The 70403-nt window shown below is 49.3% G+C and overlaps 2 protein-coding genes across 5 annotated transcripts; both read right to left on the bottom strand.

The window, feature by feature from the left end:
* Positions 1-13984: 13984 nt before the first annotated feature.
* Positions 13985-30704, bottom strand: D2HGDH (D-2-hydroxyglutarate dehydrogenase). Of its 4 annotated transcripts, none has more exons than XM_031957449.1 (9): positions 30581-30704; positions 26131-26507; positions 19426-19483; positions 18465-18604; positions 17865-18058; positions 17375-17543; positions 16622-16765; positions 15516-15658; positions 13985-14245 (listed from the first exon to the last, which is right to left on the bottom strand). In XM_031957449.1, the coding sequence occupies exons 2-9, from the start codon at positions 26498-26500 to the stop codon at positions 14000-14002; spliced, it is 1464 nt and encodes a 487-aa protein (XP_031813309.1). In that variant the 5' UTR covers positions 26501-26507; positions 30581-30704; the 3' UTR covers positions 13985-13999. The 4 variants fall into 4 exon arrangements, with proteins under 4 accessions (XP_031813309.1, XP_031813310.1, XP_031813311.1 ...); XM_031957450.1 differs by lacking the exon at positions 30581-30704 and adding an exon at positions 29552-29626; XM_031957451.1 differs by lacking the exon at positions 30581-30704 and adding an exon at positions 26848-27623.
* A 3302-nt stretch (positions 30705-34006) lies between these two features.
* Positions 34007-45109, bottom strand: ING5 (inhibitor of growth family member 5). Its single transcript, XM_031957452.1, has 8 exons — positions 45014-45109; positions 41923-41994; positions 40262-40428; positions 39208-39319; positions 39018-39111; positions 38424-38559; positions 38279-38340; positions 34007-37748 (listed from the first exon to the last, which is right to left on the bottom strand). Exons 1-8 carry the CDS (start codon positions 45048-45050, stop codon positions 37706-37708), a joined length of 723 nt encoding a protein of 240 aa, XP_031813312.1. The 5' UTR covers positions 45051-45109; the 3' UTR covers positions 34007-37705.
* Positions 45110-70403: the final 25294 nt, after the last annotated feature.

Below are 70403 nucleotides of genomic sequence, written 5' to 3' on the forward strand. Positions count from 1 at the left end.
GTGAGACCAATTCACAACTTCAATAGTGTATTACTGTGTCTCTCTTCTCCCAAGCCCTTCAACAATTGTCATTTTTAATTGTCATCTTTGTCAATCTGATGGGTATTTGTTCTGTTTGTTAATAATTTGGAGCATTTTTAATATGACTTTTAATAAGTTGAATACCTTCCTCTGAGAATACCAATTCAGGTTCTTTTACTATACAGCTATTAGTCCTTGTATAGTTTATTCAGTTCCTCATGTATTTTGCATCTCAAACCATTATCAGAGAAATTTACCATAAATACATTGATTTATTTGCATAAAAACTTTTCAATTTTATATGATTAAAATTGTTCATTTTGCCTGGTATTTTTACAAAATAAACAGCTATCTCCTGAACATCAGGAAAAAGAAAAAAGCTATCCATACTGAGGTTGTCCCTGAAAAAAGGAGCTTGAAAGTTGGGAACTGAGAAGAGTAAAAAGTGAGCATGACTGGCATGGTATTTCTTCAAATGGAGGTTTGGGGGAGAAAATCAACAATCTGAAAGTGATGGAGGTGTCTCTAGCAAGAAAAAACTATTGAGGCAGAGTTGGTAAAGAGTAATACTGAGTAATAATGATCTCAGAGGTAATTAGGATATTTCTTTGGAGGGTGATCTAGAGAATGGACCCATTTTTTGGCATAAAAATTTTGATGAATGTTCAAGCTATTCTCCTTCACTTGGGTTTGGGCCTCAAATGGCTATTTTCTAGAACCAGTTTGCTAAGCGCTAGACTAAGGAATCTGTCAAATACATTTCTACCCTGACAATTCTCCTGGTTTTCCATAATAATTGTTCCAATTGGATTTAGGAATGTGTCGGAAACACAGAAAAATTATTTTCACATATGAAAAAATCAAAAAAATTAGTGGCTTTAAAGTAACAAATTTAAGGTTGATTTTTTTATCTGTTTGTTCTTTGATGAGACTGGATGCCTTGAGCAGTAGCTAGAAACAATTCAGGAAGCAGGCAAAAGGAAATAAAGAAGGCATGTGTTGGGGAAAGTTGAAATAAGCATAAAAATGATTTTTGTCATTTTTACCAGTTGAAACAAAACAAAAAGAATATGAAGATCTTAATTTTTCATTTCTAATTATCCAAATTTTCCACCATCATCACTGTTTTTTCCCTGACCAATTTATATATTTGCCATTCTGAGACTGAAGGTGATTTCAAATAGACTCATAACTGTAGTTGAAAATCAGTGACATTTTGGATTTTCTAAAGGTGACATTATTATTCATTTCGTCTATCAATGTGTCATACTGACATGGCTGTTGTGTTCAATTGTCTTAACTAAAAAAAAAAAAAAAGAACCGCTATTTTCATCATGTGTAGTATAAAAGCAACATGTCACAACTGTATGCTTCAAAGTGTATGTTTTTATGCCTTTCCCTAAGACTTTCATTCTGCTATATCAAAGTATAAATCAGTCTCATTGATTTTTTCCCCTTTCTTTTAATTTTTTTAAAATCTTGCCTTTAAAAGCATTATCTGTTATGCTGAATAGCTCTTTGGGACGAGAAAGGAGAGAGATTGAAAAAATTTTGATTTGGTTTGGTTTGGTTAGTTTAAAAAAGCAAAAGATACCACAAAACTTATTTGGGGGGGAGGGAGAAAAGAACAATCAGAACAAGAGACATTAATTTTAAAAAAAATTAAATTTGCTGATTAAAATAATCAGCAAAGAATAGAGAAAATAAATCCCATGGTATTCTCATCTAACAATCTGGGAAGGGAGAGAGCAGCGTGAGACCATGTTCCCCAAAGGGTCACTAAGATGAGGTGACTGTCTCCTGCACATCCAGACAAGATTTAATTGTCCCAGATTTCTCCACAGAAACTGACAGGAAAGTTTTATGGCAACAGACCTCAATCCAATACTGGTGACTGCTTTTCTCCAGTTCCCTTCTAGTTGAGTCTTTGGAATACAGTGTACAAGGCAGGCTTTCTCACCCAACAGACCACATCCAAACACATCCCCTACTGCCACCAAGAACAAGGAAGCTTAGTGGATACCCGTCTAAACCAAGAACCAGTATTTTCTGCAATGGGTATAAACAAGGTTTTCCAAAAAGACCACTGAAAAAACAAGGATGTTCCTTGTCATCCCTATTCGATGTAGTGCAAGAAATGACAATTATATCAATTAGACAAGAAAAATTGAGGGAATAAGTATAAAAGAAAATAAACTTATCACTTTTAGAAGATGATATGATGGTTTATTTAGAAAACCCTAGAGAGTTGATAAAAATTTTCCTGAAATATTGAATAAATTAAATAGAATCTGCAACCTATTTAATAGGTCATTTATGTCTCTGGCTCATAACTTAATATTGGATGGAAAAAGAAAACTGACATATCAACATATTTTGAATTAAAAACATCAAAAATGGCAGTTATAAAATTTGGACTAAAAATTAAAAATGAATTTCCACCTCTCAGCAAGAAAGTCTATAAAATTCTTTTACCATTTTTGGTCATGTATTTGTCCGAGTGAGAATTTTCACTTTGTCTTGTATTAATAAAAATATAGAAATAAATTCTTTGGGGAACAAGACTTAAGACTGTGTTTATCTGATATTGAGCACAATATTGTAAACTTTTGTTCAAAAAAAAGCCAACAATAAAATTAGATTTCTATCTAATATTTAATATCTTCCAAGCTATCATTAAGGTGTTATTTATAGTCACCAAAATTTTAAATAAATAACTTTAATATGAATCTTTGAGATAATTGTAAGCATATGAAATTTTACTATATTACTTATTTGCAGAATGTTCCATATAAAATATTCATAATTGATTTATAATTTTGTATCTTTGTTGTTATAATTATAGAAAGAATAAAAACTTTTATGTTGCCATATTCTGATAATATGATATAAAATTTTGTGTAAGAGCTTTTGGGGCATTATAGTTATAATCACTTAATGAATAAGTCTAAAATAATACTATGAGGAGGATCCCAAAATATCCTGAAGCATCACATTTTTTATTGAGGACTTTCAGAAAAAAAAAAAGCAATTGAGAGCCACTGATGTAAAAGATGAACTGCTGGGCAGCACAAGCACCAGGCCCAGGATCAGGATCAGGATTCAGGCTCAGGTGGGCCATCCTGGACTATGGCTTTTCCCCACTGGGAATTTTCTCGGGAATTCCTACTGGGCTTGCACGCCTGCCTATCATTAACTGCTCTTTGGATTCCTGGTTATTATTGTTGTTGCTCAGTCGTGTCCAAGTATTCATGACCCTATGAATCATACCGTCCGTGGGATTTTCTTGGCAAACACACTGCGCGATTTGCCATTTCTTTCTCCCTTAAATTAAAACAAATAGAACTTAAGCTAGTATGTGTCTGAGGACAGATTCGAACTCAAGTTTTCCTGACTGAAGCTCTCCTGATATAGAGCAAATTAAGTCACTTAAATCTCTACTAACTGCAGTTTTCACATTCACAAATGAACAAAAGCCTCAGGTTTCAGTCAATCAGAAAAGTCCAGAGAGGCTTCGGATCAAAGTTGAGATATGGGAAAGTGATGTGTGAATAAGTAGAGGTCCTGGGTTCAAATCCCAGATTTACTACTCACTGCTTATGTATGATACCTTTTAAGGGCTTTCACCTCGCTGGGCCTGTTTCCTCATCTGCAAAATGAGGACACTGGCACTATTCATGGAAGAAATACAGGAGCTTCTTTACATCTATCATATTAGCTTGTATCACAAAGAAAAATGATAAATGTTGCAGGAGGAGTGGGAAAACTGGGACGCTGATGCATTGTTGGTGGAGTTGTGAACTGATCCAACCATTCCAGAAAGCGGTTTGGAACTATATCCAAAGGGCTATCAAACTGTGATCCCTTTGATCCAGCAGTGTCACTACCTGGTCTACATCCCAGAGAGATCAAAAGAGGGGAAAGGACCCATTTGTACAAAAGTATTTGTACTAGGGTTGTTTTTTTTAATAGTGGCAAAAAATTAAAAATTGAGAGGCTGCTCAACAATTAGGGAATGGCTGTACAAGTGATTGCAATGGAATATGAATGTACTGGAAGAAATGATGAACAGGTGGATTACAGAAAAAGCTGGAAAGGCTTATTTCAACTGATGCAAAGTGGAAGGAGTAGAACCAGGAGAACACTATATATCTAACAGCAGGAAATTGTAATGATCAACTATGGAGTGATGCAGCTCCTCTGAGCAACACGATGGTCCAAGACAATTCTGAAGGATTCGTGATGAAAAATGGTGGCTACTTCAGAGTTACCTCCTCCCAAAGAGTTCATTGTTGACCTTCGGGCTTCTTTCCAAAGTGTAGATAGATCAATAGGAGAGAGAGAGAGAGAGAGAGAGAGAGAGAGAGAGAGAGAGAGAGAGAGAGAGAGACAATAGGAGAGAGAGAGAGACAGAGAGAGAGAGAGAGAGAGACAGAAAGAGGGAGAGACAGAGACAGAGACAGAGAGATGGATGGATGGATGATGAACAGATAGATGATAGATGGATGGATAGACAGACAGACAGAAAGATATCAAATCATAAAACTTTTCATTCTGTTTTTCTCATGGTTTTATTTTTCTTTGGGGTCTGTCTTCTTTCAGAACACGATTAATATGGTTAGGTTTTATATGACTGAATAAGTATAATCTATATCAAATTTCTTACTATCTCAAGAAAGAGGGAGGTGAGGGAGGTAGAGAGGAAATTTGGGACTCAGAAAATATTTTAATGAATGTCAAAAATTGTCTTTATGTGTAATTAAGGGAAATAAAATATTTAGAAAAAAAAAAAAAGGATGTTGGACTAGAGTGCTTCTAAATTCCCTTCAATTATTATTCATTTCTTGCACACATTTAACCCATATTGGATTGCTTGCTGTCAAAGGGAAGAAAGAGGGAGAAAAAGTTGGAACACGAGATTTTACAAAAGGAAATGCTGAAATGAGATCAACCAAATAATTTCCAATGGAGCAGTAATGAACTGAACCAGCTACGCCCAGAGAAAGAACTCTGGGAGATGACTAAAAACCATTACATTGAATTCCCAATCCCTATATTTATGCACACTTGCATTTTTGATTTCCTTCACAAGCTAATTGTACAATAATTCAGAGTCTGATTCTTTTTGTACAGCAAAATAACGGTTTGGTCATGTAGACTTATTGTGTATCTAATTTATATTTTAATATATTTAACATCTACTGGTCATCCTGCCATCCGGGGGAGGGGGTGGGGGGAAGGAGGGGAAAAATTGGAACAAGAGGTTTGGCAATTGTTAATGCTGTAAAGTTAGCCATGCATATATCCTGTAAATAAAAGGCTATTAAATAAAAAAAAAAAAAAAAAATAAAAAAAAAAAAAAAAAAAAAAAAAAAAAAAAAAAAAAAAACACTTTAACTATATATTTACAACAGTGGGATTTGGGGGGGAATGCAAAATATGATATTTTGTTGTTTTCTTTCTTTGTAACTATCTGAGATATGGTAAATGTTAATAAATGTTGAATTAAAAAAAAAAGGAAATGCTGAAAATTATCTTTGCATGTATTTGGGAAAATAAAATACTAAATTTTTTAAAACTTAAAAAAAATAAATTCATCCAATTCAATAAACATTTATGATGAACCTGGTTTGTGCCCGGCCCTATGCTAAGCCCTGGGGATCCAAAACTAGGCACCAGACAGTCCCTGCCCCGAGGAACTTGCAGTGATTGCTTCCGCTCACTAACCTTCCTGGGTCTCAGTTTCCTCGTTTGTAAAATAAGGTCGACAAGATACTAAAAATAATAATGGCTAAGAAGAGCTTTGTATGTAAAAATAAATAAAAAAATCCTTTATTTATAGAATTCACAGATTGAGCCTCATAATGGTGTGGAATGAATGCTGTCGTTTTACCAGCTTTTGAGAAGAGAAACCTGAAACTCAGAAACATGAACACACTGGTTCAGGGTCACAGGGCCAGCAAATGCCCAGGGCGGGCGGCCCGCCCGCATCCCATGTTGTCTGACTTTTCCGGACTCCTCCTCTGTGTCACCGGCGGGGAGGGGGGGGGAGACGTGGGGGAGGGGGGGGAGACCTGAGAGCCCTTAGTCTGACGTCTATGACCCTCCAAGCCTATTCGTCTCCTCGAGCCTCAGTTTCTTCACCTGTAAAGGACGCTGTCCGAGGCACCTCGCAGTTCCAAATCCAAGCTCCCATTCACCATCTCTCTCAGCCTTGCTTTTCTGTAAAATGGGTGTGATCCTCTCCCTGCCGGGCCTTCTGGGGGCTGCCGACACGCGGGGGGCGCGGAGGGGAGGGGGAGCTTCCTGGCTGAGAGCCGGCCCAGGCTTGCATATGCCGATGGTTTTCCCCAGGGACGAGCTCACCTTCCCCCTGAGGCGGCCATTGCCGCCCTCTGCCGGCCGCGGGACTCCCCGGACGAGCCAGGCAGCCTGGGAAGCTCCGGGGCTGCCTGATGGGCGAAGGCGAGGGGGCGGCTGCGGCCCCGGGGGGCAGGGAGCGCCAGGGTCCGAGCCGCGCGGGGGACAATCGTCCGCGGGCTGGCTCCGACCGGAACGGAGAAAGGGGCTCTCTGCGGCCCCAGACGGAGGGAGACGGGCCGGATGCAAGGGTCTGGAACAAGCCCGTCCCCCTCTGGCCCCCCGGAGAGGTCGCCGTTATAGCCTCGGGCTTCTTTCCAAAGGGTAGACAGACAGATAGATAGATGGATGGATAGATAAACAGATAGAGAGATAGATAAACAAGGAGATACTAAAGAAGGGAAAGGGACCTGTATGTGCAAGGATGTTTGTGGCAGCCCTGTTTGTAGTGGCCAGAAACTGGAAACTGAGGGGATGCCCATCAGCTGGAGATTGGCTGAATAAGTGATGGGATATGAATGTTATAGAATGTTATTATTCTGTCAGAAACGACCAGCAGGACGAATACAGAGAGGCTGGGAGAGACTCACAGGAACTGATGCTGAGTGAAATGAGAACCAGGAGATCATTATATACGTCAACAACGATACTGTATGAGGATGTTCTCTGATGGAAGTGGATTTTTTCCAAAGAGAAGATCTAACTCAGTTCCAATTAATCAAAGATGGACAGAAGCAGCTACACCCAAAGAAAGAATACGGGGAAATGAATGTAAACTGTTTGCATTTTGGTTTTTCTTCCCGGGTTATTTTTACCTTCTGAATCCAATTCTCCCTGAGCAACAAGAGAACTGTTGGGTTCTGCACACAGATATTGTATCTAGGATATACTGTGACATATTTAGCATATATAGGACTGCCTGCCATCTAGGGGGAGGGGTGGAGGGAGGGAGGGGAAACAGAAGTGAGTGCAAGGGATAATGTAAAAAAAATTTATCCAGGCATGGGTTCTGGCAATAAAAAGCTATTATAATACAAATATATATATAAAGATATACAGACAGACAGATGATAGAGACAGATAACAGACAGACAGACAGACAGGCAGAAAGATGGAGCTCTACACAATATACTCTTGGCGTGGGGTCTGTACCGGGACCCGCTCGGAGGGGAGCGGGGGCGGACTCCCAGTTTCCTCCCAGAGAGCCCGGAACGACCACCACAGCTCTGACTTCCTGGGCCCTTGGCCATGGGGCCACTCCGGAGCCCACTTCCTCGGGAGCTCCCGCTCCTCGCTCTGAATGGGAACCGCGGGGCGACGCTGGTGGGAGACAAGTGGGGCGCGGCGTGAAGCCCCTCCCTTCCCCCGCCCCCCCCCCCGGCACGGCCATGAATGGCTCCTTGGCGGGCCTCCGGGCTCAGGACCGGCCCCCCCACCAAGGCGCCAGCTGGCGCTTCGCGCCCTCGGCCAACGGCCATCGCCCGGGGCGAGGGCGCAGTGAAAGCCGCCAGTGTCCGGGAACATCTGCCCCATTCAGGAGGCCTCCCGAGCCCGGGATAGTCCGTTCCCAGCTCCTCCATTCACAGTGTGCTGGCCCTGGAGCAGCCGGGCTGGGGACCGGGCTCCCATAGGACAAGCTTTCTTTGGGGAGAGAACGCGAGCGAGGTTCCTACCGGGGATGTTCAGGGAGCTGCAGGCTGCCCCCCGCCCCCCCGATGCCACGTGAGTCCCTGCCCTTGGCCCGTGCCCCCCCCCTTGGGCCGGGGGGGGGGGGGGGGGGAGGCCACGGGCATCCTGGCAGAGAGCAGAAGCTCCTGGAAGGCAGGGGCGCTCCCCCTGGCATCCCCCTCCCCCTGGCATCCCCCCCAGCCCTGGGCGCCGCCGGTTCCCAAATGCTCCCCATCCGTGCTTCCCAGTCTCGGTCTCTAGCGGGAGGTGGAGCCTCCCCTGTCACAGCCGCGGCCTTAGAACTTATTAAACTGAATCCCCATTTGGTGCCGCTCAGAGAGCCTGGTGCGAACTTACGGCGGTCTGGCAAAGTCAAAGGGATGGTGGCCAGTGTGCGCGCTGAAAATCAGAGGCTTTAATCGAGAGAGAAACAGAGAGAGACAGAGAGAGACAGACAGACAGACAGAGAGAGAGAAAAGACAGAGAACAAAGAGAAAAGAAGGAAAAAGACGAGATATTAGTGGGGTTATAAAAGGCATTTAATAGCAATTGAAGACCAAAGCCACCCTTCCCTGGATCCGAGAACCTGGGGTGAGGCGGCCCCGCTCACAGTGGGACGGCGGAGAGCCGGCCTGCCCAGGGTTACGCAGCCAGTAAGTGACTGAAGGTTTTCCAAGGCCCAGCACTCGTCTCTGCTGCTCCTGAATCAACCCAGAAGATGAAGGGCCGCACCAAAATGAGGCAGCGTGATTTTTCCCTGAAAAAAGCAATTGTGATCATGTACTTTTTAATTCTTAAAGCCTGTATTCAATAAATAACAGCCTTTGTGTCAGGCTGCCATGGGCAATAACTATAGACATCCCACTGGATCCTTGCCCTGTAAAGCCGATTACGGTCAGATTATTGTCACCATTTTGCAGATAAGGAAACAGAGTCTGAAATCTCCAAAGGGGAGGGATTCCCAAGAAGGAGCCGAGTCCCACCGCCCGTCTGCAGATGACTTTGTGCCACTTGGGTGATGTCAGAGAACGCCAAAGGTCTCACGGTGAGTCTGGGCCATTGGAGACGGCTTCCATCCAACCGGGCCCGGTGGATGCCCTTCCCTACCCCCCCACAAGGTCTCCATCACCGTGGCAACACAACCGAAACGTGGACGGGCAGACTCTGATCTGAAGGAATCACAGAACTTTGGGGGAGGGTTCAAGACTTCCCATTACATTGGGGGGGGGAGGGGGAGAGGTAAGGCAAGCCAGCGACAAAACCCAGCGCTCTGAGGGCCACACCGGACGCCAAAAATGGCCTGTGCCTCAAAGGCGCGGGTGAGATGCTCCCGGGGCCGGGCCCAAATGGTGCCCATGGGAAGGCGGGGCTTGGGGGGTGACCCAGCCAGCTCAATCCCTCAAACACTGATGTGAGGGCCCATCCTTGGTTCTGCACCCCGGCCACTCCAGGGGCAGCCCCAGATCCTGCCCTCCAGGCTGCCCAAGCCACAGCTCAACGCTGGCAGAGCTCAGTGCGCAGACGCCAGCTGAATAGGACGCTGTTTGGAAGGTTCCTTTTGCTGCCTGGTTTTTTAAAAGGAAAGCCTGGCATTTGTGGTGCCGAGAACATTTTGTTGTCCAAATGACTGGAGACAGTGTCCAAGGGTCAGCATCCTCTGGGTCACTGCCATCTGATACACTACTGCGGGCTCTCCAGGTGTGTGGGTGCAGGAGGGCACATGCACCCTAGGGCACACTCCCGCCAGCAGCCGGCTCCCCCTGCCTGGGGGAGGGAGGGAAGGAGAGAGGGAGGAAGGAAGGAAGGAAGGAAGGAAGGAAGGAAGGAAGGAGAAGGAAGGAAGGAAGGAAGGAAGGAAGGAAGGAAGGAAGGAGGAGGGAGGGAGGGAGGGAGGGAGGGAGGGAGGAGGGGAGGGAGGGAGGGAGGGAGGAAGGAAGGAGGAAGGGAAGAAGGAGGAAGGGAAGGAAGGGAGGAAGGGAAGGAAAGGAAGGAAATCATGGGCTAATGAAAATAAAAATGTTAATTTTTTATGTAAAATCTCTCCCTTGAAGTAGGAGGTTTTCTGCAGCCTAGACTTGGGGTTTATTCCAGGAGCAGAGCAGGCTTTCCCTGTGATTAATGACCAGGGAATCATCAAACAGAATTATGTCCATTGTTGAGCTTTCGCTGATTCGTGTGAGTATGAAGAAGTGTATCCCTCCCACATGCGCAACAATGTTTGTGGCCAGAAACTGGAAACTGAGCGGCTGCCCCTCAGCAGGGACGGGCTGACTAAATTGTGGCACATGGATGTGATGGAACATTATTGTTCTGTAAGAAACGACCAGCAGGAGGATTTCAGAGAAGCCTGGGGAGACTCACAGGGACTGAGGCTGAGGGAAAGGGGCAGGACCAGGAGATCGGTGTACACGGCAACAACAAGACTATACAATGATCGGTCTGATGGACGGGGCCTCTTCAACAGTGAGAGGAATGAGGCCGGTTCCAATAGCCTTGTGACGGAGAGAGCATCCGCCCCCAGGGAGAGCCGTGGGGACTGTGTGGCCCACACCCAGTGCTCTCCCTCTCTGTTGCCTGCTCAAATTTTGTTTTCTCTCTCGGGCGTTTTTTCCTTTTTGTGCCGATTTTTCTCGAGCAGCGATCACTGTATAACTGTGTATACAGGTTGGATTTAACATATACTTTTACCATGTTCAGCACGTATGGGACTGCTAGGGGAGGGGGGGGAAAGGAGGGGAAAGGACGGTCTGTAAGGGTCAGGCAAAACCGCCCCCGGCCTGCGTGAATTAAAAGCTTTAACAAATTTTTAAAAATCAAGTTATTCTGCGTAAGACTCGTCACCCGACCGCGGTGCCGCTGGTGTTCGAGCTGCTCCTGCTCATCTTTCTGCACAATGCCATTTATTCGCTGTCACACTCAACAAGACCCCAGACGCTGCATTAACCGGCCAGTCCCTCCCGCAGGGTCTCCGAACAGCGCCGGGGACTCCCCGTTTCCAGGCTCGGGGCAGGGCGCAGGCCCGCGGGCACTGGGGGGTGCCGGGCTCGGGAAGCACCTACAGCCGCAGCCAGGGGCAAACCGAGGCCGAGGAGCCCCGAGCGGGAGCCTGCCCCAGGCCTGGGGCCGGCCCCCTCCCAACCACCAAAGGGCGGGGGGACCGCGGCCCCGAGGAGGCTCGGCGGGGGCCCCACCCGCCCAGGGGGCCGCCCACCTGGTCCTGGGGTCCTGCCCGGGCCTGGAACCCCGACCCCCAAGGGCCGGGGGCCGCCTCCCCTTGTGGGGACACCTGAGGCCGAGCAGGAAAGGAACTTCCGAGAGCCCACGGGGAAGGGGAGGGGCGAGGGGAGTGCCCGAGGCCAAATCCGAACCCAGGCCCTGGGGCTCCAGATCCGGGCTCCTCCCACCCGCCGGCCCCGGAGCCAAAGGGAGAGAGGCCGCGGCGGGGCCGAGGCAGGCGGGAGGCGGCTCCGGGACTCACACAAGGGAGAGCCCGCCCGGGCCTGGGCCTGCCAAACCCAGCCCCTGGAGCCCCTTCCTGCTGTGAGATCCGGCAGCAAACCCCACCGGCCCAGCGGAGCGCCCCGGGAGGCGCTGTGGGCCCCGGCGGGCGCCCACGGGCCGAGGGCAGCGTCTTGTAGGGGTTCAGGATGCCCCTGGGGTCCAGCATGGCCTTGAGGCGCTGCATGAGCAGGACGGCCTCGGGGGACTTGCTGTAGCCGATGAAGTCCTTCTTCTGGCCGGCCGGTTCGGGGCCACGCTGCGCTGCTGCCGGCCCACTGCAACGGGGCTGGGCCGCCAGCAGCCCGGGAGCTGAGGACGCCCCCCCAGGTGCAGGCGCCCCTGGGGAGAGAGCGCGGGGTCAGGGGCGCGAGCGGCCAGGGAGAGCCTGGGGGGACGGAGCCTGTCCGGGCAAGGAGGAACCCGAGCGGGAGCTGGAAGCCCCTCCCTCCCGTGGCTGGGGGACCCCTCGTTCTGGGGGGGGCCCTTCCATACAATAGAAAAGTGACATGGAAGACCTGGCGCCTGGGAGTTAAATCCGAGGGCACCGCGGCCCTTCCGTTTGTTCTCTCCACCGACACTGAGGTTCCGCCAGCTCCTGCCGGAGTCTGGGCCAGCCCGGCCCCTCAGCTGGGGGGAGGCCGCCCGGGCCTCTGCAAAACAAACAGGCCCCAGGCCCCGCCCTCCTCCCAGCAACGGGCCGGAGACACCCTCCCCTCGGCCCGGGACTGTCCTGCTGGCCCGTGAGCTTGGAGAGCCAATCCTTGAGGACTCCGGCCCGGGCGACCCGGGCGCCCCCCTCTGCAAGACCACAAGGAAGGAGGACACGGGCCCTCAGTGCCCCCTGCCCGCCCAGGCAGCCCCTTCCCCCCCTGGGCTCCGGCACAAACTGTAAGAGAAAGCAGCCTGATCCGGGACCACGGGGCTGCTGGTGCGCCGGAGGCAGGGGGATGCCATGGGGCAGACAGAGAAGCAGGAACCGGAGCCCAGGGAAACCCCTATCCCTGTGCCCAGTGGGCATTCCCGCTCAGAGCTCTGTCCTTGGTGCTGACAGCCCAGCCCCAGGCCTGTCCTCAACGACCTCCTCTTGTCCTCATCCCAGGGGCAATCCCAGGATCTAGGGCCCAGCTTCCCCGGACTCTCGGGCCAGGGCCATCCCCGCTCCGGGCCCCTTCATTCTGCTGCCTTCTAATGCCCGCAGTGGCGTGGCTGGCACCGGGAGCATCAGGACCCTCCCTCAGCCAAACTCCTAATGTTCCTCCCCTTCCCTCTCATGAGTGAAAAAGGCAGGGCGGGTCCCCAGTGCCCGCTACCTCCATCAGCTCCCAGTTCTTCCCACTGGTAAGGCCCAGGTCCTGGGGCAGCACCGCCAGGAGCCTCTGAGAGAAGGCGCTCCCAGACTTTGCCCACTGCTCCCACTCGGGCACGGCACGCCCACGAGAGCACTCCCAAAGGGGCTTCCTGCCCCCGCCCCGGTCACTCTGACTTCTCCCCCGATTCATCCTCCTTCACAAGGGCCACCCCCACAATCCCCCCCCCCCCACCCCCCCCCCGCCCCCCCCCCCCCCCCCCGCCAAGGAGCCAGCCCTCAGGGTACCCTCCTCCCCGTTTCCGGCCTGTGGTCTCAGCGGTTTGGGGACACTCCTAACTGGCTGACTAGCAGCTGTCTACAAGTTACCAGTGACGGCCAAAATGGGTCCTGGGCAGGACTTGAACCGGCTCTCCCTGATCCTCAGGCCACCTTCTGTCCACTACCTTGCTGGAGACTCTCTCTATGCCTCGACTCCCAAGGCTCCATCCGGCCTGAGTTTCTCTCCCCAACTCTGGTCTCAGTTCCCCCCTTTCTGCTGGGCACCAGCCCTGGAACGCTATCACACCTCCGGCAAACCGCCTCCAAAGCAGGGCTCATCGCCTTCCCCCCAAGTCTGCCCTGCTTCTGCTGGGATCCACCTCCTTGGGCCCTTTCTCGGTTCTCCCTTCCAGTGCCCCTCTGCCCCAGCTGACACTGCATCCCCTGGTCCCAGGGACTGCCTCGGGTTTGCATTTCCGACAACCAGTGACAGAGTTCTGCACATGCCGGGTACATAGTGGGTACCTGGTGGGCACAAAATGGGCACCTGGACTGAATCCTGTGAAAGGTAACCTGGAGGGGGAGATGGCTGAGGGGGAAGGCAGAGAGCTGATGGCGAGCTCTGGGCAGCAGGAGGGCCTTGGGCTCGGCCTCACTGCTTCTGGCTGGGCTGGGAGCTCCTGGACCAGCCACGTAACTGGGCAGTGCCCTCTGCCCCTCTCCAACCATGAGGGGAGAGCAGAGCCAACCAAGCCCCTCGACTAATCAGCATATTGGACAATTGTTCTGAGCAAAGCAGACGAAGTCCCCGAGGCAAGGAAAAGGTCCCTTAACCTGAAAGGGAGCCCTTGGCTAGCCTCATTTAAGCCCATCTCACAGACCTCAGCACCGAAAAAGGCCACAAAGTGGTCTTGAGGTCTGGGGCAAGGGCCAATCACCAGACTTTGCCGCCCGTGGCTCACCGAGGTGTCCGTAGCCCACCACGCTCTTGGCGCTCTCGCCCAGGCGGCTCCGGATGTCGAGCACGAGGTCGTACAGCTTCTCCACAGGGAGCGAGATGTCGTATTTGTAGACGTAGCCATCGCAGCTCAGAGCCTCTGTGATCCTCTCCCTCAGGGCCCACAGCATCTAGCAGGCAGGGGGTCAGGGGAAATAAAAAGTTACTGGGGGCAGCTCCAGGGGAAAGGGCAGCGGGCTTCTCTCTAACCTCCCAGGCCGGCAGAGCAGCGCGCCCACCACCTTATTTAATCCTCAGAACAACCCGCTAAGGTGGGAGCTATTATTGTCCCTGTTTTAAAGATGAGGAAACTGGGCCGAACTGGGTTAAGTGACTTAGCTAGGAACTTGTGGATATCGAGGAGAAAAGAGCTATTTTTTTTTTCCAAGTTAACACGTTATAGTAGATCCTAGAAGATACCACACTAACTGGCAATTAAAATTACTTTACAAAGACAAAATGGAATACGCTTACAGGTAGTTCCTAGAGTTCTACACAAATCAAGGCTTTTTATATTGCCTTTAATTCTAGATATACTACAAAAACTGACCCTGACTTACAAACTTGCGTGAAGTTTTCTAGAATGAAAAATCGTCCTCTAATTTCTTTATGAAAAAGGAACGGTGATTTATTAACATGAATAGGCTTTTTCAGACTGATTCCCACCAAAAAAAGGACAGAGTTCAAGCAAAGTTCATCCTTAGCTAAAAATTTAAAAATCTACCCACAAAATCAAGAAAATTCAGAGACTGGGGCAGCTGGGTGGCGCAGTGAGTAGAGCACCAGCCCTGAAGTCAGGAGGAGCCGAGTTCAAATGTGGTCTCAGTCACTTAACACTTCCTGGCTGTGTGACCCTGGGCAAGTCACTTAACCCCAATTATCTCAGCAAAAAAAAGAAAAAATCCAGAGACTAATGAAATTGGATGGTGTAACATATTATTCTCTATCACAACATTTAAGAGAAGAAAAACACAACTATTAAGCACCAAAAGAGGTCATGCAACACAATGGGTAAGCAGCCTCTGTGGGTTTTTTGTTTTTTAAAAAAAAAGTCCTAAAAATTTTAAATTTTTTTTAAAAAAGCAAACAAACAAAAAAGCCCTGGGTTCAAGCTGGACCTTTGACCCTGCCATGGGATTCTGGGCATGTCACTTGATCTCTCAGTGTCTCCAGTGAATGCCCAAAGACTCTAAGATTCAGTCCGGTTGCCCCAAATTCTATGACACCAAAGAAAGCCCAACAGGTCGGCCCCAAAGAAGAAAACAGCCCCCCCCCAAACTCACAGGAAAACTCCGTCTGTTTGCCGCCAAACACCCACGAGCTGGTTCTTTGGGTCACTCCCCGAGACACGCTATGGGAACCTAAGAATTCAGGCCTCCCAAGCCTAAGGCCCAGAATCACCTTTATTTTCGTGTTGTCCGTGGCCACGGTGCCGTCCGTCACCAGGCCGGAGTCCATGACCCGCTCCAGAAAGTTAGTCAGTTTTTCCTCATCGTGCCTGGCATCAGAGCCCGAAGTCTCAATTAGAACATAGAAGGGATTTTCTGCAAGCCACAAAAGGAGCACACGCTGAAGGAGCCATTGGAGTGAATCCAACAGTAATTGAAAATCGATTCCCGAAAGCCCCGCGGCGGCTCTGCTCAGCTTCTCAGCTTCCGACATCATCACTCCCGTGGCTCCTCCGGAGGAAAGCCCCGCCGCGGTTCCATCAAATCCAAGCATCTGTGGACCAGGCTGTGCAGCAGGCCCCTGACTACGGCCTGGCCAACGTGGATTGGGCCACGCCCAGCTGGGACAGCTCTTGGGAAGCCCCAGCTCTCCGGAGGCGGCCCCCAAAGTTGGGCTCTCTCCAGATCTCAGGCTCGCTCACCAACTTCTCCCCTCACAAGTCACTGATAGACCTTTTACCACCCCCTCCCCCCCAGTAACTGACTTCTTCCAGGATGGGGAAAGCCAAGAAAGAAGCAATAGATGGCCCTGCCCCAAGCTGACCTTGACCCATCCATCTCCACCCTTTGGGCCCAGTCCCAAAGCCACCTGAGTGGGCCATGGATTTAGCAACTGACCATCAACGCCCCTGCCACAGAATCTCAAGGCCCAGCCCAAGTGCTGCGCATTTTCAGAGGCAGCGTGAGAGCAGGAAGGGAAGCAAGGGTCAGGGTCCCAACCCCCCGATCTGCTGGGGAAGGCGCTGAAAAGCCACCATCAAGCCCCTCACTCTGAGTCTGCTTCCCCTCTGTAAACAGGAGGCACGGCCCTCAGCAGTGGCTTAAAACCTTCCGGCTGACCCCATGACAGCCATAGAGCGGGCGGGCTCTTGAACTGTGGCTTCTGGTGTAACAAGAGGCCGCGAGTCACCCCAATGCAGACTCCTCCGCACCCATTTTTTCGTCTCCTTCCAATGCTTCTCCAGGCCCCCTCAGCCTGCGCCGCCTTCTTCCCCACAGAGAGCTCGCCTCCCACCCTCGACCAGACAGAAGGGCAGCTCCAGAAGCCAAAAGTGGTACCTTTGATGGGGCTGGACAGCCGGAGGTGGCTCTCAACCAGCTGCATGCACCTGTCATCCATGAACTCAAAGGCGGACAGGATCTCCCCCAGCATCCCCTTGCAGGTACTGAAGGTCTGCAGAACTTCGGAGAAACCCGGACAACCTTTCCACACAAGGCCAGGGCGTTAGAACGAGGCTCGCTGATCATCCTCTGCAGCAGCTCCGGCCAAAAATGGGAGGACGGCTGCTCACCCCCCCGCAGCATTCCCCGTGCTCCCCTCTAGAGACCCACAATGCCCTAACAAATATCAGCAGTGAGGAGATGGACCAGACCCTCCCCCCCCGGGCCCGCAGCCTCTCAGGAAGAAAATCAAGCAAGAGCCAGGCTGAGGACAGTTGCACGGGGATCTCTCCACCTTCTCCCAATAGCTCAGGGTTCACCTGAGAGGATTCCCAACAGTGAACCATGCAGGGCAATTCTGAGGGCGAATTCTGAGGGGCCTGAGCCCTGGCTGCCAGGAGGCGCCTCACAGGGGTTCAGTGGAGGAGCGACTCTTGCTCAGTCCCAGGATGCTGGCGGGGGGCTGCCTCCCCACCACCACCAGCCCCTCCCCCCCCGGGGCCTGAGCCCTGGCCGCACCACCAGTCTGCACAGCACCGCTGGTGCTCCCGTCCATGATGGTGCTCCTCAGGGTTAGGCAATCAGGGGACAAGGCTCAGCTCAGACCCTCCCCCCCAACAGGTGCCCCTGGGACTGCCCCTGCCGCCTTACCTAGGAACGCCACGTTCACCACCTTGGGCTTCTGGGAACACAGAATGGAGACGGCCGTGATGATCCCCAGGGTGCCCTCGGAGCCCATGAAGAGCTGCTTGAGGTCGTAGCCAGTGTTGTCCTTCCGCAGGGACGTCAGGCAGTCCAGGACGAGGCCGTCGGCCAGCACCTGGGTGGGGAGGGGGATTTCAGACGGCCTCCAGCAGCCGTGGGCAGGTGGCAAAGGCCCAAGCGTCCTGCCCTCCAAGCTCCGAACCTCGGCTCAGTGTGGTGAAGGCAGAGTTTGCATGAGATAGCCGGCCAGGGCAGCACACACACGCACACACACACACGACCAAATGCTCTGGCCAGCAGAGCTCCTGTCCCTTCTCAGACAGGCGCGAGCCGCAGGGACCTCCGCAGGGAGGGGCCTGTGCTATGGCCGGACACTGGCAAACGTTGCACACGGAGAGGCTGAGCTCCCCGCTCAGGGGAAGGCCCCACTTCTCACCACTTCCAGGCCCAGGACGGTCCCTCGCAGAGAGCCGTATCTCAGGAGCCTGAGGCCGCCCGCGTTGGTGGCCACGTTCCCCCCGATGTGGCAGCTGCCCTTGGCCCCCAGATCCAGGGGCATGATGAAGTCCCGCTCCTCCACATACTGGCTCAGCTGCTCCAGGACACAGCCCGCCTGGCAGACCAGAGTCCCTGAAAGCACCAGAGTCGCGTTATGGTCGCAGCCTCCCCTCGGGGAGGGGAGGAGCGGGGGCACCCGCAGCTGCCTTCGGGGAGAACCTGAGCCTCCCAACCTGGCCGCCCCGTCACCCATCAGGGCTGGAGGCATCCTTCCTCCCTCCCCTCGGGGCGGGACAGGCTGAGCAACTGGCTCCCACGCAGGGAGGGGAAAGCAGGAAGGAAGGAAGGAGAAAGGAAAAAAGAAGGGAAGATGGCAAGAATCTACGCCAACTGGCTTTTGTTACAGATTGGGAAACTGAGGCTTCCCAGACGGCTGGCAGCAGAGCCAGAGCCAAGCTCCCTCTCAGTCTGGAGGTCCCCGGAGGTTCCCCCCCAGCTCCTGGGCAGTCCGGGAGCCCCTGACAGAGCCCCCACTCACCAGAGATGGCGTTGAAGCTGAGGACTTGATTCATGAGGGCCGTGGAGAGCACGATCTCGTCAAAGACAGGCACGCTGCCCCCCACCATCCCCGTGTTCCCCCCCTGAGGGCTGACCGCCAGGTTCCTCTCATTGCAGTACCTGAAAGAGGGACAAAGTGGTGGCCCAGGGAGCCATGGAGACAGTTATGGGGGGGGAGAGGAGGGCGGTCTCTTCCTTCTCGTGCCCTGGCCCGAGGCACCGGGGCTGGGCCCAGACAGGACCAAGCGCCTCTTCACCGCCCCAAGAACTCCAGAGGGCGTGCCAGGACCGCAGCCAGCCCACAATCACTGAGGAAGTGTGCCGGAGCTGTAAGATAGCCCTGTAGACCCAGTGCCAGGCCCATGGTCCGAGTTCAAATCCCGCCTCAGATGGGGTTCCTTCTTAACCCTAGATTTCCCCCCATGGCAAGCACAGAGCTCTGCAACACAACATCTGCTAAATAAATGCCAGCTGGATTTTTAATAAAACATTGCGTGTACATATAGAGAAACATACGTACACACATACATGTACATGTATGCATATAATTCAACAAAAACCAAGGGTGCTCTTTCCAGTACTGAGGGATAGTTTGTGTTTCTCTCTTAGAAAATAAAAACACTTTCCTTTTCTTTTCTTTTTATTCCCTTTTCCTCTTCCACACTTTTGTCCACTCTGACTTAAAATCCATTAGCACTTTCTTGAAGTGTCTGTGACTAAAGAACGGGCACTGACAAGCAATGCTGAGGCACATTAAAAGAGATGGATAAAAATAAGAGTACTTTCCTTCTCCCCTCCCCCCACCTTGCAGCTTCCTCTTGTCTGTTGCTTTCCTCCATTAGATTGAGAGCGGGGAGAGCGTTGCTTTTTTTCCTACTTGTACCCCAAGGCTTAGCTCAGTGCCAGGCCCACAGCGGGCACGCAACCCTTTCCCAAGTTACCTGAGTATCTGGGAGACCTCCGATGTTGTCTTGGGCTTCAGCAGCACCTTACTGCAGCCTGTCACGAAACCCAAAATGGACAGGTCAGCGTAAGGGCTTTAAATAAGCAAAAACCTAAAGAGCATAAAAAGATATTCCTCGTTACTTGATAACTCAAACATTTCTATTTGGGTCCAGGCTGGGTCTTGCCTAAAAATGGAAAGGATGATAATGAAGATGAAAGAAAACTTATCCATCACAAGTTACAACTCGAATCATGGTAACTTTTAGGTTTACAAAGGGTTTTCTTCACACCATCACCAAGAGGACTCTGGGATGCTATTTATGTTGTTATTTACTTAGTAAGAACACGAAAGCTCTGCCACATCCCAACGCACTGAGCGCGGACGGCAGGCTTGTCTTCCTGGCCAAAAACAGAACTCCTTGTACGAGAGTCGGACCACAAGGGGTTTTAGGAAAGAATATCAGTGGAGAACTGTGAAGTGCCAGAAACCATTAGAAAACCCATCACAAATAATAAGAGAAATGCGCATTACAAACCGCTCGGATGTTTCATTACACACCCAGAAAACTGGAAAAATGACAAGCCAGAGGCATTATGGGAGGAGTTACGGAAAGAAGAATACACTCATACACTGTTGGTAGAACTGGGAATTGGGTTGTTGGGCAAGAAAAAAACAGTAAGTTGCTTGTCACTGTTGATTCAGAAAGTCCACTACTGAGCATACTGCCCAAGAAGGTCAAAGAGAAAAAAGACCTCGATGCCGCAAAATATTCAGAGCAGCACTTGCTGTGGTAGAAAAAAAAAGAAATTAAAATAGTTGGTGATTGACTGGGAAACGACTGAACAAATTGTGGTATATGAACGTAACAATGTTATTACATGTAAGAAGAAAAAAGAAATTAAAATAGTTGGTGATTGACTGGGAAATGACGGAACAAATTGTGGTATATGAACGTAACAATGTTATTACATGTAAGAAGTAACAGGAATGGAAACATGAGGAAAATTAGATGAACTGATACAAAGGAAAGTATATAAAAGAGGAAAATGTGTATATTACAACAGAATAGATGAAAAAGGAAGGAAGGAGGGATGGAGGGAAGGAGGAAGGAAAAACACTATGACCAAGTCTGGATCAGAGAAAAATCGAGAAAATAGATCTCCTTTCCCTCCTTACAAGGGTGCAGGACTATGATGTGGAATATTGCCTAAGTTGTCCAATTTGATGTATTGTTTACTTTTTTCATCTTTATCACAAGGGATGGCTTATAGGAAGGGGAGAGACCTATTCAGAAATGAAGATCATATTAAATAAGGTATCAATAAGTAGGTAAAAAGGCAGCAATAATTACAAGACTCCAGTGCAAGGTGACAAATTTTGATTTGTCATTTTTAAAAAAGAATTCTAAGTTCACATATAAGGTTAAATGAGAATCCACATTGTCTCAAATAGTTATGAAGGAAAATCTAAGTGCACCCTGGGAAATAAGGCGCCACATTGAATCTGGAAGCCTTAATTAAAAGTCCAAATGGCAATTCTTCCAAGAGTATTCAGGGTTCCAACTTCACCAAGTGAAGTTGGTGGATGTTGAACAAGAGACACTGAACCCTCCACATGCTCCCTAAGCAGGATCACTATCCAGATGCTGCACCGGGACCCCGATGGGCTGGAGCCCTGAATCTGCCAGACCCAGCCGGGCCTCTGGCACCCCACCCTTCCTCCATAGGTCTCTTCTTCAGTCTCACGGTCGGCCTCCTGGAGATCATTTCTAAGACCCTTATGAGCCTGACTAAAATTCAGCACACATTTTCTGACGTTCCTAACAGATACAATGTACTGTAGTTGGTTCTGGGGAGACAAAATAAATGAATGAATGAATGCGCCCTCCAGAAGTGGGCATCCACTAGTGGAGGTGTGATCTGTAAAAAGCTAAGTAAAATACAAGGGACCAAAATTGCTCTGGAACAGAAATATCAGACCAGAGCAGAAGCTGAGGTCGCTAAACACACCAAAGGGGGCAAGCTGCCTCAGAAAACCACAAAGTCAGCCTGATCTCGGTTTTATCGTATTCTTATTGATTTTTTCCAATCTTTCCCAATGATGAAATGGTGGTTTGGGCAGTATCTGGTGTGGCTGGGCTGCACCAGTCTGGGGGCGTGAGTTTGACACTTCTTCCTAGGAAGAAAACGCTTTCAGTTGGGAGGAATCAGGAAATCCTTCACGGAAGAAGCAGCACCTGAGCTGACCCTGAAGAAAAAAAAGAAATTCAACAGGTGTCACTGAGGGTGGCAGGTGTTCCAGATGTGGGGGATAGCCTGGGTAAACACACAGAAGTGGGAGATGATTGGATCTAATTTGGAAAAGGAGAAAAAAAAAACAACTAAAAAAATTCTAGTTTTATTTAACTAGAATTTGAAAAGTGTGAATGAAAGTATGATATGATGGGGCCTCAAACAGCAGCCCAATAGCAGCTTGGAGGAGGCTTTAAATGCTTGACTGGGACATCTGTTATTTATATTCTATATAACAGGGAACTCTGGAATATTCTTGAGCAGGGATCTCCGGTTAAATGCACAGATTGACCTTGTGTCAGGAAAGTGATCTCATCCAGTAATCATTCAAATTTCTTATGATTTTTTAAATTAAGATTCACTTCTAGAAGAAAGACTAAGCTTCATGTTGCCAAACACTCCTGATAACAGCCAAGGGCCTGATGGGAGCAAAATAAATTCTTATGTGGCAATTAAAAATCTTCAGTTCCAGAAGACAGCAAAGGCTGTTCTCATGGTGGAGAGGGAGGCCCAGCGAAACTCAGAGATCAGGCCATCTCTATCTGAGCATCCCGAGGGACTGCAAGAATCAAACTGGATAGAAAGAGATAAACAGAGACAAAGAGATGCAGATACAGAGACAGAGAGAAGGAAAAATAGAAAGAGGCAGAAAGAGAAAGGAGATAGAGGGAAACAGAGTTAGAGAGGAGACAGAGAGAAAGACAGAAACAGAAAGACACAGAGACAGAAAGAGAGAGAAACAGAGACAGAGAGGAAAAACTGAGGAGAGACAGAGAGAAATAGAGACAGATGAGGGGAAGGAAAGAAGGATAGAGGGAAACAGGGGAAGAGAACTGAGCATAGCAAAACATTTCATTCAAAGGCAGCTAGATGGCACAGTTGATGCAGTGAGCTCTGGGCAAGTCACTTAACTCTGTCTGCCTCAGTTCCTCATGTGTATAATGAGTTGGAGGGAAAATGGCCAACCAGCCCAGTATCTTTGCCAAGAAAATCCCAAAATGGATCACAAAGAGCTGGACGTGACTGAAACAACTGAACAATAACAACGATGCATGTTATTCAACAAAAAAATAGAAGGGAGAGAAGGGGAGAGAGGGAATGAGGAGGAGAGAGCAGTCTCAAGCAAAACAACCCCAAGAACACACAAAAATATTTATAGCTCCTTTAGTGGAAACAAAAACTGGCAATCTGAGGGGGGCCCACAAAGTGGGGAACGGCCAAACAAGTTACGGCGCGTATTTATGATGGAATACGATCGTGCTCAACTTCTGTCAACATCATGACCCACCAGGCCCTCCGAGTACTACTGAGGAAACGATTCCACCTCCTGGTAGAAAGGGAAGGACTCAGAGGGCAGAATGAGACAAACGGTTTTCAGGACAGGGCGCCCATGGGGGCCAACGCAGATACGTGTTTGAATCAACTACGTACACTTGTAATGTGTTTGGGTTTCCTTGTGTTCTTAATTCAAGGAGAGGGTGAGGAGAATCTTTGCCGATTAAAACAAAATTATTGTTGATTTTTTAAAGTTAAAAAAACAGAACACAATGTACTTGAGGACAGGCACTCTTGGGCTGTTCTTTGGATCTCCAGCACTTGACAGGAAGCCTGGCAACAGAGTAAATGCTAAATTTACAGTAAGTTCATTAACTGACTGATTGAATAATCCAAGAGATAGATAAGGAAAGTAGACTCCTTTCCTTACCTAGATAAGAAAACAGAGGCTCAGAGTGACAGACCTACCATCCTGGAAAGCAATCTGGATCTGTGCCCAAAGGGCAATCAAACTAGGCACACCCTTTGATTCAGCAGTGTCACCACTGATCTATATCTCAAGGAAACCATAAAGGAGGCAAAGGTGTTGTGCCAAAGTTCCCTTTTGATGTTCTGACCTAGTTTCCCCATTGTCCTATTTTGTTATTCTGCCTCAGGTTATAACCTTTCCCTCTTAATGTTTGATGAGATAAAGGTCTACCTCAGTTGCTTTGCCCCAAAACCCCAGGCTATAATCATTCCCTCTTAAATGGTTGATAGATGAAGGTTTTGTATCTTCAGGTTATAGACATTCCTTCTTAATTTTTGATGGGATAAAGGTTTATCCATTTTAGATGCCATTAGAATATCAGTAACCTCCCATTGTGTCATCCTAGGGGCCTGCCCCCCTTTAGGTTATCCCCATCCAGGTACCTCCCTCATTATGTCACTGTTCTTGTTATCCTATAAAAAGCTTGTCCTCTGATACTTAAGTGCTGGACTCTTTGAGATGATAGTGTCCTCCAGCCCTGGGACCAAACATGGATCCGTTGGTCCCAGTTTCTCTATTTAATAAACTATTGAATTGGTCTCTAACCTCTGTCTTGCTCAGTTTCTCTGCCATTACAAAGGGAGCCACATGTGCAAAAATGTTTGTAGCGGCTCTTATTGTGGCGGCAAAGATTTAGAAAATGAGCAGATGCCCATCGATTGGGGCAGGGCTGAATGAGCTGTGGAATATTACTGTTCTATAAAAATTGATAAACAGGCTGATTTTACAATGGCCTGGAAAGTTTTACACAAGCTGATGCTGAGAGAAACAAGCAGAAGCAGGAATACACTGTATGTAATAATAGCAAGACTGTGTGAGGATCAATGTGAAAGGCTTGGTTCTTCTCAGTGGCTCGTGATCCAAGGCAATCCTAATAAACTTTGGACAAAAAACGTCATCTGCGGCCAGAAAAAGAACTAAGGAGACCGAATGTGTAAATCAAGACATACTATGGTCACTTCTTTTTTCTGTTTGCTTTTTTTCTCTTTTTGCTCTGATTTTTCTCTCCCAACATGATTCATAATACAATACTGGCAGGGACTAGTCCCATTGTACAAGCTCTTAGCAATGAATGTAGTTCCAATCAAAAAGAAGAAAGAAAGAAATCGTGTGATGGAATATTATTGGAATAGAGATGGGGATGGGGGATCCTAGGAGCTAAGGGAAAAGAGTGAAGGTTAATCCTAGGGAGAAATCACTCAGGTGCAGAGTGCCAGACACACTTAATTTATTTTACACAGTAACTGTTGTAAAGGATAAGAATGAAAATGACTAATATTCTTTCAGGCTTCATGGTTTGCTAAGCATTATTATCTTATATGCTAAAGAACCAAGTCCAGGGGTGTAGACCTAATACCTCCCAAATTCATTTCTCCTCCAAAACACACACACACACACACACACACTCACACACACCTGCCCTAGAAAAGAGATGCTCTTTCCCTTCATTTCCTTTCCACAGACAAATGCAGAGATTCCAAAAAGAGAAGGGGCTCCTTTTGTATTAACTGACCTTTTCAAGCAAAATCTCCAATCATTAAGTTAACCATTTTTCAAAACTATTCAGCTATAATTTAGATTCAAACAAATGACTAAAAGGTCTGTCTTTCTTTTCAGCAGAAGTTTTTTTCCAGAAATATTTGCCTTTTAAAAACACCCACCGCCCCAATTAGAATTAGACAAATACTAAATCTGACTAGGGAATGGATCGATTCTTAATGAGGATTTTTTATACATTTTGTTTTTTGCTTCATTTTATTCTAATAAGGATTGACAGTTGGGTAATAAGTCTTTTTATCCTTTTTTTTGTTATATTAAAATGTGGTTTGATGTTTAAAAAAACTACCCACAGCCTCTGCAGGTTGGATCCACACAAACACACAGCTACAGTGACCCACCTGGCCTGTAACTGCTACTTGCCCTGCCCAGCTGATGACTCGCTGTTTTAGTCCTTTGAAGTCAGGACATACATCCGTACAGAGGCATCTGAGCGGCCCAATGGAGTGAGCCCCAGGCCTGGAATCAAGAAGACTTGAATTCAAATCCAGCCTCAGACACTTCCTAGCTGTGTGACCCTGGGCGGCTCACTTTATCCTGTTTACCTCAGTTTGCTCATCTGTAAAATGAGCTGGAGAAGGAAATAGCCAAGCCCTCCAGTATCTTTGCCAAGAAAACGCCATATGGATACAATGAAATGACTGGCAGGTTGTACAAAAGACAACTGTTGTTGTTATTGTTAAGTTGTTTCTCAGTCACTTCCAAGTCTTTACGACCCCTTTTGGATTTCCTTGAGAGAGTGGTTGGCCATCTTCTTCTCCACTCATTTTACAGACGGGGAAACTGAGGCAGGCAAGGCTCAAGGCACAACTAGTAGGTGTCCACGGCCAGCCTTGAAATCAAGAAGGGGAGGCTTCCTGGTTCTAAGCCCAGTGCCCTATCCCCTGGGCACCTCGCTGCCCCTCACCCCCCTCCCAGCGGCTTCTTGCCAGGCTGACCTTCATGAAGTTCTGTCTCCCTGGGGTGTAAGCCGTAAGTGACTCTCCGGAGGCTTTCCTCCGCCTGCCAAACCCACCCCAGAGCCCTTCCCAAAGAGCAGGACACTGACCTCGGACCATTTTGAGCCAGTCTATGTTCACGGCCTTCAGCTCGTGAGGATCAGTGCTGACTCTCCCAGGAAGAACGCGCTCAAAGAAGGCGAGGTCCTGCTCGGACACCTCCGCGAAGGGCAGCCTCTGGACCGCGTACCGTTCACAGGTCAGCATCACCTCCTGGGCACTGGTCGGGGTCACACAGAAATCTCGCCGCTGGAAGACTCCAAAGCCGCGGGCTCCACAGACTTTCTCGAGCTTCCTCGCCCAAAGGGTGGGGGGCCCGGCCATTCCCACCAGCGCTGGCTTGTGGCCGTTCCTCCGCCATCCCATAAAGAGCCTCAAACGCCAAATAGGAGGCCAAGGGAAAAGGCGAGGGACTCTCATGGTGGCTCTGCAATGCAAGGGAAGAGCATCAGCTGCTTGCTGAAGAGCCCTGAGCAGCCCACACTCACTCACAGAAAGCAAAAATCCTGGCTGAGCTGCTTCAGGGAGCCTCATGAGATGTGGGGACCCATGGACGTTCTAGCTCCCAAAACGCCCCACAGCCAAGCATCCTCCGGACAATAGGCTGTCAGGTGACCATCCTAACTGGTACTGACTGCACCCCATCCCTACCCAAAAGTCCTCCAGAGCTCCCCGCTCCCTCGGGGGGACAGACAAAATCCCCTTTTCAAGCCCTTCCCGACAGGCCCTCCTTGGCCTCTGGGTTGTTCTTCTCAGAAGGCTCTTACAGGACGCCCACATCTCCCCATCACGGGCTCTCCCCTGTGCTCCCTGGTTCTCCCTCCTCACTGCCTGCCGGCCAACAGTTCAAACCATTCCTCCTCCAGGAAGTCTTCCCTGCCGCCTCCACTGCCCCTAATGCCGTCTGTCTGAGACCGCCTTCCATCGGCGCCATAGAGATCTTCCATAGTGGTTTGTGCACATCTCCACCCTGGGAGGCCGGACCCTATGTTTCCCTTTGTTTGTGCCACAGTGTCCGCTATACTGTAGGTGCTTAATAAGTGACCGATTGTTGGCCGTTTCCCTTTCTTTGCACCACGGTGTCCACAATACTGTAGGTGCATAAGTGACTGATTGTTGCCCGTTTCCCTTTCTTTGCGCCATAGTGTCCACAATGCCATAGGTGCTTAACAAGTGACCGATTGTTGCCTGTTTCTCTTTCTTTGCGCCATAGAGTCCATAATGCTGCAGGTGCTTAATAAGTGACCGATTGTTGCCCATTTCCCTTTCTTTGCGCCAGTGTGCACAATACTGTAGGTATATAATAAGTGACCGATTGTTGCCTGACCTAAAGGACTGTTGAGGCTCCAATGAGAATGCATGGACAATGCTTGGAAAGCCTGATGGGGTACAGAAATGTTGGTGGTTGTTTCTGTCATCATTATTATCATCTTCACCATCCCATAGTAACTGGGCACTGGGATTGGTCGTTAGAAGGGATAACAACATTATTGATCAGAGAAATGCAAATTAAGACCACTCTGAGATACCACTACACACTTGTCAGATTGGCTGAGATGACAGGAAAAGAAAATGATGAATGTTGGAGGGACAATGGGAAAACTGGGACACTGATGCATTGTTGGTGGAGTTGTGAATTCATTCAACCATTGTAGAGAGTAGTTTGGAACTATGCTCAAAGGGCTATCAAACTGTGCATACCCTTTGATCCAGCTGTTTTTCTACTGGGCCTGTCTCTCAAAGAGATCTTAAAGAAGGGAAAGTGTGGTGTTCTCTTCTTTTGTTTAATATAAGATGGTTCTCTGGGAGCAGGTTTCTTGGGGAGGTTTCCTGGAGGCAGCCTTCATTTCAGTTCAGATCAATAATCATCTTAAATACAACCAGGTGTTAAAAGTTCAAATCCTTTATTATCTCTGGTTTCTGAATCTTCTTCCTGGGGCCTGGTTAGCTTTCTTAGAGGCCTATCTCTCCTTGGCTCCAAAAGCTCTTGCCGCTTATCTTTTGCCTTTGCCAGCTTCGGCTTCTCTTCTTCCAGATGTCCAGCCAGCACCAAGGGAAAAGTTGGAATGAATCTGCCTTGCCTCCGAGAGTGGGCTTCTGTGCTTCTGTGTCTGGCCCTGAGCGCTTCTTGCTTCTATGCTGTGCACTGAGCACACACCAATTATTCTATCACTGGGAAACCATTATTTGTTGTAGGATTAAATCACTGCTAAACTAGATTTAACCACTGTCTCCTCAATTCCACTTAGTGCTTTGTTTCAAGTTCTGGCCCATAACTTCTTCTTGTAAGATCAGATAAATCATACTGAGCCATGCTAAATGAGATCATTATTGTCTCTATCAACTCTAATGACTTAACACTTTGTAAGGATTCCAACAGGAAAGGGACCCATATGTGCAAGAATGTTTGTGGCAGCTATTTGTAGTGGCCAGAAACTGGAAACTGAGTGGATGCCCATCAGTTGGAGAATGGCTGAATAAATTGTGGTATATGAATATTATGGAATATTACTGTTCTGTAAGAAACGACCAACAGGATGATTTCAGAAAGGCCTGGAAAGACTTACACGAATTGATGCTGAGAAGTGAGCAGAACCAGGAGACCATTATATATTTCAACAACAATACTATATGAGGATCAATGTCCAGGTCACACAGACCATGTCAAAGATGTTGGAGAGTTTTCATTAAATTTTTTTTTTCAATCCAAGAATATTTGCCTTCTCTTCTTCCCCTCACTGAGAGAAAAAAAAACAAAACAAAAAACTCACGTAACAAATGAGTATCCTAAAGCAAAACCAATTCCTCCATTGGCCATGGTCAAAAGAAGCGACTCTAATAGCCAACGAACATAGTAATCTAGTGTTTCATAAACCCCAAGACCCCAGCTTCTGGGATAAGAACAAAAGTTGCTGGAAATCTGTATGGAGGAAACCAGGCATTGACCAACACTTCACACCCTATATCAAGACAAGCCAAGATGGGTTCATGATTGTAGCAGTAAAGAATTGGGGAAAAGCGGATGCCGTCAATTGGGGGGCGGCTGAACAAGCGGTGATGCATGAAGGTAATGGAATATTAGCGGTCTGTAAGAGATGAGGAGGAAGCTGATAGGCCGATTTACTGGAACCCATACTGAGAGAAACGCGCAGAAGCAGGAATCTGTTGTATACAATAAGACCAAGAACGGGAGATGATCAACTATGAAGGGTGTGGTTTCTTCCCTTCTGCTCTGATTTTTCTCTCCCAGCATGACTCATCAAGGGAGGCGTGTTTAAATAAATAAACAAATAAGCAAAAATGAGCGTGATTTAGAGACAAGGGGCGATACTATAAGCGAAGTAGGAGAACACGAGTCTGCCTCTCAGATCTGTGGAGAAGGAAAGGATTTATGGCCCAAGGAGAACCAGAGAAAATTATGGAAAATAACATTGATCATTTTGATAATATTAAGTAAAAAGGGGTTTATACCAACAAGAGGCCTCAGTGCGGGGCGGCAGGAGGCGGGGCTGCCGAAGACCTGGAGGGCTTTCACGTTAGTATCAGGGCACAAATGGCTCTCCTGGCTCCGCTTGCTTCTCTCCGCTTCTCTCCGCATCGGTGCATGCGAGTGTTTCTCTTCCTTAGAGACCCCTTGCAGCGGTCTCCCCCCCAATTAAAGGCGGCCTCAGGCGCCCCTGGCCACCCCACACAGCTGCTTCTCTCCTGGGGGCCCCACCCCGGGGCACAGACACCTCTGGGGGCACAGACCCCCCTCGGGGTGCAGACACCTCTGGGGGCACCGCCCCCGGCCTGAGGGGCAGAGACACCTCCAGGGGCACAGACACCTCTGGGGGCACCGCCCCTGGCCTGAGGGGCAGACACCTCTGGGGGCGCAGACACCTCTTGGGGCACAGACACCTCTGGGGGCACAGACACCTCTTGGGGCACAGACACCTCTGGGGGCACAGACACCTCTGGGGGCGCAGACACCTCCGGGGGCACAGACCCCCCTCGGGGCGCAGACACCTCCGGGGGCTCCGCCCCCGGCCTGAGGGGCACAGACACCTCTGGGGGCACAGACACCTCCGGGGGCACAGACACCTCTGGGGGCACAGACCCCCCTCGGGGTGCAGACACCTCCGGGGGCTCCGCCCGCCCCTCCGGCAGCCCTCACTCTGCTTCTGGTCACTCCGCCAAGCTGGGAGCGGCCTTAGCCGCACTTCTCTAACGCTGAGTGATTTGCTGCCCTTTTCCTGCTTTGCCGCCAACAGGCGCCAAGTTCTCCTCTGAAAAGTGCCATTGGGGGCCCGAGTGACAGAAGAACCCAGAGCCCGAGGGGAGGAGGGGCCCCGCCGTCCTTAACCCCCCTCGCCCCCCGCCGGGCACTGGGTGGGGGGCGGGGCAGAGGCAGGAGGGGAGCTGGAGGCGGCGCCGGGGGCCCGGAGCCCCGCCTGGGTGGGCTCCCTTCCTGCGCCTGCGCCGTCCCTCCCCGCCCCCCACCCCGGCCAAGGTCGTTACCTGGGCTCAGGATGCAGGGCTGCCGGCACTGCGGGGTCCCGTACGCCGGGGAAAAGCAGGAGCGCCCGAGGGCGGCGGGCCGGAGCCTGCGCAGTTCTCAGCCTTTCGTCGGCCCGCCCCAGCCCCGCCCCCAACCGGTCTCCTTCCAGGCTCCGCCCCCGGAGCGGATATGCCCCGCCTCCGCCCGGTCTCCCTCCAGGCCCCGCCCCTGCCCCGCCCTCCCACCAGAACGGACTCTAGCCCTGCTTCCTCCTCCCCGACCTTGTCTCCCTCCAGGCTCCGCCCTGCCCCGCCCCTCCGGAGCGGATAGGCCCCGCCCCCGCCCGGTCTCCCTCCAGGCCCCGCCCCTGCCCCGCCCTCCCACCAGAACGGACTCTAGCCCTGCTTCCTCCTCCCCGACCTTGTCCCCCTCCGCTCCCCGACCTTGTCCCCCTCCGGTCTCTGCCCTTGCCCTTGCCCCGCCCTTCTCCCCGGGGACTGAAGAGGCGGACGGCGGCGCGCAGGCTTGGGGCCCTTGGGGAGGAGCCCCGCCGGGAGCGCGGGTCCCTCTCCGCAGCCTGGCAGCGCCGGGAGGGCAGAGCCCGCTCCCGCCCCGCCCCCTCAGCTGCTCCCCGGGCCGTGCCCTCAATCCCACCTGCCCCACAAGGCCCAGCCCGAGCCCCACAAGCCGGCAAGTAGGAGTCTGCCCCCTGGCATGGCCCCTCCCCCCCCAGCGGCCAGCCCAACTCGGCCTTCCCTCCCAGCCGCTTCGGCTCCGGCCGCGTGCCGCCCTCCGCTGGACCCCCAGAAGTTCCGGTCCCTCCCCCCAGACTCCGGGTCCTCCAGCTCCATCTGGCTCCCGCAGCCTGGGTTTCGGGGCGAGCCGTCGCTGCGGCCTCCGTGGGGGTGGGTGGGGACCCCCGAGCCCCCACCGCCAAGCCGGGTGCAGAGCAACGCCCGCAGGCCGGCCGGCCGCACTGGGGGCCTGCGCTGGCCCTGGGCTCCGCGGGTGGGGGCGTCTGCCCACTTCGTGGTGCGGAGCGGCCTTCCCTCGGTTTTCAGCGCCTCCGGGGACCCGACTTCTCTTCCTTCCGACTGGCCTCCGACGCTCCAGGCATTGCCCCTGGCTGGGCGCCCCACCGGGAGCTCTCCCTCACCCAACCCCGGCTTCCTTGGCTCCGGTCCGCGTCCGGCCCCCGCCCTTCCACTTGTTATTTGCGCCCAGCTGTCCGTTTGGGTGGTTCTTTCCCATTAGAAGGGGGAACTCCCGAGGGCTTGGATTATGTCAGGCTTCCGTAGGGCCCCCAGCACCCCGTGGGGCCCGGAGATCACAAGCCGTGGCTGGGCTCCGGGGCTCTGGGACGCCTGGCCGCTGCTCCAAAAACGGGATAATTGCAGCGAACTTACAAACAGTAGAACTCGTCCTTTTCTGTGTGGCTTTTATGGGCATATCATGAAAAGGGTCCTTCCCAGACCTCAGCTGCCCACACTCAGGGAGCCAAGGACATCCACAAGCTGAATGCTCCTTGGCTCTATGGACCTACAGAGAAGCAGGACGCTTACAGAAAAGCAGCACCCAGGACAGAGGGCCAGGGAAGGATAGAGGACAGAGCCTGCAGGACACCTGAAAAGCAGGACCGAGGACTGAGCCTGCAGGACGCTTACAGAGACACAGGACCGAGGACCGAGCCTGCAGGACGCTTACAGAGACACAGGACGGAGGACCGAGCCTGCAGGACGCTTACAGAGACACAGGACGGAGGACCGAGCCTACAGGACGCTTACAGAAAAGCAGCACCCAGGACAGAGGGCCAGGGAAGGATAGAGGACAGAGCCTGCAGGACACCTGAAAAGCAGGACCGAGGACTGAGCCTGCAGGACGCTTACAGAGACACAAGACCGAGGACCGAGCCTGCAGGACGCTTACAGAGACACAGGACGGAGGACCGAGCCTGCAGGACGCTTACAGAAAAGCAGCACCCAGGACAGAGGGCCAGGGAAGGATAGAGGACAGAGGCTGCAGGACACCTGAAAAGCAGGACCGAGGACCGAGCCTGCAGGACGCTTACAGAGACACAGGACCGAGGACCGAGCCTGCAGGACGCTTACAGAGACACAGGACGGAGGACCGAGCCTGCAGGACGCTTACAGAGACACAGGACGGAGGACCGAGCCTGCAGGACGCTTACAGAGACACAGGACGGAGGACCGAGCCTGCAGGACGCTTACAGAGACACAGGACGGAGGACCGAGCCTGCAGGACGCTTACAGAGACACAGGACGGAGGACCGAGCCTACAGGACGCTTACAGAAAAGCAGCACCCAGGACAGAGGGCCAGGGAAGGATAGAGGACAGAGCCTGCAGGACACCTGAAAAGCAGGACTGAGGACTGAGCCTGCAGGACGCTTACAGAGACACAAGACCGAGGACCGAGCCTGCAGGACGCTTACAGAGACACAGGACGGAGGACCGAGCCTGCAGGACGCTTACAGAAAAGCAGCACCCAGGACAGAGGGCCAGGGAAGGATAGAGGACAGAGTCTGCAGGACACCTGAAAAGCAGGACCGAGGACCGAGCCTGCAGGACGCTTACAGAGACACAGGACCGAGGACCGAGCCTGCAGGACGCTTACAGAGACACAGGACAGAGGACCGAGCCTGCAGGACGCTTACAGAAAAGCAGCACCCAGGACAGAGGACCAGGGAAGGATAGAGGACAGAGCCTGCAGGACACCTGAAAAGCAGGACCGAGGACTGAGCCTGCAGGACACTTACAGAGACACAGGACAGAGGACCGAGCATGCAGGACACCTGAAAATAAAACCACCCATCAATGTTCGGCTTCAAATAGGACTGTGGGTCCAAGGTCCTGGGGTTCCTGTGACCTCCCCTCACTTCCGTGGGGCTTTCACAAGGCCTTGCCTTTCCACAGGGGTGAGGCCTGTCTGAATAAGCGAGGTCTAACCCTGCCTGGGTCTGAGGCTGCCCCCAGGTGCTGGCAAAACCGAATTAAAACAAAGCTGAGAGACAGGCGACAAAACCGGGCAACAGAGCAGAGCTCATTGTGTGTTCTGAGGCACTGTGTGGCTCCCGGGGATGCTTCTGCACAACTGGTGGCCTTGGTCGTCTGCAGTTGGGTTGGACAGCACCGGATGCCGCCTTTTCCCACTCCTAGAGGCAAGGAAGGCTGACTCAAAGTACCATTCCTTCCAAATGGCCACCGTGAACGGAGCAAAAAAGTCAGAGGCCCAGAGATTCAAATGAAAGCTCTTATCCACAACTCCTCATGAGTCAAGGGTGGGCCCTGGACAGCCCAAGCACCTGGCTCTAAGACCAAGGCCTATGCAGGAGGGAGTGCCCATCCCTTAATCACCCATGGGAAATGTGTAACCTTGGGATCCAGCCTTAAAACTTTGCCCCAGCTCCTGAAACGATGTGCTCTCAAACTTGGTTTTGTTCCCAAAAATATTTTATTTATTAAACAATATATCCATTATCTATAACATGATCCAAAAATACAGATATACATCTTTACATTATTTTTAATAAAAAGATTTACAATATTCTCTTCCATTTACAAAGGGAACATATTTCCTTTGAAAATAAAATGTAACATTCATGTTAAAGCTGCATCATCATCTTTTTGGATGAAATGTGGTAAAGCTGAAGACAAATATACACGTACGTGAAAAAACATCTTTGTAACCTTACGTGAATTAGAACAATCTTAGATACCCCCAGTTTTTCAATCCCTTTCAGCAAAGGTGATGAACAGCAAACACTGGAACACCCAAAACCTAGGAAACCTCAAAACTTTCCGATGCCCAGAATCAAAATTCTTCATTTTGTTTAAAAGAAAAAAAAGAAAACCCAAGTCCCTACCCACTACCACCCTCAACCCTCCCTCCCCCCCACCATGTGGAGCAGACGCTGCCAAATCCAGAGAACGCTGCTCTCGGGCCAGCTTTATCACCAGATAAGATTAAATTGCCCTCGCTCCAGTGCCAAACACATGATCCGTTCAGAGGGGTCATGGGAGAAAGTTTAAAAAAAGAAAAAAAAGGAAGTTTAAGCCTATGACTGACAGGGAAATGGTCCCTTTTCTCTAGCGTCACTGCTAAAGAGAAGCCCCTGGGGCTTGCGCTACAAGACAGTCCTGAGCCCCACTGCTGGAGCCCCAGCTTTGCACTCTAGATTCAGGAGCTCCGGCCTGCCTTCAAGGGCGCAGTTTCTAAGGGACTTGCTCCAGCCAGCAATTTCACTACAGGCAAACACACAGGTTTATGGGACCCGATGAAACAAACACTTTAAAAGTCTTTAAAATGCAGCATGTTTTCTCCCAGAAGACAACAGAATTGCTCTAAAATGCTAAATCTAATAATCTAAGCATCAAGGAAGGGAAAATCAACTCCTGAAATGTTCTGACTTTTCTTCTGAATAGACTCTAGTTTTACTTGCAAGTAAGCACAAAAAAAATATGAATAATACATTATACCTGGCTCATATACAGTGTCATAAACTGTGGGATTAAATAGTCTTGGGACATTCAAAACTCATTCATTTCAATCAACAAACACTGAGCACTAAGCATGTGCAGGGAGGGAACTGTGCTAGGTGCTGGGGGGAGAGCCAAAGATTAAGTAAGACCCAGCCCCCATCCTCTACCATTCCCAACTCAGCCCATACCTTCAAAGGCAGCCCTGGGCAAAGCTCTTCTTCCCAGCTTAAAGGAGAAGGGGCCAGTTCCAATGGCAGACAAGACCATAGGTCAGGTTTGGGGACAGGCTTAAATGTCTTGACCCCAAAATCAAGCTAGGTCCAAACTTGGAGGACTAAGAAGGATGGGGGAATGCTGCAGGTGCAGGCACACTCCCTGGGATCAGATTTATCTACCCACCCACCCACCCACCCCGCCCAATCACATTGGTCAGACCCATGGAATCTGGATTCAGAGACTACTGAGGGGCCTTTTCACTGTCCCTCTCTGTCCATTTGTTCCAAAGTCGTGTTCCTCACGTTTTGGTGGCATTATTTCAAATGCAAAGCAGAATCCTGGAGGCAAAGGGCCACAGAGGACAGGACAATAAGGAGAGGCATCTCACCAAACACCTCCACGGGTGGCGGAGGCTCCAAGAGTGGGAATCAATCCCTTTCTCATGAGATCACAAGCCCCCAGGTGATGACTAATAAGTTCCCCAAATCCTACACTGATGAGCAAAACATCTTCCATGTGGCCAGAGACCAAAGAAATATGTTATTAAATTGGCTACTAAGGAATCGGCAGAAATTCTCTTCTTGCCAATTTCCTGTACTTATATATTCATTATTACATCCTGGGAAGAAAATCTAGAAAAATATTTTCCCCATAATTTCTACAACTTTTTTCCCTGCTTTTCAACAGCAACTGAAGAGAGCGGATAAAGCATTCAATGACTCAAGGAAGAGGGTGAATGGCTGTCTGCCCCTTACCAGAAGGAAAGGACGGCCAGTCAGGCCTTTGCCCCAGCCACTTCCCAAGAATCAGAGGTGCTCAAGCCTAAAACCTAAAACTTGAAAAGGAACGAAAATTCTGAATGTAAACACCACGATTCAATGACTTAAACCCCACAACCTCAGCATGGCTTTCTGTCGGAAGCACAAGGTTCCCAACAGAAACCAGCCTGGCTGCAGAGGAGGAGGGGCGAGCTCTCAGAACACTCAGCTCCACTTGGCCGACGACCAATGAAGGCATCGCCTTTTGACAGCCTTTCGCCCACTGGAACTAAGCTGGGTGATAGAGGCCGGCCACGGTCCTGATCGCCCTCATCTCTCACCCATCTTAGAATGAAATCGCTGGAAAACTGGAAAGTAGAGCATTTTTTCAAATACCCTCATTCTACAGACAACAAAAGCAGCATCTTCTCATAGTTAGAATTTTAGTCCTTGATTAGATCGACAGAAAGCACATTTGTCGCCCCTCCCCTACTGTTCTCTTTTTAATTCCTTTAGTTGCATGCTAAGGGATTTCTGGGATGCTCAGAGAATTATCAGAATTCCAACACTGTCTATCTAGGAATCTCAAAAAAAGCAAAGTTAATGTCATGACACTAAACTACTCATCTAAAATCCCACGAAAAGGATCCTCTAACATTGGTTTGTGGTGAACGCTGATCAAGTAAAAAGTCTACCCAGGCCACCAGCTTCCTTTCCAAACTGGGGCCGAATTACGAGAATCCACACGTCATCGGAGAGTATTCCCTCAGATACAGCTTCTTATCTCATAGCTCTAACAGTGTGCAACATAAATCAGATATAAAACCAGGTCTTAGCAGACTGGACTTTCACTTCATAAAACACATCAGACCCCACTATCTTCATGCTAAAACACTAAGCTTGTCTTCACAGTAAAAACTTGAGGAACTTCCAGAGGAACGGGCCATCAGCAGCTCTGAGAGCCTCATGCCAATGGAAACCCATTGTGCTCTGGAATGGGCGCGTCGGCCCCGGAGAGAGGGAAGGAGTGGAAATTCAAACAAACAGGGCAGTGCACAATAAAGCAGAAATCACTTCCTAATGGTAAGAGCCCTTGAACCCGTAGCAGGCAGGCACAGGCTCTTACCACAAGTAAACACAGTCACTGGATTCACAACGGGAGCCGAGGCCTTGTCAAGGAGGCTGCCCCAGCCCTACGGACACACGCGTCTCATACACAGGGGGAAGTGGCCAGTGGGGAGGGGCGCCCTCGCCGTCTGGGACCCAGGGCTCCTCCACCACCTCTACCGAGGGGCGATGGCGGGCACCAGGGTACCAACGGGGGCGGTCATCTCATGGCCGTGGACTTCTTCCTTGTGGCAGTCCCACATTTCCTGACGCCTATTTAGCAAATACCCCATGTGAATCACAAAAGTGGGACTGCCGGGTTCAGTGCTATCGGGAAATCCACATAAAGAAGGAGGAAAACAAAGTCCCTGTGACACAGTGACCTACAGGAGTCTCTCCCCGGAGGAGAGAGCTGGTTTCTGCTTTTTGTTCTGAAATACCAAGAATTACAACTGGCCAGTGGATAATCAGTACCAGACCAAAACAAGAAGGTAGTTTAAAAATAAAGATAAGCTATTACAACGGGAAGGAGGGAGGGAAGTAGTGACCGCTCCTCCGGAGTCATCCTTACTTCTTCTTCCTCTTCTCCTGAACACAGCGTGGACAGAACCTGCCGAGAGACGAGGTGCCATCACAAGCCGCTCTGGGGAGGGGCCACCAGAGGGCGTGCATGTCTGCCCCTGCCGGCCCCAGGCAAAGGTCCCACAGCAGCACAGAGCCGGGCACAGCCAGCCCAGCAACCTCCTCCCATCCCCCAAGGCCTCAGCCCTCTCCCAGAAGTGTCCCGCCCCCGCCTGTGACATCCCAGGTGGGAAGGCAATCGGACTTGGCCAGGAGTGAGGAATCTGCAATCATCTGATGGGCAGCAATGCAACATGGGACACAGGCAATTAAGCATTAGTCAGAAAGCTGGAAACAGAAGGTCCAACTCTGGTGGCTCCAGCCCAGCACTGACCACAAGGCCACGTTGCCTCTCCAGCCGAGCCTGACCTCCAACTACCGCTGCTCTGGGACACCTGGGACCCAAACCTGCACACTTCCAAACCTGGTATGAAACTGGAAGGACACGGCCTCCCAGGGGCCTGGGCAAACTGGGCACCTGCCAGCAGGCTGTCCCCTCCGCCCCCCCACCCCACTCACCACTTTCCTTTGGGCTTCGTGGTGAGATCCACACAAGCAAAGTGAAACCACTCTATGGGACACTGTCAGGAGAGAAGGGAGGGGCCAGCTGTTAGTGTCCGCCCCCAGCCCCCCAGCCCCTCCTCGGCGTCCCCCCGCTACTCACATCTGGATTGTCACAGCCAATCATCTCTCCATAGGACACCTGGTGGCACAGGCAGTAGGTCGGCTCGTTGGGATCCACAGGCATGTCCAGGACGTCCGAAGGGTGCACAGAGAGGATGGTCTCAGCAAACTCCGACCTGCACAGACACAGAGCAGGGCCCAAGGAGCCAAAGTGAGACCCGCGGAACCCCAGGTGAGGCCCAAGGAGCCCAAGGTCCACAAAACCCAATGCCCGCAGAGCCCAAAGTCAGGGCCAAGGAACCCCAGGTCAGGCCCAAGGAACCAACCTCAGACCCAGCGACCTTCCATGCTGACCACAACCCTGAGCTAAGGTCTGGCCACACAGCTCAGTCCAAATCTGCCTGACCAAGCCACCGGTTGGCCACAACCTTCAGCCTGCGCCTCCCCTCCCCACGCCCATCAGAGATGCCATTTCATTGCTCTCAGCTTCCCCGTCAGCTCCTCTTCCTGCCCAGCACGGAGCTTCTGCAAAGCTCCAAGCTTGTCAAGTTCATATGGCCCCACTGACCCCAAGGACAGAAACACCCCGATGGGCGCCAGACCCCTGGGCAGGGGGAGCTGGTCCAAATCTTACCCTCCTTTGAGCTTTTTCTTCTTCGGAGTGTCCTCCTCCGAGGTGCGTCTCCCACGACCCCGGGAGCCTCTCTTCTCCTTCTGGCCCCGGCCTTCTGAAAGAGAACATCACACACATGGTCACCAAGGGCGGTGGGCTCTGAATGCATGGCTGACAACCCGGGGGGCATGACTGGTATCCAAGGGCATACTTTTCAGGCCTCTTCCTCCGGAGCTCTCCAGGTCACTGCCCTCCATCTTCTCCTTCAGATCAGCTTCAAAGCGTGCAAGGTCCGCGTCAAGGCGGCGGATGTGTTTGTCCACCTGCAGACGAGAGCCCACACAGAGGTCACTCGGGAGTCCCACAGCAGGAGACAGGTCAGGGCGTACTGCGCCAGGCCCACATGGACCCATGACGCCTCCAACTAACCCAGGTCCCCTCCTGTCCCTGTGACTTGCTCTCTGTTCACCAGGCCAAGCCTCTGGAGTATAAGTGACCATCTGTATGTAAGTCCACTATTGCCAAGTCCATAAGTGAGGCCTGTTTCCGTTACTGGGACCTTTCTTATATGGCTACAACCAGCAGGGGAACAAGCAGGGGCCCCTGGAAGCAGATGCAAGAGGTGAGCCAGGCTAGTGAGGAGTCTAAAAAAAAGTCCAAAACCGGGAAGACCAGAGGCTATAAAAATGACAGAATGTGAACTGCCCCGGGGCCTCCGAGGAGGGCAGGCTGGGCACTGAAGGCACCACAGACCCCAAATCAAAGCCATTTAAAATGAAGAGCACCTGAGAGATGAGCACAAGGAGACCAACGGGGCCCAGGCCTTTGGGGGCCTCCACGGCAATGGCTTTGAGAAATGCCCTGTGATTTTAACCTGGTGCCAGGAGTGCCCAACTTCACAGCACAGTCAAGAGAATGAGGGGCGTTGCCACAAACTAAATGGAATGATCATTTAGAAAGAATGTTAAAAAAAAACTACTCATATGTAATGATCTGAACAAGAGTCAGAAGCTACTGAAAAGATCTAAGGAAAAGTGAAAGAGCACATTTAATTCAGATTAAGTTGGGTATTTCTTGATGTGTGGATCAAGTCATGTGAAAGCTAAGGGCAAGAAAGGCAACAAAAACAAAACACAAACCCCAGAACTAACGCTCCCAGGGCAGGAAGTTTCCCTGCCCCCTCTTTTAAGGGCCCTTCAGGGCAGTCTCGGCATCCCCCTCCCCGATGAACGGTGTGCTGAGGAAGGGCCAGCGCAAACCCTCACCATCTCATAGGTCTGCATGGCCAGCTGCACCTTGTCATCGCTGTACTCCTTGCATTTACTGTAAGCATTCTGTATCTTCTGCAGGTGCTCCACACGCTGCTCTGGGGACAGGTTCTTCACCGTGGAGATATACTCGGCTGCCAAGATGTCAATCTCTGCCTTCTTATCTAACAAAGAAATGGCAAGGGACCACTGGCGTGAAGGCTGGCTCTCAGTCAAGTGGAGAGCCGGGATCCTGGGCACTCTGGGGCTTGTTCCCACCCCGGCTGTCCTCTGCCAGCCAGCTCTGAAGCAATATGGTCGTCACTGCTCCTTGATGTCCCAGAGAAAATAAAAATGTACTACATATTTTCAGTATTCAGAACCTTCCTCACATCTTTGTATCTTACACTGAGGAAGGTGACCAGAAACAGGAGAACACGGGAAACAAGATAATGTGATGACTGACTGGGACAGACGTGGCCGATTCGACAATGAGCTGATTCAAAGCTATTCCACTGAACTTGGGATGGAAAATGCCAGTCACTTCTAGAGAGAGAACTATGGCGACTGAATGTGGATCAAGGCATAATATTTTCACCTTTTTGTTTGTTTGCTTTCTCTTTCTCATGGTTTTTCCTCCCTTTTGGTTTGATTTTTCAAACATGACAAAAAGGTAAATAAATATGTTTAAATGAATTGAACATATTACACATATAACAGATTACTTGCTGTCTTGGGGGAAGACAGGGAGAAGGAAGAAAAAATTTGGAACACAAAATCTTACAGAATAAAATAATGAAAACTATCTTTACGAGTATTTGAAAAATAAAATGCTATCAAAATTTTTTTTTTTTAAATCATCTCAGCTCAATCGTTTTTCATTATACTCTTACTGTTCACGATTCTGGTTACACACTGAAGGGTTGAACAGAAGTATCCACAAATTTATTTATAAAATATCCTCAAAATATTTACTATTTTAGGAACAACCCCCCCCCCCAAACAGACAGACAGACACAGACACACACACACACACACACACACACACACACACACACACACACACACTTCCCTTATCGCCATATGAATTCTTCCTATCACTTAAGCCTTGGGACCCTCATAGAGCTCATCACCCCAATAGAACGCATGCCCCTTGAGGTCAGGACCAATCCCCTTTGTTCCTGTATCCCCATGGCCTGTCTATCACAGAACCTGGCTGACCCATGGGAGTCATCAAATGAGTGACTGATAACTTTAAAGTCACAAACTCTGCCCACTGTCACTCTGGGCAGCCCCCAAGCACCGTGGGCACGAATCGCAACTCTCTCAGTCACCTATGTACTAGTCACCCAGATTGCTACTAATTGCCACATGGTACCAATCACCTCCATGCTACACAGAGTCACCTAAGTTCTGACAATATCAAATGACTAAGATTTGGGACTAGGGTAAAAAGAAGTTAAATTAAGGCAAAAGGTAAAAACTTCCCCAGCCTCCTCGCCAGCATTTGCACCGAACTTGCTGGTGACCTGTGAGGTTTCACCTTCCCTGCCCCTCAGGAGCTCACTGGGCCCTCCGCAGGGCACCGGTCAAACGCTCCCTGCCCCTGGGAGAGAGCTCAGAAGCAGGCGGCTGAGGGTCCCTCTTTCCTGGCTGCTTCCCGGAGTACCTGCACACACCTTCTGTTCTCTGATCCAGTTCCCGCATCAGCTGGAAATTCCTTTGGAGTTCACATGGAAGGTTTTCAATACCTGAAACACAAAGGGATCAAGCGCATAAATGGTTTGCCAAAGCGTAGTCCGAAGCCCGCCCGGGAGATGCTGCCAGCTCAGAAAACAAAGGGCCCTGGCTTTCACGGAGGGAAGGGAGAGGTGGCGCACGAGGGGAGAGTTCACCAGGACCACAATGTTTTCTTGCCTCTACGTTTTCAATGGACTGAAATCTCTCCTTTCATTGATAAAAGAATATGAGGTTTCCAAACACCAACGCGGCCAAGAAAAGGTCTGCCCAGAATGCACAAAGATGAAAGGGACGGAGGGCAGAAACGGGAGATGAAGACGAGGTCTGAACCAAAACTGATTAAGAGAACTGAACCTCCCCGGGGGGAGGCAGATGGAGCTTTGTCCCCGACGCTTCTGGAGGGACCGAAGCCAAAGCTACGGCCTGGCTGCTGCCGTCGGGTAGATGCGGGGGGGGACATTCTCCGGGCCCAGGGACCTCCCAGGCACTTGATGTGAGGGAGACACAGACGGGGAGAGAAGCCGCCCAGCTCTGTCTCCCGGGAAGCCGCAGGAGCCCAGCGCTCCCTCTGGGGAGGCCGAGAAGCCCCCCTGCCCGGGTGGCTGCTGCCCTGGCCCCTGCTGCTGCTCCTGCTGCTGCCCCCACCCCAGCTGCTGCTGCCCCGGGCGCCTGCTCGCACCTGAGCTGCGAAGTCCCAGGACTCGGTCGGGTCCAGCTCATGCCTGGGCCGGCTCCGGGGGCTGAGGCGCGTTCAGGCCCCAGGAACCCCTGAAGACTAAGCCCTGAGGCCACACCCCGGACAAAAGTGCCTTCGCTGTGAGGGTGCCGCCCCGGGCCGCTGCAGGCCGCTGGGCGCCCCTGCTTCTTGCTCCCTCACTGCTCCCCAGCTTCCGGACCTCCGGACTGACCGAGAGCCAGACTTGGCCAGAGTCGGATCCTGGCGACAGGCCAGGAAATCGTGGGCGGCTCCGAGCTGGGCGAGGCCGCGGGCTCCTTCATCCCTGCGGAACGGTTGCTTCCCCAGGGCGGGCCCTGCCCCAGCCCAGCAGAGCGGCCTCCGAAGTCGCCTTCCGGAGGGCTGCCCCCCACGGCCCCCAGCAAGAGGCTGCAGGGCTTTTTTGTAGGGGCTAGAAACTGGAAACTGAGGGGATGCCCATTAATTGGAGAATGGCTGAATAAATTGTGGTCTACGAAATGTTATAGAATGATTGTTCTGTAAGAAATGACCAGCGGGATGATTTCAGAGAGGCCTGGAGAGACTTACACGAACTGATGCTGAGTGAAACGAGCAGGACCAGGAGATCATTATATACTTCAACAACAATACTAGATGATGACCAGTCCTGATGGATCAGGCCATCCTCAGCAACGAGATCAACCAAATCATTTCTAATGGAGCAGTAATGAACTGAACCAGCTATGCCCAGAAAAAGAACTCTGGGAGATGACTAAAAACCATTACATTGAATTCCCAATCCCTATATCTATGCCCACCTGCATTTTTGATTTCCTTCACAGGATAATTGTACAATATTTCAGAGTCTGATTCTTTTTCTACAGCAAAATAACGGTTTGGTCAGGTATACTTATTGTGTAGCTAAGTTATATTTTAATGTACTTAACATCTACTGGTCATCCTGCCATCTAGGGGAGGGGGTGGGGGGTAAGAGGTGAAAAATTGGAACAAAAGGTTTGGCAATTGTTAATGCTGTAAAGTTACCCATGCATATGTCCTGTAAATAAAAGGCTGTTAAATAAATAAAAAATAAAAAAGACTTGAAAAGCATTAAAATAAAAAAAAAAAAATAAAAGGAGGCTGCGGGGCTTCTGGCAGGGAAGGGGCGGGGCCGCATGCCAAGGCCAGCCCCTCCCGCCCCGCCCCCGCCCTCCCCACCGCGGGGGCTGCACTCGGAAAAGAATTGGGAGGGGGTGAGGAGGGGGAACAAGCGCTTATGCGCCTCCTGCTCCTGCCGGGCCCTGGGCTAACCCCAGGCACCGCTGGCCAGAGAAGTGCAAAGGGAAAGATAATGAGGCGCGTGGGAGACGGGGGCACCGATGCATTGTTGGTGGAGCTGCGAGCTGAGCCCAGGAGAGGGAGCAGCGCTGCCTGGGGGGATTCCCGGGGTGTCAGAATCTAAATCCTCCCCAGGGCACAAGGGCGCCCACCCCTGGCCGGACCCAGCAGTGTTTGAGGCTCTAACAAGGGCGGGGCCAGGAGGGGCGGGGGGAAGGGGCCCCGGCTCCAAACCCCGCCTCCCACGGAGGGCAGGGAGGGGGCGCTGTGAGGACTTAGTGCAGGAGACGGCAGCAGGCGCCCGACTGGCTCCCGGCCACACAGCGCCCCCCAGCGGCCCGGGAAGCCCAGCTCCGGAGCCCCGAGAGTTCTAGACGGTGGAAGCCTAGAACGTTCTGCCAGCTCTACCTCCGTCACACCCATCACACTCCCCCTCCAGCTCTAGCTCTAACCACCGGCCCCTCCTCCACCTAGCACATCCCCGGGCTCCAGATCCACAGATGCACTCTGGCCATCTTGACTCAGAGCTCTCTCTGCTCGCCAGGGGACGCCAGAAGCTGCCGGGGGCGGGGCGACTTCCCGGAGGCCGCGTCAGGGGCGTGCCCCGCACCCGATAACGCCGCCCGAATCGCCAGGATCGCCATAGTGGCAGCGGGACACGCCTCCGCTTCGCGTCATCTTGCTTCGCTCCGCCTCCCACCCTCTCTCGCCCTCCCTCCCCTCGCGGGACGGTGACGCACATCTTAATTCCCGCCGAGCCCGCCCTCCCGCCTCCCGCGCGCGCGCCCCCGCGGCCGCCCCTCCCCTCCCGCGCGCCCCCGCGGCCGCCCCCCGCCCCTCCCCCCGGCCCCCTCCCGCTCCGAGGCCACTCTTCCCCGCGAGCCCCCGCCTTCCCGAGCCCGGACCGCCGCCCCTGCCGCGAGGCTCCGCGAGGCCCCAGCGGCGCGAGGCGGGGCGCCCCGCCGGCCGGCCCCGGCCCCGACCCCGTCCCTGGTCCGGGCGGGAAGCGGACTCACTGTCCAGGTAGTGCTCCAAGTACATGGCGGTCGCCATCTTCGTCCTGCGGCCCCGGCGGCGCGTGTGTGGGCGAGGGTGGGCGCGAGCGAGCGCGCGGGCGCGAGAGCGAGGGGGCGGGGCGGCCTCGCTGTCGGGCCGCCGCAGCCTCATTCCCTATTCATGAGGGGCGCCTGCTGATTGGCCGGCGTGCTCGGCGCCGGGGAAGCCCCGCCCCCTAGCAGGCGGCACCCCGCGGTGCTCGGGCATGGCCGGGGAGGGGCGCGCGGGCTCCGGGAAGAGCCGAGCGGAGCGAGCCGGGCGAACCCTGCCCGCCTGCCTGGAGCGGGGGCGGGGAGCCCAGCCGCGCACGCTCCTGCCTGGGGGACTCCAGGCTTGGCCCCGGCCCCCTCCCCCCAAGTCACCAGTACCTGGCAGCGGGCTGCACGTGCCCGAAATAGCCCCTCTAGTGGGAGAGCTGGAGGGAGCGCGGGGGCAGCGCCCCCTGGTGCGGAGGGGGACACTGAGGCACACTGACAGGGCGGGGAGACCCGGGCTGGGGGGCGGGAGGAGGCAGCGCCCCCTGGTGCGGAGGGGGCCCCGAGGCGCGGACCCCAATCACCAGGATGCTCTGCTCTACTTTCATGCCCGAGAGACGCGCCTTTCGGAGTGATTGCCGGGGGCAAAGTACAAGAGGGAGCCCCTCTGTCCGCCAGATAGGAAGGTCCCCCGGTCCTGGGGGGGCAGCCCCTCAGCTTTGTCTCCTGCCTCCCCTGCCCGACACCAGGCCCGCGGTCGGCGCCTTTCCTGCGCCTTCAGTGAGGGGGGGCTCGGGGGCGCCCCCGGGGTCAGGAGTCAGACCGGCCGACCCTGTAGGCAGCCCCCCCCCTCCCCCCGGCCTCCTTCCCCAGGCTTGGCCCGCAGGCTGGCCGGGCACCCCTGGCGCTCCCTCGGGCACTGCCCACAGGCCGGGGGAGGTCGGGGACCCTCCCATGCGTGTCCCCGGGGCTGGCGCAGGAAGGAGGGGGGAGGAAGGTGGTTCTGGCCGCCGGTCACAGCCCGCTCTGGGTCAGCGGGTCAGCGCCACTGCGGCCTGAAAGCTCGGATCCAGAGCAGGACTCCCAGGAGCGCCCGGATTGGCAGAGACGCCCCCCGCCCCCGCCCCCAGTCCGGCCACAGCATCCTTTAGGCTCCCCCTGTGCGCCAGGCTCTAGGTGCTGAGGGGACCCAGAGAAGGAAGGGCTCACAGGGAGCCCACTGAGCGGCAGGGCCGGAGGCCCCCTGGCCCTTGGGGACCGTGGCTGCCCCCTCATCGCTGGCCTGGGGAGGAACCCCCTCCCCAGGGGGAGTCTGACTGGGGGTCCAAGAGCTCCCGGAGACTGGGCCCGATGGGCCCTCGGTGGGTAACTGTGATCTCCCCCCCAACGGTCCCTGGGAGAGCCCTGGGTCCACCCAGCCCCGAGTATTCAAGGCGTTTCTGTGGGACACGGAGGTTTGTTTTTCTTTTTCTAATTGATTTTTTCTGGTTACACACACACACTAACTTGTAAAATATACATTTCTTCATGAATCATGTTGGGAGAGAAAAATCTGAGGTTTGTTTTTCTTAATAAAAGTGCAAACCCAGGCGGTCGGTACAGCGGCTGCGGCCCGCGACCGAAATCAGGAACCAGGTTCGGATCCAGCCACCGGCACCGTGTGTGTGAGATCAGCTTATTTCAACCGTAGGTGCTGCTGGCAATCGCCCCTGCCTCCCGGGATGGCACAGGGCCTGGCACATGCAGGGGCTGCATAAACGCTTGTTGGCTGAGATTAGACTTTTTAAAGCTCTTTGCTCTCCTAAAATGCCATAAAAAGTCAATCATCATCATCATTACTATTACTAGTACCTTTCCCAGACTGAATGCAGTGGCCCAGTTCAACTACTTTTAGCTCAATTCCATCCTTAATCTAATTTTCAAAGGCTAAAGAGAAAGAGCCAAAAAATGAGTCTATAGCCAGGCCCCAGAGACCCGAGAAGGGAATTGGAGATTACACTTGGAAATGACTGGAGGGGATGAGAGACTAATGCCGGAAACTGTTCTCTCCCCCTCCCCCCAAATAACTATGAGGACCAACAGTTCTCTTATCAGAGATTTCAAATAAAGTTACTCTTTTCTCTAGTAGATCAGTCTCAGAGGCTGGACAAATAGTGATAGTTGGATAGATGATAATGGAGACAGAGAGGGAGAGAAAGAAAAAGAGAGAGAGAGAGAGAAAGGGAGAAAGAAAAAGAGAGAGTGACAGAGACAGAGACAAAAGAGACAGACAGAGGGAGAGCGATAGAGACAGACCAGAGGCAGAGAGAAAACAGACAGTGACAGGGAAAGAGAGAGAAAGGAAAAGACAGAGACACAGAGAGAGACAGAGACCAAGAGAGGGAAAAAGAGACTGTGACAGAAAGAGACCAGAGGCAAAAAGAGAACAGAGACAGAGAAAGAGAGACAGAGAGGGGAAAAGACAGAGACCAAGAGAGGAAAAGAGAGAGAAACAATGACAGAGACAGAGGCAAAGAGAGACAGAGACAGACCAGAGGCAGAGAGAAAACAGAGAAAGAGAGAGGGGAGGTGGGGGGGGAACAGAGAGAGAGAGAGAGTGACAGAGACCAAGAGAGGGAAAAAGAGACAGTGACAGAAACAGACCAGAGGCAGAGAGAAAAGAGAGACAGACAAACAGAGAGGGAAAGAGAGAGTGACAGATACAGAGGCAAAGAGAAAACAGAGACAGAGAGGGAAAGAGAGACAGTGACAGAAACAGATCAAAGGCAGAGAGAAAACAGAGAAAGAGAGAGACAGAGAGAGAAAGGGAAAGAGAGAAAGAGACAGAGGCAAAGAGAGAGAGACAGACAGAGGGAAAGAGAAAGCGACAGTGACAGAAACAGACCAGAGGCACAGAGAGACAGGCAGAGAGAGGGAAAGAGAGAGACGGTGACGGAGTAAAACAGAGGCAAAGAGAGAGCAGAGACAGAGAGGGGAAAAGACAGAGACAGAGAGAAAAAAGTGACAGACAGAGAGGGAAACAGAGAGAACAGAGAAAGAGACAGAGACAGACAGAGAGAGGAAAAGAGAGAGATGGATGGATGGAACAGCATTTATTGAGCATTTCTTCTAGGCTAACACTGCATCCAGTTCCAGGGATACAAAGGGAAGTAGCATTCGGGTCATCAGTGTTACTGTGCCCTGGGAGGGGCAGCGAGGATGTTCCTGGGGTCAGGATGGCCCCAGGCCCCAGTTGGAGAGAACGTTCTCTTTTCTCGGGCTGAGGTTCCCGCCGGGGCCAGGAAAGGTCGCCCCCTCCCACGTGGCACCCCGGAGGCTCAAACAAAGAGAGAGCCGGAAAGGGGCAAGACGGGGCAGCCCCAGATGTGGATTAGAAGAAACAAGATTAAAAGCCTTCTTTAACAGGACAAAAGGTCTCTTGGGCGGGGGAAGGGCTCAGACTTCCACTTTCCCCACATCTATTTTCTCCACCACCTGAGGGAGAGTCCATGATTTTCAAAAAGGAAACTCCCTTGTACATTGCCTTGGATCTCCCGGGAAGCAGAGCTCTGAGGAGCTCATGCCCGGCCCTGCTGCCCATGGTGCCAGGGGAAGGCCCCCCCGGGCCCTGCTCTCCAGATGGACACGGGCAAGATGAAGCAAATGAACTTTCCTAAGGAAAAAGAGTCTCCAATTGCAAAAGTTGGGCAAGAATTGGACCCAAAAGGGTCCCTCATGTATCCCTGACCGGGCCCCCAGCACCGTTGGGACTGACCTGCAGGCGGCTGTAGGAAAACCCCAAGTCCCCGAGATGGGGTGAGGGGTGGGAGGATGCAGAGCAAGTGGCTCTGGCTGAGCCCCCAGTCCCCACCCTTCGGGCCAGACCTCCCAGTCCCAGCAGGCACCGGGGCCCGGCAGGCTTCCCTTAGGAAGAGTCTTATGCAAGCCAGCCAAGGGGTCCCTGTCCTCAGGGGGTTTCCAGGCACCTGCAAAATAATGCGGAGTAAGGGGAGGGCGCCCACTGGGGAGGCCGGGCCAGAAAACGGGAAATCCTCCCAAGGTCAAAGCGGTGTCCTGTAAAGGTGGGAGGGGGCCGGGAGGGGGGATGGCGGCTGGAGGGCAGGCCGTGTGGTTCAGAGGTGGCCGGAGGGCTAACAGTGGGCGTCTTGGGGGCATTAGCTTCTTTAAGGGACCTTGAATAAAGACGCAAATGGCAGGTGTATCAGGTCTCCCACCATTCCCATGGACACTTGGGGGCCAAGTTTTATTTAGGTTTGTATCAAGCTGAAACGTGCCTCTCAGCACAGAGTTCCTGCTCTGCCCCTTCGGACCCCAGAAGATGCCCTCCGGTCCCCAGACAGCCACAGCCCAGCTGCCGGCCCCTCAAGAGGAGTCCGCCCCAAGCCTGAGCCAAGAGAGCCCTTCTCACTGACGGAGCACCCCCAGCTTCTGCCTCCTCTCAGGGACAGCCAAGTCCCCCTGGACTCCCCCTCACCACGAGGGCAAAAGCTCCCTGAGGCGCCCCACGGGCTCAGCCAGAGCCAGATCTCTGCAAACCCTCCACTCAGTCTCGGGGACTCAGGGTTTTCCTACAGCCGCCTGCAGGTCAGTCCCAACAGGTGCTGGGGACCTGGTCAGGGACACACAGGGGATCCTTTTTTGGTCCAACTTTGCCCAAGAAGACTCTGTCCTTAGGAAATTTCATTTGATTCCTTTTGCCCAGGTTTTAATCTGTTGAGATCTTTTTATATCCTGATTCTGTCCCTCAGAGTTAACACTCTTTCTCCATCTCTTTTTCTCTTCCTCCCTCCTTCCCTCTCCTCTGTCTCTCGGATCCCTCTCCCCTCCTTTTCTGTCTCTTTCTCATTCACATCCTGTGTCTATCTGTCTCCCTCCCTTTCTCCCACTCTTTCTCTCCCTCCCTTCTTCCCTCTCTCTTCTGTCTCTGTCTCTCTCCATTCTCTCTCCCCACTTTTGTTTTCTCTACAAATTAAGCAAGTTTCTATATTTTCATTCACGTCATTGACAAAAGTATCACATAGCACAGAACCCCAAAATTCAAGCAAAAATCCCAGGGAGAGGGAGCCGGGAGGCATTTAGGGTTAGAGTCGGACCCTAATCCTCGCTTTCCAAAGTGATGGCAAACTATCACGAGTTGGCTCATTCTTAGGATGGTGGATCACTCAGTAAGCATTTAATGGTACCTGCTCTGGGCCAGGCCCTGAGTGAAGAACTGGGGGTACCAAAAAAATAATAAAAGACAGTCCCCGCCCTCAAGGGGCTCCCTGTCAAATGGGGAAGGACAACAGGCAAACACAGGTGCAAATAGGTCTATGAGAATAAAGCAAGAGAGGGAAGAGCCGGAGGGAAGAGGGGTCCAGAAGGCTCCCAGTAGAATATAGGGGTTTACTTAAAGGAAGCCAGGGAAGGCAAGAGGCTGAGGTAAGGAGGGAGAACTTTCCAGACATGGGGCACAGCCAAAGATACCCAGGGTCAGAACGTAGAAGTGGATAATGGATAACAGCATTCTGCTCTCCTCCTTCCTCTCTTTGCTTCCCTTCTCCTTTCCTCTCCTTCCCCCCCCCCCTTCCCCTCTCCTTTCCTTTCCTCTTCTCTCATCTCTTCCCCTCCCTCTTCCCTCCAGTCTTTTTCCTGGCATCTCTGCCAGTTCGCCTTAACGTGCCCAGCTCCAGTTCTCTGACCCACCCCAGGCATCCAGCACTCCTTTTGTACAGTCTTCCTCCTTTAAAACACAAGACCCTCGAGGGCAAGGACTTTCTTGCTGGCTTCCACTTGTGTCCCAGGCCCAGCACAGCATCTGGCACATAGTAAAAGGTGAGTAAATGTTCTCTCTCCATCTACTGTCTATCTCTGCCTGCTTAAATTTGGAGAAAATTAATTCCGTCCTTGAGTAGTCAGCTAAAAACCTCCATGTTTGCGACCATAGACTATGGGATTGAGGGATTTAAGGCTTAATCCCCTAGACCCATTTTACAGATGAAGAAGATGAGGCTACTTGCCCAAAGCTAATATTGAACAACAGTATTCCATGGCCTTCATATACCACAACTGGTTCAGCCGTTCCCCCACTGATGGGCATCTGCTCATTTTCCAGTTCTTTGTTACTACCCGTGTGGGTCCTTTTCCCTCCTTTATGATTTCCTTGGGACACAGACCGGGTAATGGCAGTGAAGGAGTGAAGCTTCTGGGGGAGACAGCACTAGGGAGGTGCCCCTGACCTTGGGGTGCTTCTGTTCTAACAATCTCTCCGCGATTCTAAAATCCTCTGGTTTTGGAACCTGTGATCCCCAGGTGCCGGGCCTCGGAGTGCTATTGTTCTGGCAATCCATGTGTCAATGATTGTAAAAGTCTGGCCTAGGAATGTAATATTTCCTGCCTTAGATTTTAGGGATCGGGAGGCCCTCGGCCTAAGAGTGCTTTTGTTCTGTCTGTCAATGATTCCCAAGTCTGCTGGCCTTAGAATAGTGGGACAAACATTGCCGGCTGCCAGACAGATAACCAAGTTCCTGAGCAATGGTGAACAGACCACCCCCCAAACCTCTCTGCAAGCCACACAGTCCACAAATAAGTAACAGGAAGTTCTGATCCACTCTGTCCTACAAATCTACCTTCTCCCATGGGTCCTTTGCAAATCCCTGTTGGAACTTAGCCCAGTGTTATCCGCACAATAAATCTTTTGCCCCTTAACTTGGAGACTGAGCTTGCACATTTTCACCTGTGACACCGACCTGGGGACCCCAAAACGTTGTTGGGGTGTTTTATCCCTCAACAGTACTGTTGGGCCAAAGGGTAGGCACAGTTTAAGTGCCCTCTGGGCATGGTTCCAAACTGCTCTCCAGAATGGCTGATGTATTCACAACTCCACCAACAATGCATCAGTGTCCCAGTTTTCCCACATCCCCTCCAAAATTCATCATTATCTTTTCCTGTCATCTTGGCTTATCTGAGAAGTGTGAGGTGGTATCCCCGGTGGATGTTGAAAGCTATCTTTGCATGTATTTGCAAAAATATACTATTTAAAAAGGAAAAGAAAAATATCCTTGCCCAAGGGGGCAGAGCCACTAAATATGTTAAGTAATAAAATATCTTACCGAGAACCCCACTACTCACTGATGAATCCCAGAAAAATTTATTTTACATTTTTGCAAGGATGGGAACTTAAGTGAGTAGAGACATCTTTGAAACTCCAAAGGGAGCATTTTATTTCTCATCCTGAAGCACAAGTCCTCCCGATTCCCCATTAATTGGATGTTACAGAAATTATTCAATTTAAATCTCCACACTGCCCCCAAGGAGCTTCCATTCTTCCTTTCTTTGGGGGGATTATAAAGCCCCCCTTGATTCTTCTTTGCTGTCTGTTTCACAAATTTAATTTTCATTTAAGTTTCATTTCTCCAATTTTCTTAACTGTGGAGACCAAATAAATGCCCATCCATTTCTCACAATGTGAGAGCCTAGATTTGAAGCCAGTTCTAGACACCTGCTTTGGGACTCTATATATTTCAGAATATGTATTAGAGATTCAAACTAATCAAAGGAATCAATGACTTTCCCACTCAGTCTTTCTTGCACTCACACATAGAATCCATGTCATGAGAAAGGTGTAAGAGGGATGGGTTGTGCTTCCCCCCACAGGAAGAATGGACTCCAGTGGGTCAAGGCTGCCCCAGCCCCTGGCTGCCTTTTTCTCTTAGTGTTTTCTTTCTTGAGGGTTCTGAGCATCAGCCTGGAGGCCATGTGTTCACAGATTAGCCTCCAAGGTAACTGATCTAAAGGGCTAATGCACAGTGCTTTTCTCCTTTTCCCCCAAAAAGGGAAGGTAAAAAAGGTCCTGGGTGTCCAGTGTGGACCAAGGAGGCATTTAATGCCCATGTACAAAAGAAACACTAAGGCACAAATGTCTCACAAACGCGCAATGGCACAACTTAAAGCAGGATTCAGTGGCTTAGTTTTTAATGGCTGTTACAGATAATTTTCAGATGAAGAAAGTGAAACCATCTCTAGTCATATGAAAGAGTGTTCCAAATCACCTCTCACTTGTCAGAGTGGCTAAGATGACAGGAAAAAATAATGATGAATGTTGGAGAGGAGGCAGAAAAACTGGGACACTGATGCATTGTTGGTGGAGTTGTGAACTGATCCAGCCATTCAGGAGAGCAGTTTGGAACTCTGACCAAAAAGTTACCAAACGGCGCAGACCCTTTGACCCAGCAGTGTTACTACTGGGCTTCTATCCCAAAGAGATTTTAAAGGTGGGAAATTGTTTGTGGCGGCCATATTTGTAGTGGCCAGAAACTGGAAACTGAGGGGATGCCCATCAGTGGGGGAATGGCCGAATAAGTTGTGATAAATGCATGTCATGGAATATTATTGTTCTATGAGAAACAATCAGCAGCAGGATTCCAGAGAGGCCTGGAGAGACTGACAGGAAAGGATGCTGAGGGAAGTGAGCAGAACCAGATCATGGTACACAGCAACAAAAAGACTATCTGACGATCAGTTCTGTTGGACATGGCTCTTTTCAACAGAAAGGTGATTCAGGCCAGTCCCAATGATCTTGTGATGAAGAGTCACCTACACCCAGAGAAAGGACTGTGGGGACCCAGTGGGGACCACAGCTTTTTATTGTTTGCTTTTCTTTCTCACTTTTTTTAATTTAATTTTTCTTGTGCAGCAAGATTACTGTGCAAATACGTACGCAAATATTAGATTTAACACATATTTTAACATGTTTAACATATATTGGATTACTGACATCTAGAGAAGAGAGTGGGGAGAAAAGGGAAAATTTGGAACACAAGATTTTGGAAAGGTCAATGTTGAAAAATTATCTATGCATGTTTTGAGAATAAAAAGCTTTAAAAAAAAAAAAATAAATAAAATAGTCTTTAACCTCATCAGAACATAAAGGGCGTTATGGGACTTCTGCTTAGGTGATGTACATTTCCACCTTGGCTCTTATTGTCCAAACAACTCCAGCTACTTCTCTAGGTGACACAAGCCAAGCCTGGGCCAATCCTTCCATCAGTGGTTCTCTCTCCAAAGCTGCTTCCCTCACCAATCACCAGTTCTATCCTTTGGGCCCAGAACTTAGTTCTCTTGGACTCACGAGGGCAATCCCCTCCTAGCAGGACTGTCCCCAGACTGACAGGCCACTGAGCCGGGACTCCAGCCCGCCTCTGGGGAGTGAGGCTGAGGACTTTGCCCTGCCCGGCCTCTTTTAGACCCAGTCTACTTGTCTCTGGACGGCTGTGATCCCCTCCTTGAAAGGAGGAACAATACACCAGAAGCCTGGATATCTCTATTTGTGGCTAATGAAGTAGGTTCATTCATTAACCTACTTAGGAAAGCATGAGAAACAATGGGCATTTTGGTTTCCACAGTTATGAAAATCAAATTCAAGAAATCAAACTTAAATTAGAAAACTGAACCTTACAAGGACAACCAAGAATAATCAAGGATGGAGGCCTGACCTCTGAAAGAATGGAAGCTCCTAAGGGGCAGGGATGGATTTTAATCAAAGGCCAGGCTCTAAGATGAGAAAAGCATCTTTTGTTCTTTGCCCCCTTCCCTTCCCCTTCCCCCTTCTAGAATGGAGGCAGGGCCTGGCTATGGGATTCATGTAGAGATTCAGTAGAGATTCATGTCCTGTGACACCCAATTAATGGGGAAGCAGGGAAGGGACTTAAGTGCTGCCTTTGGAGTTTCAAAGCTGGATCTACCTTCATTGGAAGGTAAACTAAACCTTTTCTGCTTCATCAGCTAATCCTGGAGTTCTTGGTACAAGAAAGGAAGCCTAAAAAGGGGAAGGCTCCCCTTGTTACCTGCTCAACCACTTGATGGACTTGAATCAAAGTGCTCCTTGCTGCCGTGTGGGACGCTGTCGATGCCTGAAACAACCCGAGTCTGAAGACGCAAAAGGTTTCTTTCTCATGAGAAAGGACATACATTCTGACACCCAACATCATTTCAGAGAGAGACAGATGCATGCGAGCAAGGGGCAGCCCCCCGTTTATTCCCTAACCTTTGCATGGAGCTCCTTTCCCAGGGGCTGGGCTTTCTAAAAACCCAGGTAGTCAGAGGCTGCCAAATGCTTAACAGGATAGGGTGTTTCCCACTTAGCCCACTCCCCCCCCCCACCCCAGGGAGCTTCCATTCTAGAAGGGGAGGAGAAGGGGGGAAAGCTGGGGACTCCAAATCTCAGCCAGCAGCCCCATCACAGAGCCCACTCCCTGTCCCAGGAGCTTCAATTCTCACATTCTTTGGGGGAGCTGACCTTCATCTCCGACTGCCCTGTGGGTTTCCTTTCTCCAATTTAATTTTTACACGACCCGGGAGATGAGACCAGAGAACCAACCAAGTTTTCTCTCCTTTGCACTGACCCAGCACCAGTTCCTAGGGTGCAGGAAGGACCGAAAGACCATTATGGATTGTCAAGTCCTATTTTGTGTGGGACGAGACACCGGCTCAGATAAATCAAGGAGATTTCTCAAGAGAAAAGCAGAAAGGAATTTTATTACAATCTCGAGAGAAAAAGAGTCAGGCAAGGAGAGGCAGGGCCCAGTTAACCGACAAGAATTATAGAGGGCTCTGGGCTGACCCTCCCTGTAGGCTGGACCTTGGCCCTGATTAGCCAGGACAAATGACCTCCCATTCTAAGTCATAAATGAGGAAAAACCCAACCACATCTTTAGGATGCCGAAATCACCTGATGGGGGAGTTTCGGTGCCCCAGCTTAGTCTCACAAAGGGCCATGTGGTCCCACATGGTTTCTGGAGAAAGAGCCCTGGCCCTGGGGCTCAGCCAACCCTCACTCAGTGTTTACATCACTGTCTCCATCTTGTGGGACAGCTTCCACAGCTCAATCCCCCACCCCCCCTTTCATCAGTTGAAAGCTTATATTTCTTCCTGGTGGACTTCATTTTTAGGGTCTGACCCATCCTCCCAGGATCCAATACCTAATCTTGTCTCTTGAGCCCCACCCATCAATCCCATGACTGTGCCTTCCATCTTAATGATTCTGAGCACATTTTCCGAACCCTACTGGTGACAAGTTGCATCCATCATACAGGGGACTATCAGGAGAAACCATAGAGCCTGTTGGAGGCTCCTCCAAACCCAGACCCTCAAGAGGTGTTAAAAGGGAGATCTAAGTTTGAATCAGAACATGTGCTAAATTTCTGATGTCTTGGGTTAGATCTTTTACAAAGCAATAATATTTTCTCCTGGAAACACTCTTTTCTCATGGGAATATTAACTATGAAATCACCCAGACATTTCCTCCCTTCCTGGCCCTTCATTCTAATCACCTTGGAAATACAGATTGGGAAGCGCTGGGCCCCCCCAAGAGCCTTCCACAGACATCTTCTTGGGCTCAGGTGGCAGGGCCACCTATCATCCCAACCGGTGATGTCCCCCATAATTGGAGTAGGTAACCTTTCCCAATAAAGATGCTGCCACAAAAGGCAGCAACAAACAAACATAGGTGTCTAGTAACAGAGCCAATACACACCCACTTTAGGTTATAATAACCACATCATCAAAACAGGTCCTTCAGATCTAAGGATAAAGCATCCTGAACTCCATTTTACCTCAGGTTATTGTCCCTGTTTTCAATTGATCATATAATACCAATTCCACCTTAAGCCAGACTCAGGAATAATCAGGTGAGCTCTTATTCAAAAGAACATCACCGAGAAACTGAGCCAGAAGGATCCCACCTTGACAGAGGCCAAGGTCCTCCCAACCCTTGCCCAGATGCTAACTTCCCCCTGTAACAATTCAGGATCCCATTCTTCTGAGAGCTTGTGACATATTCCCTTCAGGTGGTTTGATCATCTATCAGACTCAATACAACCAATTAAAACTCATACAGAATGTAGAATATCCTCATTTCACATAAAAGAACCTTATTAGAATTAACATTAATGGTTTCTTCATTCTAAAAAAAAATGTTAATTCAACTTCTTCCAATCGAGGAGACCCTTTAGACTTTTTGGAAATATAAACAACAGACACAACACGAATATTGTTAAAATTCCTCTAAGCACAAACATTCCCATCTCTCACCAAAACATTTCTAATTGCAAAATCAGTTGTCAAGCTTTCTTTAATAGTCAATCCTTGAGGTCCTCCACAGGTCAGCCTCCAGACCGTAATCCCAGTCATCTGTAATATCTACTAAGGTCCTTCCCACTTCCCTTCTTCCAGGATTTAGAGGCCTAGAGAGACTTACACTGACTGAGGCTGAGTGAAGTGAGCAGAACCAGATCTTTGTACATTTCAACAATACTATATGAGGATCAGTTCTGATGGACGTGGCCCTCTTCAACAATGAGATGGTTCAGACCAGTTCCAATGATCTTGTGCTGGAGAGAGCCATCTGCCCCCAAAGAGAGAACTATGGGAAATGAACATGGACCACAACATCACATTCTCACTGTAATGAACAAGAAATGAATAAGAAAACAAAATAAAAGCAAATAACTTTTTGTTTGTTATTTGCTTGCATTTTCTTTTCTTACTCATTTATTTTCTTTTTTTGATCTGATTTCTCTTGTGCAGCAAGAGAATTGTATAAGTATGTTTATACATATTAGATTTAACATATATTTTAACATGTTTAACATATATTGAATTGCTTGCCTTCTAGGGAAGGGGGTTGGGGGAAAGAGGAGAAAATCTGAAACATAAGGCTAGGCAAGGGTCAGTGTTGTCGGGCCAGTGTTGTCAAATTATCTGTGCATATGTTTTAAAAAGCTTTATTAAAAAAAAAAAATTATCCTTTGTTTCAAAAGAGGGTCTTTTCCTTTCTCCTCCCAAATAAAATAACTCACTCATATGAGTAAAGTCCCAGGTCAGTTCTGGGAACAGTTCTAATTCTTTAACAAAGCACTAAGTAAAGATTTGGTCCAAGGCAATTTAGTCAACATCAATTTAGTAACCAGTTTCTTAAGAATCTGATTCATTCTTTGCAATCTCCCAGATGAGAGCAAAGGTTCAGGTGTATGGAATTGCTGCTTAATTTACAACCCTTCCCCATTTTTTCTGATAAAACCTTAAAATATGTAAATATAATAATATAAGTAAAATATGTTCCTTTATCAGAATCAATCATCTCTACCACTCTATACTTAGGTACAATTTGTTCCAATGTTATTCCACTAATCCCTCTTAGCACAGAATTTGGGGAAAGCTTCCACCTATCCCCCTCTATCTCAGTTTCCCCATTAGTGTCATTTCATTAAAATCTAACCTAAATATCTTGGAGCCAGGTTTCCCTCCTGTGGAGGGACATCCCAATACTTCCTATTTATCTTTAGATATATTATACACTTTCAGAAACAATTTGTTCTGCAATTACACACATCCCCATTCACCAAATCGCCTTGCTTTTACTTCTTTGTTAAAGGGAAAAAACAAGACAAAGATTAATATTCTAAAAAGCTTTGGATCAAATCAAATTTCACACAATTTATGCCACATATTGAGCTGGGCCAGCACAACTCACGCAATTTTTACAAATTACCCAATATTCCATTTAACCAGCAACATAGTAACTTAAATATATTTCATCTAGTTAGGAGATACAAATGTGATTTCTTCAGGTAAGTTCCTAGAGAACCAAAATCTTTCACTTCAAAGCAAATCAAATACAGACATAAATTTCTAGTAGCAACACTTCAATATCAACGCAAGCATTTCTAAATCCTTATACCAGAATAAACAAGTTTACAATTTTAGCACAGTAATTATCCCCTACAATTGCAGAATCAGAATGCCAATGTAAACACACACAATCCCAAAATTTAAGGCAGCAAAAAACTGTCCTTTCAAGTCTGACCACAGGGCCTGAAAAAAATCGACAGACTGGAAGAGTCAAAGAAATTTGGACCCTGGTGTGCGGCTACAGGTCTGCGGCCAGTGGCTGTCTCACTTGTCTTTGCCAGAAATAGTGGGGAGGGGCCCAAGTCAAAGATGCCACCCAGAAGAATCCAGGTCAGCCAGGGCTACCTCCCTACCAAGCTAGATTCCACAAACCTGAAAAGCCCGGAAAAACCCCGAGAGAGCAGGTTGTGTTTTTTTTTTTTTTCCCTTTTCAGCAGTTTCCCTCAGAAGGCTTTTAATCATGTAAATTAGACCTACTTAAAAACACAAGAGACCAACTCAATTTAGCCCGATCGAGCCAAACAATTTAAAACTTATTCCCCAAAACGCCAGAATCTGCTAAAATGTTTTTAACAGTTCTACAACAACTATTTCTGCAGTTCTGGGTCCACAGAAATGTCGTTTTTCATTTCATTAATAACTTTTTTTTAATTACTGCTTTTCCATTTTCCCCAAAGTTCTCACACTCTCTAATCTCTTTCAGTCTAAGCTCTTCTCATTCACACAGACTTAAGCTTTCTCACTAACTTTTCTGTATACATCAGTTAAGGATTTTATTTTTCCAAACTCAGCCTGAGCTTTTCCAAACCACAAGAGGGGCTGACTCCTCAGCTCTCCCTCAGCTTTGAACACAGAAGGCAGAATGCAAAGCAGACACACACACAGAAGTCACAGGGACACACAGAAAGCTCTTTTGCCAACAGATTTAAGTGGGACCTACTCAATCAGCCCTGGGATCGTCTTCCCCATACAGAGTAATGATACTTTTTGTCCTTCTGTGTTCTTTTTCACAGAGGAAGACTTTTGTCCGAGTCCTCCCATTTTGAATATTGGACAAGACTTTTCCCTCTCCCACATCCAATTCAGGGGAGTCACCCCAAAAGTCCTTTCCTGTCCAGAGCCTGTGCCCTCAAGGGTCTCACTTACCCCTTAAGATCCCGTTTAGGAAAGTTTCCCCACTGTCTGCCATCCAATCCCAAACACTCAGGAACTGCCTCGGATTCAATGTGGTTTTCATTTTGTCTCCAGTCTCTCCTTTTTGGGTCACTTGACCCTGGACGCAGGGAAGTTCTCCCGACATTCACAGGCTGCCCAAGACAAGACAGGGACAAGACCACCGGCTCAAATAAATCAAATCAGGATTTCCCAGGGTAAAAACAGAAAGGAATTTTACTAGGATCTCTCAGGAAAGGGCCCCTCCCTCCCCCAAGGAGAGGCAGGGCCAATTAACAGATAAGAATTATAGAGGGCCCTGGGCTAACGCTCGGCCCTGATAAGCCAGGACAAAAGACCTCCCATTCTAAGTCATAAATGAGGAGACTTGTAAGCCCACCACAACTTTAGAGTGACTAAATCACCTGATGGGGGAGTCTCAGTGCCCCAGCTCAGTCTCACAAAGGGCTGTGTGATCCCCTGTGGTCACTGGGGAAAGAGCCCTGGCCCTGGGGCGACCCTCACTCACTCTAGAACCCATTTGGTCTCCATTTGGGAGAGAGCCCTTCATGTGTCCCTGAAGCAGCCGGGCACAGGGTCATCTCCAAGGTGCCAGCCAGCAGACAAGGAATGGCTACCTGCTCAGTCTGGTGGGGGGTAGGGGGGGTTTCCTTACCGAGACCTGGGTAGATTCCTGTGAGGACGGGATTTAATCAGTGAGAGAAGGAGATGGGCGATTGTTTTCCACAGTTATGAGAATTAAATCAGAGAAATGAAATGAAGAAATGAAAGAAATAAAATGGAGAAATGAAACTTAAATTAGAAAGCTGAAACCACAAGGACATCTAGGAGTAATCAAGAATAGAAGCTCCTTGGGGGCAGGACTGATTTAGGTCATCAAAGATTTGAAAAGAATCTTTTGTTCTTTGCCCTCCTCCCTTCCCCTTCCCCCTTCTAGGATGGAAGCTCCTTGGGGGCAGGGACTGCCTATGTGAGGAGGGGTGGAGATTCATGTCCTGTAAAAGCCATTTAATGGAGAATCAAGGGAAGAAGCCCATGTCCTTCGGGACTGAAAACAGAGTTTGGGGCTTCAAAGGTGTGTCTATGCACCCATTCTTGCAAGAATGGAAAATCAATCTTTCCCCTGTGCCCAAAGGGCTGTCAAAAATGCATACTCTGGTCCAGCAGCGTCTCTCCTGGGCCTGGATCCCAGAGAGATCTTAAAGGAGGGAAAGGGACCCACTTGGGCAAAAGTGTTTGTGGCAGCTCTGTAGTGGCAGGAAATTGGAGAGTGGCTGCCCCTCAGCTGGGGAATGGCTGAATAATATGGGATATTATTGTTCTGTAAGAAACGATGATTTCAGAGAGCCCTGGAGAGACTGACAGGAACTGATGCCGAGTGAGATGAGCAGGACCAGGAGATCATTATTCCGATTATATAACCATCAATTCTGGTGGACGTGGCTCTTTTCACCAATGAGATGATCCAGGCCAGTTCCAATGACCTTGTGATGAAGAGCCATCTCCACCCAGAGAGAGAACCATGGGAACAGTGGGGACCACAACATAGCATTTTTGATGTAATATAGCTTCTAGGGGAGACAACAAGGATTTTGAGGTCCTCTGATTTTATTTCTAACAATAAATCAGTAATCCTAAATCCTCTGGTTTTGGCGCCTGCCTCAGGGAAACTCCCACACCCAATCTAAGAAGAACAATATCTGATTCTGAATAGACCACTCCTTAATTCACTGATGATTATCAGATAGCTTCTGACCTCTGGATAGTTGGGGGACCAAACCCTTGAGAAGAGAGTGATAATCTGTTGGTCAGTGAGAACCAAATTCCCGTGACTACTCCCTGGCCCTACCTCTCGGCCACAGAATTAGCATGGCAACCATACAAAGCTGGATAAAGGTGTCTTCTCTCTCAGCATTTTGCTAAATCCTTGTGGAATTTAGCCTGCTGCAATTGGTCTTCCAATGACAGTCAACTTTGCCCCTTGACCAGGAAATGGGTTCAAGCCTGCAAATTCTTTTGGGACACCTCCCAACACCAGTCTGTGACCCCAGACTTTTGGGGTCCCTTTCCCAACCTCAACATTTTCTCTTTTTGTTGTTTGCTTGCATTTTGTTTTTTCTCATTATTTTTTTCCTTTTTGATCCAATTTTTCTTGTGCAGCAAGATAATTGTAGAACTATGTACATGTTACACATATTTAACATATGTTGGATTATTTGCCATCTAGAAGAAGAGATAAGGAGAAGGGGGGGAATTTGGAACACAAGGTTTTGTGAGGGTCAGTGTTGAAAAATTATCCATCCGTATGTTTTAAAAATAAAAAGCTTTAATAAAAAAAAAAATCTTTCCTGCTTTCATCAGTGAATCAGTGGAGTTTTTAGTAAGGTATTACCTTTCTTCCAATCAGTAAAATACCATTGATCTCTTTTATCTAATTCTTGCCCAATTTTTACAACTGACTTGGTGTTTGTTGCTGCTTTCGTATGGCTTCACCTTATCGATGGGATACAAATTCTAGGGGAAATATGGCAGGCCTCAGCAGAGCTGTACTTCCACAGACAGTACTGGCTGCCAGATAACAATCTGTTGATCAGTGATAACAGGGTTTTCGAGACAAATGGTGAGGTACATGTCAGACTACTCTTCAGTTTTCACCTCTACATCATAAAATTCAATATTGAGGTGCATAATAAAATTACATATCAGTGACACGAAGCATCCCATCTGTCTTTTTCCTATAGATTTATCTTCTTGTTCCTTTGGTTCTTTGCTAATCCTTTTTGGAACTTGGGCCGCTGTTGCCAGTGCAATAAATCTTTGCCCCTAAACTTGGAGACAAACTGAGTTTGCAAATTCTTTTGCCATACCTGCAACACTGATCTGGGGACCCTAACTTTGTTGGGGTGCTTTTCACCCTCGACATTATCTCTTTTGTTGTGCTGTAGGTCACCTCTGATCTTTCCTATTGAAGAACTCTAAAAATGGGCAAATAACTGATTTAAATATTAAAAGGGGGAAAACCCAACTATTTTTCTTATCATTAGTGACTGGAAATCATCATTCTCCCAGGTAGTTTATGTTTCATCTGCACTTTCTCAGATAACTGGTATGTGTCATTTAATACATATGTACATAAGGTTACATATTCTCATTAACTTTTAGTTATAGAGGAATATAGCCTCTGTGTGTGTGTGTGTGTGTGTGTGTGTGTGTGTGTGTGTGTGTTGGGTAATTTTCCTACCTTGATCAAGTTGAATTATCTCCTACATCTAAAAACCATTAGGAGAACACTTCTAATTTCACCACTGATAACAGCAGGTAATTACAAACAATAGATCTTTTATTTGCTTCTCTTTCATAGGGACCATGCTTACTTTACATTTATGCCAGGAACCTCTAATAACCCATTTTTAGAAGGCCTTAATTCGGTTTTCTTTTAAATGAGATTTTTTATTCTTTAAAAATGAATTTTATTGACATCTTTCACCTACACTTTCCAATGTTCCCTCTGTAATCTTTTAAAAAAGAGTAAAAAAGAAGAAAAAAAGTTTACCCAAACCAGCCAACATGTCCAAAAAGTCTGCCATTATGTGCTGTTTTCTTTACCCTTAGTCTCTCACAGCTCAGTAAGAGAAAGATAGGACCCAAAACTGGGATTCATCTATTATTATCAGTTATATAACAGGTGAAGGAGAAGGGAGGAGCAGAACAGAATTATTTTCACACACCTCTGAAACCTTGACCAAGCTATGTCATCTCCTTAGTCTGAGTTTGACTGCACTACATGACACCTCAACAAAACCCCTGCTGCCCATTGTAAAAGGCTTGAGATAACTGACTGGATCAGTCAGCTTTTGGATAAAGGCGCAGATGAGATTTGAGGCTTTGGCTGCCCACATGTCCAATAAGTGGCCCCCAGAGGGTCATTCTTGCAGAACTCTTTCTTCGGATAGTTGTCAAGGTCATATCAAAGGGATGCTCAGAGGAGTGATGTCAGATTAAATGAGAATCTAAAGTTTTTCTTTCAATTTTGTTTTGTGAGATATTTTTTTTTAACATGTTTTAATATTTTTCAGTCATCCAAGATCTGCTTTCTCACCCTCTTCCCTCAGTTGGGAACACAAGAAAAACAAACCTCATTACAAAGATGTTTAATCAATGAAAATACCTTTCCCCATTGGCTCTCTCCTAAAAAATACTGCCTCATTCTCCATTCTGAGTTCTTCCTCTATCAAGAGGTGGGTAGCATGTTGTCCCACCAATCTTATTTAGTCATCAAAAGAGTTTAGCACATTAGCATTCCATCATATTTACAATATTTGCCATAACTTGTTCATCTGTTCCCCAATTTATGATCATGATGGGGTAAATAAGACCCCAGCAAAAATACCAAGTCCCTGCTAAAGATTCAATGTCTAGTTGGGTCATAGGGAGGGGCACTGACAGGATTATCTTGACCCCCATTGTCATGATATATTACTGGGAGGCAATTCCCAGGTTATTTTACATATTATAAAAAATATCCTTCTTTCTCTTTGTTCATTTCAAATTCATTAAGAACTTTGCCGGTTTAAGCATCATAATAAAGCTTTTGTCCCTTGACTGGAGAAAGCCTAAGTCTCTGAATTCTTTACAGGTGGCTCCCCACTGTGTGGTTCAGAAATGGTGAGGGGTCACCATTGAATAAAAAAAGCTGGAGAGAGCTGTAGAAGCAAAGCAAAGTTTATTATACTTTCTCTAGAGAAGGGTGGCCCATCCGTGGAGCAGACAATGAAAGAGAGGAAGCCTGGTCTGGGGCAGGGTTAACACTTTTAATTCCTAATGCAAATACTCCCTCCCACCACTGACCCTCATCATCATTGGCTGAAGATCTTACATTCTAAATGTGGGAACTACCCAAGAAATTGAACTTGACCAATAAGTATGTAGTTGCCCATATTTGACTAAAAAAGGGAGAAAATGATGTCATGGGAGTATAGCAGGAAGGGGACTTAGGTATGCCCTTGGATCAATGCTCAAAGTCCTTCAGTTCGACTTAAACTCTGAAGTAGATGAAGCCTTACTCGATTTTTACAACTGTCTCGAAAGATCTCACCTCATCTCTTTCACCACCTTCTTGACTTCTTGAATCTCATCCGTCACCCTCTTAGATCCCATCATTTGCCACCTCAAAAAAAGCTATAATTTGCACAATTTTAGAATTTATTTTGCTTAGAACTCTTTCCCCCTTACCTTAATCTACCCACCTTCTAATTTTCCCTCCCCTTTCCCTTCTATTTTTCTGCTGTGTGAAATGTGCTTCTGTACCCAGTTCTGTGTGTGTGTACTATTCTTCCTTCTTTTGATTTAATTCCGATGAGAATGAGGTTCAAGTTTCGGTTGCCACCTCCCCACCCCACCCCCTCTTCCTTCTTTGTAAACATGTCAACTTCTGCACCCTAATTATGTAAGGTAAATTTCTCTAATTTTCTGTTTCCTTTTTCCTACATATATTCCTCTTCTTTCTTTCCATTCTTTTCTTATCAGCAAGATATACTACAACCACTCCTAGTTCTTATCCATCTGGAGTCCCTCTTTTAACCTTGCTGATGAAGATAGGGATTGGAAAAGGAGAACACACCATCCTTCCCCCATACTTGCATTTAAGCAGTTTATCCTTTAGTTCTAGCTATTAAATTCTTCCCTATTAATGTTTCTGGATGAAGACTCCTGTGTTTGAATTTCAAAGTTTGTCCATAGCACTGGACTTTTCATCAGGTATACTTGGAAGTTCTATATTTCATTAAAAATCTATTTTTTCCCCCCTCTTTAGGATTATACTCAGTTTTGCTGGGTAAATTATTCTTGGCTGTACATTCATATCCTTTACCTTTTGGAAGATCGTATTCCAAGCTCTCTGCTCCTTTACCATGGTGGCTGCCAAGTTGTGTGTTGTCCTGACTGTATCTCCTTGGTGCTTGAATTTTTTTTCTTTTTGGCTGTTTGCAGTATTCATTCTTTGACCTGAAGCTGAATTTTGACTGCAATCTTCCCAGGAGTTTTCATTTGGGGATTTCTTTCTATTTCTACTTTGTTTCTAAGAGATGGGCAATTTCCTTTTAGAATTTCTTGAAATATCATGTCTATGTTCTTTTTAAGGTCGTAGTATTCAGTTCACGATGCTTAATATTTTTTTTTCTTTAATCTGTTTTCCAGGTCAATTGTTTTTATGAGATAAATTACATTTTCATCCATTTCTTAGCCTTTTGACTTTGTTTTAACATTTCTTATTGTTACATAATGTGGCTGGCTTCCATTGGTTCTGTTAGAATTTTCAGGGAGTTTGATATTTGGGCAAGGTTTTATATTTCCTGTGCCTCTTGTATCTCTGTTAACTTCCTTTCTAATTCTTTCTTCCATACCTCATTTCCTTTCTAATTTTTTTCTCAAACACCCTCATTCCATTTGTAAAATCACACCTCGTGCTTTATCTCTTCCATATATTCTCTTTTGAGTTTGGTTTTTCTGAGACATTTCTCGTAGATGTTTTTGAGTCAATCTCTTGTGCATTAATATTTTGAGTCCCACTGCCACCATTAGCTCAGTTCATTATGATGGGCTTCTTGTTTTGTTTGCCAATTCTTTCAGATTACTTTCTGACTCTGGGTCTACTGTCAGGGCAGTGACACTTCTGGAGGAGAGGTCTGGGATGTTCCTCTTCTTCTTTCTTGGGATACTGCTATTCCAGTGTCTCAGGAATAGGCTGGAAACTTGCGGTGTTCCCAGGATGGTATGATCCAGGACAAAGTCTGATTGTTGCTCCCTTGTTCTGAGCTCTGCGAGTTCCTGGCCTGGGTTTGGGTCTATATGCAAACACAAACATAGCCAGCTGGAAAGTTCTATCTCTTCAAAGAGGCAGAATTACAGCATTTTCTTTGGAGTGATATTCCTGCCTTGATCATTCCTCTGAAGGCTGGTCTAGATGCTGGAAGACAGACCTTTTTCTGAACTTGGAGTCTGATCCCTGCTTCTGGAGGCTTCTAAAGATTCAGATGTTGAGGTTGGGAAAGAGGACCCCAAAAGTTTGAGGTCACAGACCGAGGTGCAGGTTTGAACCCATCTCCTTAGCCAAGAGGCAAAGTTTATTGTAAGTAGGGCCATTCCAGGAGATGACTTAAATTTCTAAAAGAAATGAGCAGAGAAACAGAAGCAGGGAGACACCTTTATCCAGCTTCTGTCACAGATATGCTAATTCCATGGCTCCTAGGAAGGAAAGAGTGATGGTCTCTGGAATTTGGTTTTCAGGGGCCCACAGATTATCCTGAGGCTGACTCCAAAGAGCTTAAATCACTGACTTATTGACAGAATAGAAGCCCCCCTACAATCAGGGGCCCCCAAAATCACATTAGATCGCAGCCTTTCTTGGTTCACCACCTAAGGTCTCCCCACCTGGGAAAGCCAATCTACGGCACAGTGACAAGCCTAGGTTCCCATCTGCTCTGGGTCAGCAAGTCAGATCTGGATAATGGTCGACAGTGTTCTGGAGAATGATTGGGGGTGCCCCTTTTGTGCTGCTCCGTCCCGGCTGCTACAGAGCTTCTTGCCAAACCCTGACCCTGGATTCTGCAGACCTCTTGGTCTGTCCCTGGCTGACCTGCTGTGACTTTTTCTGGACCTCTCCATCAGGGTTTGGTCTGGTACATTTTATAGATTTGTTGGGGGGCGTTGTCAAGGAGAGCTATTCTGCTATCTTGGTTCCAAATACCTCCAGTGTTTTAGGAGCGGGAGTGTTATTGGTTGTGCTGACCTGAGACTCCTAAGTAAGAAGAGGAACCCATGACCACATTCAGGGCCCCCAAACAGAAATTAAACTCATGATACTTTCACAGAATCCCAGACTCTTGGTTCAAAGGGGAACCCTCCCCCCCCCCCCAACAAAAACAGATTGGGGGAAGGGACTCATTGACAAAGACCAAGAAAGGCTTTAGTCCATATCATGTCTTTTCTTCCCTGTTCTTGGTGAAAGAAATGACTTTGAGCTTTGGAAGGACACAAAAGCCAGAAGAGCACCTCTCTTGTGCAACCGTAGCTGCCACCCTGCCCCCAGCCCCGACCTGCTGAGCCTGGGCCAACAGGAACTGCACTTGGCAGCCAGGATGCCATGTCCCAAAGCGGACGAGGGAGTGCCGCTGGATTCGGCTATGGGCTTCTGCCCTGGGAGGAGCCATGGAAGAAACTACTTTAAGCTTGAGCACATTCTCCCCAGGGCAGAGGTCAAGAACCACCGACTAAGTGGTTGCTCCTTGCAGAGCCCTGGGAATTCAAAGATGAGTATAAAGGAGACTCAGGAGGTGCTGGAAGGGAGAGTGGGGAATGCTTTTGTCCTGTGACTCTCCAAGTCTCAGTGAAAATCCCTTTGTAGAAGCCAATTGATGTTAATTGCTCATAGACTATATCCATTGCCTAATTACTTATGCTAATTACACTTTGCTCCAGCCCCATTCTGGTGAGTTCTCTTGCCAATCTCAACCAGTGGATGCATATGGATTGACCCTAATCTGGTATAATCGAACTGAGTCCCCAGATTTTAGTGGAGGGTGGGCCACCTGGCCTGGGGAAATTCCTAAAAATGATCCCCACCCTCCTACCTGGTTCCCAAGGAATCTCCCACCTCCAATTGATCTGGGAAGATCACCACACTTTAATTTGAAAATTAGCCCCTAATCCCTCCCTAGCCCCAAACATAGAAGGCTAATAAAAGACAAGATTCTGTATCCAAACCACTGCTAATTCCTATCAGGAACTGGCCCACTGAGTGGTTCCTCAGTAAAAATACTCCCCCCTTTTTTTGCCAAAACCTCGCCTAGAGATGGGGACTGCGAATTCTTTCACAAGAACTTGTGACACCAGCCTGGGGACCCCATCGCTTTTAGGGTCTCTCTCACCCCTCCACAAATCTAATGAGAGGAGAATTCCAGTTTGAGCCTTGGAACTGAGCTCCTGCTGTCAGTGACAGAAAGTGCACTGACCTAATCCGGGAGAATCCAACAGACAATACGTGAGGCTGGAAGTGAGTTGCCCGAGGAGAGCTTCAGGGAGGATGATCCCTTGTGGTGGAGAAGCGCCAGTTATGGACTCTACAAAGGCCCAACAAAAAGCTCTACCCAATGGTGCATTCTACAATTAAGAACATTCTACAAAAGAACTTCCAATAACCAGGATTCGTGCCACATATGATCTTTTTTACCTCTCTAGAAACTGTGCTATACCAGGAGCAGTTGGAACATCCATCAGCTTTCTTCTGAGGGGATCTCCACTAAGACCAGTCAAAGGGCCATGGGAGCTCAGCTAGAGTACCTGAATCTCTACAACTCCCAGACTGGGATGTCCTTCCCTGTGCAATCCAGGACTGATGGATGCAACTCCACTCCTGCCTCTTCTGACTTTCCTTCCGAGGACCCCCACTCTGGTACTTTCCTTCCCCTCCTTTTCATCTGCCTTTTGTGTCACCTCCCATTAGAATGTAATCTCCTCAAGGACAAGATTTTTTTTTTTTTTTGCTTATATTTGTATTCCCAGCACTTAGAACAGTGCCTTACAGATTAATAAACTTACTGACCCAACACTCAAAATCATAGCTATTAAGTCCAGATTAGTATTCTTTTTACCAGACCATCCAGAAGGCATATTAACTTAAAGCAAAAGACAATTCAACAATCTAGCAAAATTGGTTACAAAGAAACTGTATCCATATACAATGATGTACATTCTCCCCCAAATTTTCCTGCCACTAGAGGAAGAGGAAACAGATTGAATTTCTCTTCTCTTCATCTGCATACTGTCAATGATGTACTTGGTTGCCAGAAGTTAAATTATTATCTTTGTAGATGACTTCTAGGTCTATCCATCTAGCCCTTCTTGCTCCTGAACTTGTCTTTCATCAGGAAGTATTTGTTGGCTTATAGACCATCCCAACTACAAGTCCCATGGCCATCTTAAATTTAACTTATTCATAACAGAACTTATTTCTCTCCCATCCCCAATCCCAACTTCCCTCTTTCTGTCAAGGCCACCATCATTCTTCCAATTGATGAGGTGGACTCGGAGGAAGATGAAAAGAAAGGCAGAGAAACGGAGGGGGGAGAGAGAGAGAGAGAGAGAGAGAGAGAGAGAGAGGTGAGTCCAAGTGACAAGAATTCATGAATCCGAGTTATCTGTGGCAAAATAAAATAGGAAAGTTTATTTCTGATTTCACTAAGAAAAGGATTCTCTTAGTAGACAAAAGCCCCTAATTCAGTCAGGAGGTTTTGTGAACAGGTTTGTTGATGGTACTTAGTTTTATGGGAAGATCCTAGGGCTAGGGACAATTGTAATCTGACCTGAATCTTCCTTTTGAATAGATAATTTTTCAATTGAATGAGAAGTCCTAGACTAATTTTCAACTCAATGGAGAGCTTAATCAGTAGTGAATGTCATCAATTGGGGTGGTGCCAATCTCTCAGGATTACAGAATGGAGCTATTTATCCTGTTTCCCTCAGACAGCATCTTTTACAG

This window comes from Sarcophilus harrisii, chromosome 3 (assembly GCF_902635505.1).
Source record: "Sarcophilus harrisii chromosome 3, mSarHar1.11, whole genome shotgun sequence".
In the NCBI taxonomy this organism is placed as follows: Eukaryota; Metazoa; Chordata; class Mammalia; order Dasyuromorphia; family Dasyuridae; genus Sarcophilus; species Sarcophilus harrisii.

What these genes read in the sequence shown, in the direction of transcription:
- D2HGDH (XM_031957448.1), bottom strand. Translation starts at nt 26,614, where the DNA reads ATGAGGCTCCCTGAAGCAGCTCAGCCAGGATTTTTGCTTTCTGTGAGT. An exon ending in GCTGTCCAGCCCCATCAAAG is followed by an intron (nt 15,659 to 16,621) that starts GTACCACTTTTG and finishes TGTGGCTTGCAG; the next exon opens with AAAATCCCTTCTATGTTCTA. An exon ending in CGGACAACACGAAAATAAAG is followed by an intron (nt 14,246 to 15,515) that starts GTGATTCTGGGC and finishes CCTGCCTGCTAG; the next exon opens with ATGCTGTGGGCCCTGAGGGA.
- ING5 (XM_031957452.1), bottom strand. Translation starts at nt 45,050, where the DNA reads ATGGCGACCGCCATGTACTTGGAGCACTACCTGGACA. An exon ending in ACTGGATCAGAGAACAGAAG is followed by an intron (nt 40,429 to 41,922) that starts GTGTGTGCAGGT and finishes TTTCTTTGTTAG; the next exon opens with ATAAGAAGGCAGAGATTGAC. An exon ending in CGGAGGAAGAGGCCTGAAAA is followed by an intron (nt 39,112 to 39,207) that starts GTATGCCCTTGG and finishes GTTCTCTTTCAG; the next exon opens with AAGGCCGGGGCCAGAAGGAG.